Source organism: Trifolium pratense, linkage group LG3 (assembly GCF_020283565.1).
Source record: "Trifolium pratense cultivar HEN17-A07 linkage group LG3, ARS_RC_1.1, whole genome shotgun sequence".
Lineage (NCBI taxonomy): Eukaryota > Viridiplantae > Streptophyta > Magnoliopsida > Fabales > Fabaceae > Trifolium > Trifolium pratense.
Window position 1 is genome coordinate 23,372,480 of NC_060061.1, and position 69,503 is coordinate 23,441,982.

The 69,503-nt window shown below is 32.3% G+C and overlaps 8 protein-coding genes and 1 long non-coding RNA gene across 11 annotated transcripts; 5 read left to right on the forward strand and 4 right to left on the reverse strand.

Moving 5' to 3' along the window:
* Positions 1–315: 315 nt before the first annotated feature.
* On the reverse strand, positions 316–2,641 carry LOC123913058. Of its 2 annotated transcripts, XR_006811553.1 has the most exons (3): positions 2,440–2,641; positions 1,492–1,947; positions 316–1,403 (listed from the first exon to the last, which is right to left on the reverse strand). It is a non-coding gene; the product is annotated as an uncharacterized LOC123913058 (long non-coding RNA). The 2 variants fall into 2 exon arrangements; XR_006811552.1 differs by having other exon boundaries at positions 316–1,947.
* A 2,906-nt stretch (positions 2,642–5,547) lies between these two features.
* On the forward strand, positions 5,548–6,077 carry LOC123913057 (auxin-responsive protein SAUR21-like). The gene has a single exon (XM_045963651.1). The coding sequence runs from the start codon at positions 5,646–5,648 to the stop codon at positions 5,955–5,957; it is 312 nt and encodes a 103-aa protein (XP_045819607.1). The 5' UTR covers positions 5,548–5,645; the 3' UTR covers positions 5,958–6,077.
* Positions 6,078–6,483: 406 nt separating this feature from the next.
* On the reverse strand, positions 6,484–18,416 carry LOC123913056 (pentatricopeptide repeat-containing protein MRL1, chloroplastic). Its single transcript, XM_045963650.1, has 19 exons — positions 17,857–18,416; positions 16,016–16,748; positions 15,611–15,878; positions 15,402–15,465; positions 15,174–15,318; positions 14,967–15,082; positions 14,721–14,849; positions 14,418–14,591; positions 14,155–14,319; positions 13,832–13,972; positions 11,814–11,913; positions 11,096–11,204; positions 10,917–11,008; positions 10,304–10,394; positions 9,768–9,999; positions 9,572–9,664; positions 8,999–9,047; positions 7,979–8,072; positions 6,484–7,204 (listed from the first exon to the last, which is right to left on the reverse strand). Exons 1-19 carry the CDS (start codon positions 18,187–18,189, stop codon positions 6,970–6,972), a joined length of 3,363 nt encoding a protein of 1,120 aa, XP_045819606.1. The 5' UTR covers positions 18,190–18,416; the 3' UTR covers positions 6,484–6,969.
* Positions 18,417–20,554: 2,138 nt separating this feature from the next.
* On the forward strand, positions 20,555–23,063 carry LOC123913059. The gene is made up of 2 exons (XM_045963653.1): positions 20,555–21,038; positions 22,108–23,063. The coding sequence occupies exons 1-2, from the start codon at positions 20,754–20,756 to the stop codon at positions 22,945–22,947; spliced, it is 1,125 nt and encodes a 374-aa protein (XP_045819609.1). The 5' UTR covers positions 20,555–20,753; the 3' UTR covers positions 22,948–23,063.
* Positions 23,064–26,467: 3,404 nt separating this feature from the next.
* On the reverse strand, positions 26,468–28,222 carry LOC123914805. The gene is made up of 4 exons (XM_045965979.1): positions 27,735–28,222; positions 27,566–27,644; positions 27,228–27,334; positions 26,468–27,113 (listed from the first exon to the last, which is right to left on the reverse strand). The coding sequence occupies exons 1-4, from the start codon at positions 28,220–28,222 to the stop codon at positions 26,468–26,470; spliced, it is 1,320 nt and encodes a 439-aa protein (XP_045821935.1).
* A 160-nt stretch (positions 28,223–28,382) lies between these two features.
* On the forward strand, positions 28,383–34,530 carry LOC123913060 (probable CDP-diacylglycerol--inositol 3-phosphatidyltransferase 2). Its single transcript, XM_045963654.1, has 11 exons — positions 28,383–28,729; positions 29,131–29,261; positions 30,085–30,169; positions 30,268–30,317; positions 31,258–31,297; positions 32,415–32,459; positions 32,553–32,618; positions 32,734–32,848; positions 32,935–32,991; positions 33,372–33,470; positions 34,148–34,530. Exons 2-11 carry the CDS (start codon positions 29,195–29,197, stop codon positions 34,205–34,207), a joined length of 684 nt encoding a protein of 227 aa, XP_045819610.1. The 5' UTR covers positions 28,383–28,729; positions 29,131–29,194; the 3' UTR covers positions 34,208–34,530.
* A 6,476-nt stretch (positions 34,531–41,006) lies between these two features.
* LOC123913061 (heavy metal-associated isoprenylated plant protein 26-like) lies at positions 41,007–42,861 on the forward strand. The gene is made up of 2 exons (XM_045963656.1): positions 41,007–41,201; positions 42,064–42,861. The coding sequence occupies exons 1-2, from the start codon at positions 41,118–41,120 to the stop codon at positions 42,448–42,450; spliced, it is 471 nt and encodes a 156-aa protein (XP_045819612.1). The 5' UTR covers positions 41,007–41,117; the 3' UTR covers positions 42,451–42,861.
* Positions 42,862–47,695: 4,834 nt separating this feature from the next.
* Positions 47,696–50,204, forward strand: LOC123913062 (WD-40 repeat-containing protein MSI3-like). The gene is made up of 6 exons (XM_045963657.1): positions 47,696–48,167; positions 48,260–48,571; positions 48,696–48,839; positions 49,235–49,359; positions 49,549–49,644; positions 49,761–50,204. The coding sequence occupies exons 1-6, from the start codon at positions 47,856–47,858 to the stop codon at positions 49,987–49,989; spliced, it is 1,218 nt and encodes a 405-aa protein (XP_045819613.1). The 5' UTR covers positions 47,696–47,855; the 3' UTR covers positions 49,990–50,204.
* A 2,017-nt stretch (positions 50,205–52,221) lies between these two features.
* LOC123913063 (basic leucine zipper 23-like) lies at positions 52,222–54,777 on the reverse strand. 2 transcript variants are annotated; one of them, XM_045963658.1, is made up of 3 exons: positions 54,695–54,777; positions 53,682–54,502; positions 52,222–52,774 (listed from the first exon to the last, which is right to left on the reverse strand). In XM_045963658.1, exons 2-3 carry the CDS (start codon positions 54,457–54,459, stop codon positions 52,746–52,748), a joined length of 807 nt encoding a protein of 268 aa, XP_045819614.1. In that variant the 5' UTR covers positions 54,460–54,502; positions 54,695–54,777; the 3' UTR covers positions 52,222–52,745. The 2 variants fall into 2 exon arrangements, with proteins under 2 accessions (XP_045819614.1, XP_045819615.1); XM_045963659.1 differs by lacking the exon at positions 54,695–54,777 and adding an exon at positions 54,601–54,692.
* Between the last annotated feature and the right edge of the window lie 14,726 nt (positions 54,778–69,503).

Below are 69,503 nucleotides of genomic sequence, written 5' to 3' on the forward strand. Positions count from 1 at the left end.
ATAAAATTTACATTTTTTTTTATTCTTTTAATTATTTTATAAATAATAAAAAATTACGTGAGTGTGACTATATGATTGATCGCTAAATTGCAAGTATACAATTATTGTCAAGTAGTAATTAAGATATCGTGTCCACGATGATTGTTTATAATTCGATCAACGCAATTGAGTCTAACAATATTTGAATACTAGAAAACATAATTGGGGGGAAAATTTATCACAACACATTCAATGGTACTTCACTCAAAGCACTTCAAGAAATTGTTCAAAGATTAAGGAAAATTGGATTGGAAATCTTTCGGATCCTTCACTCACTTATAACAATGTAATATTCATACACAAGTAAATTGACCAATTCTTCTCAAGATAAAATTAACAAACTAATTGAGTCCAATATTTTGGATCACAATTCTCTCAATTGATCACACATCCCTAATTGAATTGTGATTAATTGAGGTTTTAAGCACTTAAATTCTGCATATCACAATTGATAACACAAAATCTCTAAAGTATCAACAATTGTCCAATAGTTCCCAGTCCACAATTAATTTCTACTCTCATAGCAAATCAATCATCAAGATCATCACATAAATGGCCAATAAATATTGTAAAGCAATAAGCATAAGGAACAATTGGTTGAGAAAATTTGATTCAATTCATTCAAATACAAACAATTACATCATAATGAATGAAACGAATTCACCTATGAATTCCAATCATATGGATCTTAGTTCCACATATCAGCTGAGAAATCCAATGGAAAAGATGAAGAGAAATCCATATCCATCAAGAATTGAGTGAATCTGGACGAATCTAGTTGAGGAAAAGTAGATCCAAGCCTTCAAATGCGTTCTTCCTTAAAAATATTCAAACATGGCTCCAGAAAACTGATTTTCCTTAAATACTGCAACTCTGTTGTGCCATGCGCAGCCTCACATGCGCCATGCGCAGTCAACAGAGAATGTCTTTGCAAAGCTTGAATTGCGCCATGCGCAGTGACCTCTGTGCTATGCACAGACAACAGAGAATATTAACATCCTTTCGAATTGCATTGCGCCATGCGCAGCTACCCCCTGCGCCATGGGTAGGTCACATAAAAATGATCTCCCTAATGGCCTGAATTGCGCCATGCACAGGCCTTCCTGCGCATGCGCAGCTACATGATCAAAACATCTTTCTTTCTTGTGAAACACTTCAAATCATCTGTCTTTCTACTATTTGTGATCAAGTTTCTTACATTATTTCCTAGATTTTGTCTTAAATTGCTCAAACTAACATGTAAAGATGAGGATTCATCAATGATCATGTGACAATATATGAAAGTCTTGCTCTTTCCTTTAACCACTTTCTGACTAATATTTTGTTCTCACATTAGATCCTTTTTATAATCTAAAATGATTGACCTACAAATAGTGATATCAAAGATATTAAACTGAGAGTATTTTATCACTTCCTTTTCCGCCATCTAAAATGTTTTCAATTATCATTTACCATTCGCAAGATTATTTTCTTTCATCCTCATTTTCTTGGAACGCCACAATTTTTGCGAGGATCCGTCAACATTAAAAATAATATCAAATTTTTATTATTTTCAATCAAATTAATTGTAAAAGTAAAATAAAATTTATTCAAAAAAACAAATAAAAAAATTAAAGGCATTAATGTGAGTCTTGTGACAATAATAAATATTTCATGTAAACAAATTTATACACATATTTTGTGAAAATATAAATAAATATAATATAAAAAGTATATGAATATGTATTATTTTAATAAAGTGTTTAGGGATGGGGGATAAAATTTCCTACTCATCCCAAAACCTCTTTCGGGGGAACTTGTTTCCTTCATCCCCATTACCACGAAAAAAATTCTCAGCCTTCAAATTCTCAAACGGAACAATCCCCACGAGTATTTCAATTTACCGATCAAATTGACATCAATCCCTGCCTACAAAGGTTAAAATAAAAAATAAAAAAGAATAGTGCCGAAGAAAAAGACGAGTGAATGGTTGAGCTTAAGGTAGGATGAGCAACATGAAAGAAAAAGCTGAAGAAAATTTAAATCAAATTAATATAAAAATACAACTTTTTGAGAAAAAAATTAAGAATATAAAGAGAGAATGTCTCATTTTACATGTTGAATTTGTAAGGATGAGTTAGATTTAATATAAAAATTTAATAGTGCCATCGATTGAGTCATTTATCATTTTATATTTATGTACCACCAAATTCAATAGTGTTCCTTTTGATTCTATTACTTTAAAGAATATATCGAGAAAAGCTAAGTTTATAAAAATCGGCATTGATTCATTATTTTATAAGACAGTTTTATAAAGATGAGTTGAGTATAATATAAAAATCTAATATATTTGTTTGGATGAATTGTTTAGAAAAAATTTAATTTAATTTTTAGTGGGAACAATTATCAAATTTTACTTACTTCAAACTCTAAATTATCGGACCATCTTTCTTGAAAACCATAACATTAAGACCAAAAAAGTCTTTTCATGCAACTCTAACATGAATAATAGAATACTCCGTATGATATATGAATTGAAGTACTATCTGTTCATAATATATAGTAAATGTTTTTACACTGTCATTCAATTAAATTTGATCATAAAATAGATTAATCTACAAATCGTGACGGTACCTTTATTTTATTATTGTTTAAAATATCTTATATCTAATATTGATGCATGCAATGAAATCTGATCGAATAGGTGTAAAGAAGTTCTACACCACTTATATAAGTATTCTGGTATATGAAATGGCTTATCGATGGTTATAACTTATAACTTGTGTCAAATTATCTTTACCTTTTATCGTGTGGCCAAATTTCCTTTTCGTCATCTTCAAAGTATATAAAAGAAGCATATTTTGTCTCTTCAAACTTTGAATGAGCAAACCTATGTAATTTTTTTCTTCCTGTTATGCCTCGTGATTATGAGGTAAAAATCAGTCTTAATATTTGTTATTATTTTTGTTTTTGAAGTAATATTTGTTGTTATTATAACTTTTGTTAATTTTAAGCATATTATATATGTATGTTTTTTCCTATAGAAATATTAATTTATCGATAGAGGTTAGAATTGATAAGATGTATACGTTATCTATAAAAATATAATACAATATTAAATGTATTATGAATGAATTAAATTAATATTTCTAATCGTACTTGATAAATAAAAATAGGCTTAAATGCAGTTTTACCCCCCATGTTTTGAAAAATGCGGAATTTTACCCCCTATTTTAAAATGCGGAATTTTACCCCCCTATTTTATAATTTGTTGGATTTTGCCCCCCCACCAAAATTCTGCACAAAATCTGCTTCTGAGCCTCAAGTTCAAAGCTTCGCACATAACTCAATTTAGATCAATAATTCACAAAATTGATACCGAAACGACCGTAATTGAGTTAGCTTTCCACAGAATCAAAACCCACTAAATTTGGAGTTACAGAGAGATATTAATTACCGTTTTAGTGAAGGTCTGTCCAATTACTAATTTTGCAGAAATATACTTGAGATATTCAAATTCAACATCGTCTACCGAACGCATCGTAACTCCAAATTCGACGAAATTGAAATGCCAACAAGGATAATTTCGTTAGCTTTAGATACACGTAAATAGTATTAAAAAATGAGCTACAGGGTGAGAGGCATGACGAAAATACTAGTAGTAGTTTCATACGATAATTAATTTGAACAGACCTTCACTAAAACGGTAATTAATCTCTCTCTGTAACTCCAAATTTAGTGAAGTTTGATTATGTGGAAAACTAACTCGATTGCGGTCGTTTCAGTACCAGTTTGGTGAATTATTGAACCAAATTGAGTTCTGTGCGAAGCTTTGAACTTGAGGCTCGGAAGCAGTTTTGTGCAAAATTTTGGCGGGGGGCAAAATCCAACAAATTATAAAATAGGGGGGGTAAAATTCTGCATTTTAAAATAGGGAGGGTAAAATTCCGCATTTTTCAAAACAGGGGGGATAAAACTGCATTTAAGCCATAAAAATATGAAGAGGAGTGCTAACGAGTAACAACATTTTCTTTTAAATATTATATTAATTAAGTATATTTATAATTGTTTAGTGGATGAAAATTGCTAGTATTTCTAAGTTGGGATGAATTTTCGCTCACCCCCAAAATCACTTTTAGATTTGTCACCGATATATGAAGCGTGAATTAAAAGTATGCATTGAATAGAAGAATTGACGTTGAATAATATATAAATTAGATGAGTCATAACTTTAATATTTTAGGTTTTATTTATAAGTATACAAAAGGAAAAAAGGCGAAGGCTTTGAAAGGAGGAAAGTAGAGAGAAAAATAGATAAATCTTTTAAAAGAAATTGGAATAGTGTTTTTATGGAGAATGATCGATGAAAATTTATAATTAATATATATTTAACTTGAAAATATTATAGCAACATACTGAAATTGAAGAATTCGTATAAATTTTCAAGAAACCTCCTTCAATACAATTTTTTAGTTTTTCCCAATTAGGAAAGTTTTGTATTACGAAGAAAAATAAATATCTCAAAACTCCCAAAGTGCTTTATACTTTCGAGGAACCTCTGTTGCCGATGTGCTATCATCTCAGCCATCGATCTCACTACGTAGCAAGAAATAAGTCGTATAGTTTAATAGTTTATTTTATATTTTAAATAGTGGTTTATTTTATATCATTTTACTTTTTTAGCCTTAACTATTATATTTAAAGGCATAGTGTCTTATTTTGACAATGAATCAACCATTTCAACAAACACATTTTCTCTAAAAACTCTCATCAATATTATGCATATTATGTTTCCATAATCTCTATTTGTTAACGGATTTTATTCTAAATCATTAAAATCTGTATTGTTCAAGATAACTTTACAACAACAAAAAAAAAAGGAAATTTTTAAAATTAAAATATAATACCACTTCATAAAGATAACTTTACAATAAGAAAAGTAAATTTTTAAAAATTAAAATATAATATCATTTCATATCTTTTTATCCATTCTTCATTTTTTATAGCCATTTCCTGTCATCTCGTTAGAAAACAGACCCAAGTGACAACTGACCACGTGGGGCGGACTTTCCTTTTACAGCGTACGGCACTCGGTTTTGTACACTCACGCTCACTCATTGCCTCCTCCTTCCTTACCACATTCATTATTTGAAAGGACGATTCCAATAAAACTGCGCTGGCAGATATAAACAAGTACAATATTTATATATTTATCTTGATTTTTTTTCTCCGCTTCCACTACTTGTTTAATCTGATTCGGATGGTTAGTTTTAATATCAAGTAGTTTCAGCTCCCTTTTGAACGCATTTGCGGGGATCAAATCGTGGTCCTACCTATCAAGTTTAACATCAATCACCACTGAACCAACCGACGATTAACTTATCTTGATTTTTAGCTTGCATAACAAAGCCATGTGATTCGATTCTCTGATGAAAGATTTTTATTACATGGGGCCCTCAATCTTGTGTCAGCAACAATTCCACCAATTAGTTTATAGATCTAAAGTATGGCTTTCAAGTTATAAATACAACACTACTAATCTTCACTCTCAAACAACAAACTCAATTTCATTCCATTCACCATTTTCAGCTAACTACTTAGTACACAACCATAATACCATTATCATCATGGGTATTCGTTTGCCATATATGGTTCTTCAAGCAAAACAGATATTCAAGTCCACTGCCTCAACATCACAGCTTCATAATGGATCAAAACAATCCAACAATGTTCCAAAGGGACACATAGCAGTTTATGTTGGAGAGTTGCAAAAGAAGAGGTTTGTGGTTCCAATATCTTACTTGAACCATCCTACCTTTCTTGATTTGCTTAACAGAGCGGAAGAAGAGTTTGGTTACAATCATCCTATGGGTGGTCTCACAATTCCTTGCAAAGAAGATGCATTCATCAATCTTACATCTCAACTACGTTCCTTGTGAAAGATTCATGTTCCTATATATGCTAGAATAGAATTAAAAATAAAATGTACTATGTAATTATTTATTTATGCATGTAATATATGCAATGCAATACATATTAGACTACTATGATTCACTTCATTTGTTTCAGTTTGCCCACCAATTTGGGTTTTTCCTTCTAACTCTGGTCTTTCTTGACCTATAATACAAAAATGTTGTATTTTGTTGTATAAATTTGTTTCGTCGAATTAATATTTGTTTTTAAGAGAAACAAAATTGCCAAGGCAACTGTAACTTCTGCTTCTTTTGTTACACTCTGTAAGCTGAAAAGTTTGCAATTGAAAATTCCACAATATAGTTCAGTTGCAAGCATTTTGTAGTTTAGCCACATTTCCTTCTCCTTACTCTTCTTCAAAGTCAGAATGGCTAGGTTTTCTTCTAGCTCGTTCCATGTGTGCTGTTTGAAGCTTTCGGTATTCTTTTTTCTTCTTTCAATTGAAAACAAAGAAAACAAAATGATAGTGTTACTGTGAAAATAGTTCAAACATGTAAACGAACAAATCAGTCTCAAATTGGCTGATAGTACATATACAATGGAACAACTTACAAATATCAATACCAAAATCATCTGATATACATATTTTCTTTATATGCCTACTTTTTAGTATACACCTAGAGAGTTCCGGCAAAAAATACAGGAAAATACAGGTAGAAATATACGCATACATCCGGTATCAGCATCTCTATCATCAAACATTTATATAATCCGCATTGCAAAGGCCACAGTAATCACAAGAACGAGATATGTGCCATCTTATATTCAACCATGGTTCTTTCATCAAAATGTACTTCATGAGATGTCCTACACTTTCCCTGCTCTTAGCATTCAATGGCCTCGGCACTCAAGAAGGCATTATCTACAAGCATTCCTGGGTCTAGATTACTCTTCTACTATACCATTACTCCATTAGGATGAAGGAGATTTCAACTTCTATTGAAAAAACATTAACTATAGTAATGGATGCATGTACATTTAGTCCAAAGATAGATTGCCAGTTCGAATGTTTCGCTGCTGATTGCTAATATTTTTGCGGAGTCGTGATTGGGATGAGCTCCAGTCACCTTGTAAACTGATGAATGGAGACGCAATCTTTGGCTGAAACCACTTTACCAGGCCCAGATAATTTAATCGAAGTTTCCCATTTGATTCATTACCCTGGTAAGGAATATGAAGCCTCCTAAACAACGCTGCAACTGCTTGGCCACCTCTGAAGCCAAAACATTGCATATTTTTCATACATAACTTATTCAACAATATTTTATCTAGACATGCAAGAGAAAATATGATACTGAAAAAAAATGAAAACGTCCACACAAGAACACCTTAAGATCATCTTCCACTATTTCAACCGCATAATTATAAACCAGTCAAACATGATAACTTCAAGGGACGAAGTTCAAATCCTCTCAGATGGCTATAAAATGGCAAGTAGTACCACTTTAATTAATAATAATGATTTTCCCCATTGCCCAATTTTTTTTAAAAAAAAACGGGCCAGACATCTAATGACAACTTCTCCCAAAAACATAATGTAAATTGCAAAAAGATTAAGATGGATCAACTTGCAAGTAACAAAATATTAACAGGGACAATAAATGACCTCGCTTGATACTGCAAGAAAATTTGAAAAATAAACTTGAAATTTGAGTTGCTCATGCATGACCATTAACCAAAGACCACTGACCGCTTAGGATATTCATTGTATACTAACATATGGACGTGCCACCAAAGTAAATCAACAGCATATAGCGTCCTAAGAATAAAAATATTGATGATAATTGCACAAAGATTTCCATATTTGACTTGGCAGTCTAAAAAGGAAATATATTCCGGCATTTAAACATGTGGGTTCCTCTGGCTCATAAAATTTGATTAGTAACTCGTATTATATGCTTGAACAAAATGTATTTTGTAGATAGGTGACATAATTTAAATTTAAAACATGCTGACAGTGGATGCATTTGTGATTGACTATTCTCACCTTTCTGCAAGTATAATAGTCTTTTCCCCATCGGGAGATGAAACTTTTGCTTCTTCTACAGGCAATAAAATGATTATATTGGGTAGTTTTGCACCTGAATATTTTTTAATAGGAAAGGAGTAAATAAGTCAGTAGGCTATAATGTAAACAGCATTTACGCTGTATATGGAAAATAATATTAATCAACTTTATTTAAACAAAGACTATTAAAAAATTAAAAGAAAGAAAAAATCTAAATTTTAAATTATAAGGAACACAACTACAGGATGTGAATTCACATTACCACAAATCGACAAATAAAAAATGGATCACCAAGTGAGTGATCAAGCTTGAGAATTTTAAGTTAACGGGCAAAGAGTCGTAAAAGCAAAGCTTTTGTTCGCAATCTTTGCTGCAGAGTTAGAGTACCAGAAAACAAGCCCTTGTATTGGCAAAATCATTATGTAGAAGGAAAGGAAAAAACGCATGAGGGTTGGGAGAGCAACTAACTTATGTGTGATAATCCCATTAACAAAACTTGGATAATGATAGAATCCGAGTTTGATTCCTAGTGGGAACAATTTTTGGCCAGACTTTACTTACCTCGTGGCTGAACTTTGGATTGCCAGGGCCCCCTTCCCCTGGGAACCAAAGGGTTAATACCAAAGAAAAAAAAACTTGGATAATGATACTTCAGTAACAAAAATAAAGCACAATCTTTCAAATCATATGTTGTTAGCTATTCGTGTCCATACAACCATGGGAAAGGTTTTAAAAAATTGAAAATAACAACTTACACTTTAGATTAAACTTATTTCCATTTCCAAATATCAGAATCATTTGCCAAAAGTGAAGAGAATGTATCATATAAATAAACTCAATTTAGCAAACAAATATTAAAAAATTTCAACATATATCTCAAACAAGAATTATAAGGAAAAAAGAGATAGAGGGGATAATCTTTCTATGAAGGATAATTTCCTTATCAAAAAGTGCAACATGAATAATGCAGACATATAGCAATATAAATGATGATATTACCTGCTGCTAGTCGATGCTTGAGACCTTTCAAAATAGTTAAGAGGTATACCTGGAATATTTCCATGGATTTAGGGATATAAATTTTGCAGTTGCAGAAGCATAAATGTTTATCTACTGCATATTAGTTTACATCTTCAAATTTGCAAATATTGCAGTAATATATCATGTTTGAGAGAGACACAAAAGTGAAACTGCAGGAAAACAAGAGGCTATTGTTGAAACCAACTACAACAAATGGATCTATATCCATTATTCAAACTCACACCTAGCTAAACATATTTCCATATTTATCTTGCATTCAATAACTACAATGAAATTTATTGTGTGTTAATAATAGAACATAGTAAGCATATGTAGGCTTGCAAGATTTTGGGCTGGCCATTGGCATGTTACTTGTCTGTGTCCTAATTCCTTTAATTCGATATATACAATGATTTACTTCCCAACTACATTTGAGTTAATGAATCCCACATGCAATTACTCTCTTTCTCTAGTGTTTGACAGTTAAAATGCAACCTTTTATGTAACATAAATCATCACTGTAGGATTATTTTAAGTCTTAGACAAGCTAACCTCAGCAGTAAGAGCATCCAATTCTTTAGCATCAATAACAATAGGATTCATTTTAAATGATACAGATGGAACAACTCCGTATGAAGCAGCTTCCTACATGATTAGTACAACATCATATGATATCCAGGTTCCCTTAGGAACACTAAGACACAATATATTTAATATAACTAGTTTCAGTTCCATAGTCCATACTCACCTCAAGTATTGAAAAAACACGAGGATCATATTCGCCAAATCCATCTATCAATGAACAGAGGTTTTCCATTCTTGAGTTTTCAACACTTACTCCCAGGTTCTCAACAAGTCTATTTTTCACATATGTATCATAAGGGAATTTCATGCATCCCAGAATTTGTGACAATATTTCACTTGTAGGCTTTTCACCAGCTCCGATTGTTTCACGATACACCATTAAAGCCAGTGATGTCCTAAGAGTAAAAAGCAGCATTAGAAGCTTCCGAAAGAAAATAACCTAGAAGAGAAGGCGATGTAAATTAATGGGTATAACAAATAGGGAAAAGGGTGATTCACAGACTTCACTTGTGTAACTAATTATTGTTTTCTTCTTCAATATAGTTGTTTGAGTATATTACAATTAAAAATACAGCACACTAACATGCCTAAATTGGAAAGGGAAAAACCTCTATATATAAATAATTAGTGTTTGCCCTATGCCGGTGATGATAGAAAACTGTGTATTAAAAAAAGTTGCAGAAATTATATAACAAATACCATTCATTATTAACTTGTGGCCGTCCTGAGTCAAAAGATATAACAGATTCACCAGCAAGGCAAGCCTTCTCAAATCTCCGCAGGCACATTCCTTTCAAAGAAATCAAAGTACTATCAAGATTCACATACCAGGCAACTCTCAAGAATTAAAATTTGAACAAATTTAGGCCACAAAATAACCAAAGTCCACGATCTTTAGCTTTAACTTCCCAGCAACACAAAAAAATTAAATTCATAAAGAAAAAGCTACGGAAATCATATTAGTAATCCATTGCCGTTTATAATTACAGGAGAGGAATAAGATTTCACCATATTGCTGGATTCTTTATATGAAATGGTGTTTATAGGAACACCTCCTATTTCATTTACACACATAACAAATAGGAAAACACAAATTTGACAAAATATATGTAAGAACGTGAAATAAAAATGCAAAAGTTAAATATAACTTTAATTTTCAATGTATTTGCAAACATCACTTAGTGAGACAATTATCTTTTGATAACAAAGCTCCAGATGAAGGAAAGTAAAAGTAGAAGTAACATTGGGAACCACATACTTTTTAAAGCAAGTACAAAATAATGATTAGTCAACAAAATCCCACAATACTCACCAATTATGCATCGACACATGATGAGAGTAGGGGATGCACCATCCTTTTTGGCTTGAGAAAGGAGCATTTGAGCTGCTTCCATATCATCCTTCCTACAAAAGCAGGCAGAAAATAAATTTGGTCAAGTAAGAACCCAAACTAATCATTAGTTTGACAACAGATCCACATAAATCACTTACTTCTCACTTGCCACAATAAGTATTGAGAATGTGATACTGTTTGGGCGCAATCCTAATCCTTTCATTTCGGATAAAACCTCCAAAGCCTTCTGAAATTGATCCCCGTCACCTGTACGGAACTCACAATGTTTTGAAGTCCATTTTTCTAATAAACAGATATACCTAAACAATGCAACTGCACACACAGGGAGGGGGAAACAACTTAAGAAGGCATAAAATTTAAAACGAAGTTGGAATTTTGGAAGTAACCATATTTCAGTTAACACTAAGGTAGAAGGTTTTCACTCATTTCATTCATTAAAAGGAAATGTTTTAGAAAAAGAAACGTTGATCAGTGTCAAGTTATCTTAGCATTTACTGGCTTGTCCTTGTCAGATCTCAATCACTTCATGGTAAATGTTCTTGCATATTTAATGGTATAGTTTTAGTGATCATATTTCCATATTTTATCTTCTTGAGTTACTTGATTTGCTTGATTGTACTGTCTGGTTTGCATCACTTTCTCTTCATATGCGTTTACTAAACCAACTAACTTAAAGTTATACACAATTTCACTGTCCCATCTTCCTTCAAACTCAGTTACTTTTCCTATGAAATACTTCTCAAAACCATTTAACAGCATCCTATGTCAACCACTTAGTGTTGAAGCATAAACATTTGGAATGCATGAAAATATGAAATAAGTAAATAAATAAATAAAGGAAAAAGAAAAACTTACAAAGTGCAGTGAGCAAAGCATTAACAGTTGAAACTGTTCGCACCAATTTAAGAGATTTAAGATATTCGTATAGCTCCAATGCTTTCTGCCAATTTTTTGCCTGGAACAAGCATTTGCCACTAGTTACTAACACTTTTTTCAGAATGGTGAACTTATTACAGGAAACAAAAGTATTGAAATAACATAAACTCGCACGGAAAAACTTAAAAGCATGCTAACTTAGAACTGTACTTCATATGCTACCCCCAATATATCTAAGTATTTATTAGGGTTCTCAAATAAAGAGTTTAGATTCATTATCTTTAGCTTCTAGATGCAGGATCATCAACTTGAACAGAAAATCCTTAAATACTACGCTTAAAGGATGACATCTTACATGAATACATATTTCCAATCTAAGATCAATAGCTAGAATGCCAGAAAAATCTTATAATTGTAGTGAAACCCATTTCTTATAATAAATTTTCAAATAAAAAACCAAATAATAGTCATTTAAAAGAACCACATTTGCCAAAATGAAAAGTATAATTTTAAGCTAAAATAACTTTTTATTATCTGTCTTTTAATACAAAAACAGTATTCAAATCTAGTTTATTGCTAATTTAATTAAGGATACTTCCAATCCTTTTCAATTCCTTTCCCTTACAAACAGATCCTGATTTCATTTTGTTACTCTGCAAAATCAATTACTCAAATTTTTGAATTGCACAACTAGAAGATGTCGGGGAAAACCAGGCAGACTCATTACTTATTAGTGATGATTTCATTTTCTGGAGTCTAAGGTGAGGCATTGGCTTGTGATTGACAATGAACCACGTGTTTTAACCCACAAAATATAACTATTTTTTAGAAATTGCAGGCTGACCCCTAAATGAAATTGGGTGAAGCCACTTTATTTTTTTTCATAACTTGATCCTCCAACTACTCCAACTTGTGCACGGTACAACTATTATCTTAGCTTCTGCAACTAGCAAGATCAAGAAGGCATTCAACTTGAAATAGCCCAGTTCGATTTTAGGAAGGGCCCACAGGCTCCGATTCAGGTGAGGGGAATCCAAATCTGTTATTGATAGCTTGGGGAACTTAAGAAGAATCAAATGAGAGTAGTAAAACTTTCCCTCCAAAGTTTTTTTTTAATCGGCCAATGTTAGTATGTTCTGTTAATTGTTAGATTTTTAGTTTTTGCTGGAAGTGGGAATCAAACCTGAGACAACCCTTATGACTCCACTCCATAACTCTTCCACCTCAACCACCAAGTCAACCTTATAACTCCCTCCCTCCAAAGATATTGATGCCTACAGATTGGAGAGACACTGCATTATCTCAAAACAAGAGACTCGGCAGTTGAGGAAAACCTAGGATTGCATCATTGTAATTAAGGAAATATTGAAGTTTGCATCACTATTGTGAATTCATTTGTCGTTCCAGTGATAGAATGTTTATGGTAAAACCCCAGAAAACTCTGCCAATGGAGGGAAAAAAAGTTGGGAGTTGTTGTGCTTGACCGGATAAGGTAAAGATTTGCATCCCAATGAAAGAATCAAATTCTTGAGCTTGAGCATGATTTATCTGGGTCAACTGCATTACTAGCTCTGTTTGTAAAAATCACAACACAATCATGATGGTGAATCGGCGATTCTAGCTAGGCATTCTCGAAGAACATGCTTTGAATGTTTAACAAAGGCTTGCAAATGAGGCTCTGGGTTTGGTGGGTAGTATGAAAATGATGGATGTGAAGCCAAACGTGGTAAACTGGAACACTTTCATATCTGAGTTTGCACAGTGTTAACAAAGCAATGGTCTTTTGAGATTTTCAAGAGTAATAAAATGCAATAAGAAAAATACTTCAATACAATAAAACAAAAAATAATTGTCATCTATAATAGTAGGTTATTTTCTATGGTTCATGGTGAACTATCTGTTATGATGGTTCACTTATACTCCACCTTCATTTTCTTGTGCGCCAATTTTGCTTTGTTTTCTCCTTTAAATCATTTTACCTGACCAGACATACATACCTTGCTACAGGCGCCCATCAATGAGCTATATGCCATTATTCCAATTTGTTTTCCTTCTTTCCGGGCTTCTTGTAGTATATCAAAGGCAGCCTCCAGCTTTTTAGCATGCCCGGCAACATCTATTAGTGCACTCAGAAACATCTGCATGGTGAGTCAATAACTTCTGTAAGTAAACAATAGTAGAGAAAGGACAGAAAACTACACACAAGTATCAACTCAAAGAAACCACCATACAAATAAAGGCAGAAATTTTTTAAAAATAAAAATATGCAGAATTTGATAATCCATATCCCCCAAAAAATTCAAAAACAAAAACATAATACCTCATCAGGGAGCACCCCTTTCTGGGTCATGTCGTCGTATACATTACGTGCAAATTCCCAATCTCCGGTTTGACTACAAGAATTAATTGCAATTGTGTAAACTTCTGAAGATCCCTTTATATTATATTTTTGTATCATCTTATACACTTCACGTGCTCGTTCAACCTATAGAAAACTCATTGTTGTTCAGTATTACGTACATTTCATGAAACATAAGAACAACTCCAAAAAATAGATTTTTATACTAGAATAAAGTTCCACACCTGACCAGCCTTTGCACATGCCTTCATCAATGTACCAATAGTTACGTGGTCTGGCTCAATAGGCTGTATTTCAGCCTCCATTTCTCCTATCACATCAAAGGCACGAGCCATTGCTCCTGACTGTGCACATGCAGCTATAAGTGCATTGAAAACAACACGATCTGCCTTCACATTCTACTGCATACAAACATTTCATCAGTATGTACAATTAACAATTGTAAGAACTCAACTAATACGCTGATAATTCTTTAACTTCTAGATGACACTATAATTCTTTAGAAAAATATGTTGCAAATATTGTACCTTTGACCTCATAATCCCATAAGCACCAAATGCTTTAGCTACTTGACCAGCTCTAGCACAACCATCAATAAGTGCCCCGTAGGTATGAACGTTAGGTTCCACTCCAAAATTAACCATCGTGTGAAACACCTAAGCATGCATATTAACATTTTTTACTACATATTGATTTAGAGAAAATATAATTATCTATAATAATATCACGGTAGGGTGAATTAATTAACAAATCCGAGAAGAGAGGCATTGTACTTCAAACATTAGATCAACTTTCCCACTCTTGCCACAAGTTGATATCAGAGTGGTATAAAGTTTGCAATCAGGATCTAGTCGAGCATCCTTAACAAGCTGCATAACTTGGAAAGCCGCTGAACACACAAAACAAAACAAAACAAAACAAATGTCACTGAAAAGGTGGCAAAGAAATAACCTTTTGGAGGGTACCCAGGATCAACTTACCTTCTGAATCTTGGGAGCTTGAACACACTGACATAAGCATATTAAATGTACTCAGTGTTGGATTTGGAATAAGCCTAACATAATCAAAAGCTTCTTTAACAGCTTTTTGTTTCTTGCAGATGTTGAAAAACTTGGCATGATAAACCTATAACCAGTGAATATGGCATATAAGAGAAACTCAAAACTGAAGAACAGAAAGGGCAGAAACAGCCATGAAGATGCATGTACCTTAGTCATATCTAATAAACCCTTCATTTCCATATCCTTAAGCAATTCTACGCATTTACGTAACCTAATAAAATCAATGTACTTCGAGATTAGTTTTTCAAGCTTTAAAGTAATAGTTAAGAGACAAAGGCAAATTCGCTACATGAATTAAATTTCAATGTACAGTGATCCATAGACATGTTAGTGCTATTTGGCATTCATTGGAGTACCTCCCAACTTTTAGCAAGTTATTATATTTTCTTAGATCCTCTGAAGGGTCAATTTCCTGACCATCGTGGACCCTGATTTGATCATCTTGCTGATCGACATGCGCCCTGATGTGGGAACTATGAGGCAAAACATTGTTACTATTATGATCCATATAGTTCCTTTCCCTGTCTCTCGGATATGTGCTGGTTTTCCTCAAGTTTTGACTTAAATGTTGTGGAGGGTGACCTTCTTTGTGACTGGAAATTTCAACTGCTTCTTCAACGTACTCTGAAACAATAAACATGGTTTACATTAAAGTTTTCTCTAAATTTTTATTGCTCGTCATGATGATATTATGAAACGATTTGACCAACTACATCATCAAATGAAGTGAGATCATCTTGCATTTTCTTTTGTGTAATTACCTGCATGTTGAAGAGAAATGTCGGCAGATGATCCTAATCCATTTAGGCTGATATTTCTTATAGCTGATGTCAGTCCTGTGCTATTCACAGAAGAAGCACGGGGAGAAAATGACTTGATACTACTCAAGGATGTCATGGATCCAGATGCAGAATTATTGTCCTCATAAAACATGTACAGCCCATCCCTAACAGATTCACCAAAAAGGACATCACTTTTGATGGCTCGAAGGTCAATGTTTTCTTTAGTATGTTCATAGATTGTATCTAGCGCATTGTCTAAACCACCAGAAGAAACATTATGCTCAGGTTTGACCGTACCCAAAGGCAACTCAAGATCAGAATCAGCAGCGTCTTGATTTTCTTCAACTTGTAAAGTGATTTCCTCAGCAAAAGCTATAGGTTCCAATGAACTTGATTGGAAAGCCACAGATAAAAAAGGCTCCTCTAATACCTCGGAACTGTTACCATTGACACCAGAGTCAAGAACGGACGAAGATGAATCTAATGTCTGAGTCTTTAAGGCTGTTTCCTGCACCATAGTAGATTGTAAAAACTGAAGGGGGGCCTCTTGGTCCTCAAAAACATGGTTGTCCTTTCCGATGTGACCATTTAACTTCCCAATTTCGGTCAGTGAGTTATCCCTTTGAAATTCTGGAAAACCAAGAATCTGTCTATCAATAACCTGGTTCCCAGCATTACTTCCTTGTGGTGATAATGCAAATTTTGCATGTCCCTGTGTCAGTAGGAGTGAAAATGTTAACAAGGTGTTATCAATTATATAAGTAGAAGTATAGAACATGAATTTAATACATACAAACTGTCAGTGTAAATATTTTTTACGTCGTCAATCAATTATAATCATAAGATCATTAAAAACATTTTACTTCAAACATGACACAATAGTTGTAATTTATTGACAGTATAAAACTTTTTACACTGCCAGTGCATCAAAATTCAAACCCATGGAACATATGCAATCAATTCAAAAACACTTTAAACTTGGCCAAAGAAGGAAACACCGGAACACTTTCAACACTAGGAAGCGACGTTTTAATGAAAAATACCACCATATGTATAACATTAAATTAATACATTAAATGCTTTTAGGCAGGGAAAATTCACCATGAGATTCTGACAGTTCACAAATAACGAGTTTATATAATTCAATTTAAAACAGAATTTGATAACATTGATGGCAGTTTCAATAAATTATCTAAAGTCCGCAACTATGCTTGGATAAACAGTGTAATTTGCAGCTTATAACATAAGCGCTTATCATGATAAGCGCTTATATATAACTTATTTCTATAACAAGACATAAAATAAATATGTTTCCCTGTAAGCTGTTTCCATAAGCTATCTTGGAGAGTTTATGAAAATAAGTTTTCCCAAACAGTCTCATAAGTGTTGTCTTTATTTGTGAGACCGTTCGAGAGAACTTATGAAAACAGTGTATAACAATTTTCATAAGTTCTCCACTCGTAGCATATATAAAAACAAGTTATCTTTATTTTATCTTTTGCTATAAAAATAGCTTATGTAAGCTTATACATGAGCACTTAACATGATAAGTGTATGTGCTATAAGATGCAAATAAGTTGTTTATCCAAACAGACCCTAAGTCAATCCTAAAAGAGTTTAATATCCAAATGTATATATTCTGCAGGTCCATGTGATTATGTGAAGATCCAAAAACGAACTTAAGTTTTCATATCCTGAAATCCTGAATTATATATATATATATATATATATATATATATATATATATATATATATATATATATATATAACAGAAAACGAACATTTAAACAATACAAAAATGAGAGTAAAGTAAATTTGACCTGATTGTGATTCTTCTTCTTTTTGTTATTGAGAGTGAAATGAAGGAAAGAAACAGCAGATAAAGTAACAACGACAACAACTACAATAAGCGAGTGAGTGCCTAAAGAAGCCTTAAACACAAACCGCGGAGAATGAAGACGAAGAAACCCTAACCTATTGCTACGTTTATTACGGAACCGAATTGATGAAGTTGAAGCTGAAGTAACAGGTGGTTTAAGAAGAGTGTGATTGGAACCGAGAAAGTGAGAGCGAGGAGGAGAAAGAGAAAGAGGAGAAGTTGTTAATCGGAGAGAACGGTGGTGGTGGTTGAAACAGAATTTGTTAAGTTCCATGGATGAGGATGAGAGAGAAAGAGAAAGAGAAAGAGAAAGAAGAAGAATGAAGCATTAGCAAGAAGGAGAGGAGGAGGTTGTGACTTGAAGAAGAAATTTGAAGAAGAGGTTGATTGACACCACTTCTTCTTGCTCATCATTTCATCCTATTTTTTGCTTACGTGGCGCGTTTTTGGTTTTCCGTTAATCTATGAGGCACCACAGATTCACTTCAACTTGCCTTTCTTAGAAAATCTATTCAAATACCGTTAATCAATCATGTACGAGTAGATTAATTTACTATTTGCTAATTTTGTCATAACACAAAATTAAATTAAAATTAATTGCTAATCATAGTTTGTTTGAATTTTAATTGTAGTTCTCAAAAAATTGTTATAAATAAATTATTATTTACTGAATAAAGCTTTTTTTGAACAAATTCACTGAATAAAGTTATCATATCAGTTATAAAAATCCGTTAAATTAGTTCAATTAGACAATGTCTTGATACTAATAGATTGGACGGACATGTTTATCTCAGTTCGAAATTGAACATCAAAATTATTTGTGTGATTTTAGTGGTATTTATCATATCGTCTATGTGATAAATATAAGATGACTTCAAAATATTTTAAACAATAATATTTAAATTTTTACAATTAAATTAATTATTAGTAAAACTGAGAGGAAAAAAATGATAGGTTATAAATTATAACCTCAAACTATACTTTAGGATCTATTTGAATTGACATATTTTGAACTTATACAATTAAATAAATTTTTATGTATTATTCAAGAGTTACTTTAAAAAAAATTAATTATTCAAGAGTTTGTCAAGTAGTTTATAAAAAACAATTTATGAAGATATAAATTTTGTTAGCAAGATCTTATAAATTAACATGAAAATTTATTTATATAAGTTATTTTTCTTAAATTCAAAAATATGACAATTCATGCGTCAAAAAAAAAAAAAAAAAAAAAAATGACAATTCAAACAAAAAGTAGCTTATAAGAAAACATTGTAACCCAATAAAAAAATTATATTAAAAAAATAAATTTGTTATATGATATAAAGAATAGGAAAAATTCCAATACTTCTATATAGTACTTGTGAAAAAAATTTATCAAACAACTCTATTTTGTTCGGCTTATACGCTATAAATTATCAAACACACTAAAATCTTTTTGTAAGTTTGTGGAGTTCTAAATTTTTCTTTTTTAAATTTTTGTCAAAAAAAAAATTTTTTTTTAAATTAAAAGCATTACAAATGATTATAGACGATCACATCATGTGACAGAATATATGTCCTTTGTTAAATGACTTTATTATTGTGATTAAATTAGTAGAAATAAGTTATTCATGATACCCTTTCATAAGGGATTTTAGGTTCCTATTACGGTAATAATATAGAACAATTTGATCTTAAATCATACATCTTTTTCTTCTTTTTTCCTCCTCAATTAAAAGAATAAAATTACATATTTTGTATTGTTGTGTGTGCCTTAAAATCTAAGTTTTTTTTTTGTTAGAGGAGTTTCATGTTCTGCTTCATGAGCAGGGTGCATGAGGCCACAGGTGGGGCGCGGGGATTTCTGAGAATTGATGGATTTCGTGATTCTGGCTACCGCCTCATGCACGAAGATCTGTCATTTCTCCATGTGCATGGATCTGTCCTTTCTCCATGTACGGGGCGCATAGTTCATGTGTGGGAAACATCGACCAAATCTGTTATAAAAGCCTGCAAATTTGACAAATTTTAAGGTTTTGATCATAGGGTTTGGGAAATACTTAGAGAGACCAAGAAAGGAAATCAATAAGGGTTCAAGACCTAATGATTGAGAGCTCTTTGAGTTAGATCTAACACTGGAAAACACCTCGAGGAGTGAGATTCATTGTTCATCTTTGTTCTTGAGTGAAGAGAGAAAAATTAGAGAAAATATGTATTGTTCTTGGAGACAAATTTTTTGGTGTTTTGTTCCTCTATGCCATTTTTTGTTATCTACTTTGATTTTTTTATGCTTACACTTAGTTGGTAGAACTATTATTGCTTAAATTTGGATTGCTTAGTGTTGGTTGTCATTGAACTTACGCTAACACTTAGGTTGTTAATTAGTTGAAAAATTATATTACACTATTATAAAATCAATACTACATAATCTTGGTTTAAGATCGAACTAGTAAAACTCAATATAGTCGTACACACTAACTATGTGCAATCCAATTCCTAAAAAATAAGGGAGATAACGTGGAACGACAATCATCATTGAACTAACTAATTATCGGTATTTTTAAAATATTGGAAATTAACAATAGCTTAGGAAATAAATTGATACTTTATTACAAAAAAATCAAATAAAATATAGTATCGTGTGGTAGCATCACTTCATCAAATTCAATGGTATTAGGTATAGCCAACTATAGTTAATAGTGAAGAGGTGTGAACAGAAACCAGACACAACAACAACATACACTTTACCCCTTATGCTCTTGTCGTATGATTTTCATTTCAGTGCTTTAAACTCTATCCAATACAACACCTGTTCTTCTCTTTCCTTTCATCTTCATCCCTTTACCCACAGAAGCCATGGATAGGCTTCTATCTTCCTCTTCTCTCAACACTTTTCTCCCTCCAACCACTCGTTTTAATTCCACAAGATTCAATTTTTTACCCTCAAATCGCTCTTCCTTCAAGTGGGTCGCTTCGATTTCTCGTAACAATGAAAACCCATCTCCATTTTTGTATTCAACTTCCTTTTCCTTCGCCAAACCAATGATGCCACTTTCTCAAGTCACCAATTCTAATAACCCCATAATTGAATCCCAAAATCTCAATCACATCAATGCCGGCGGCGATTTCAAAAAACCAAAGGTATTTGTTTGCTATTGTGACTGACAGTGATAGATAAGATATTGTGTGTGTGTGCGCGCGTTTGATATATTTTTTAAGTCGATGATGTTCCATTGCATGAAAAGTATCTTGAAGAATATGCTTGTGCTTATATGAATTATTAGAATCTCCCTTTGTCTTTGGTCTTAGGGAATAATATACTTCCTCCGGTCAGTATTATAATCAAAATATTGCTTTTTAGATTCATTGGAAAACTGGTATCTTATCTATAATATAGATCAGATACATCGGTTTTTTAATGAACTTAATTTTGCTTAGATAGCGAGTAGTTGTTAGTATTATGTTGATTATGAATTTATGTAATCATGGTTGATTTTGATTCCTTTACTTTTGAAGCAGTTAAAGTTGGAGTTTTCAATTTTTTTTTTTATTTCTCCTTTTTATTAATGTGGTTTCTTGTTGACTTTTTGTTGGATTGTTGCTGGTCTCAAACCATAATCAAACTTTAGCTTTCAATCCCAAGGATTTTTTCTGATTAAATTGTGATTATTGACATACTTGTGGACACGTTTATAATTTGGTTGATATCAATACATCTAAAGTTTCAGTTGAAGATTACTACTTTATTGAAGTAGATTAGTGTGACATAAAAGAGTTTTATGGAAACAATGTAAGACATGTCCATAAGTTGTATTCAACTTATTTTCATAAACTCTTCAAGGTAGCTTATGAATACAACTTATAGCTTATATGGAAACAGTTTTATTTTATTTTATCTTTTGTTGCTTTTTTGGCTACATTTTTATCTTTTGTTGCTGAAATAACTTATACACGGGCTACGGGCATATATATGATAAATGCTTAATTAAGTTGTTTATCCAAACATGATAATAGTGGTTTACTGTGATTGTTATTGTCAATTGTTGTTTCTGTTGTTGTATTCATGATAATTTTTGTTATGAGATTTTTTGGCTGAAAGTTACAATGGTGCATTATATAGACCCAATGTACGGATTTATTTTCTGTTAGATGTTTAAACTTTCCAATAAAAGCTTAAAAATTCATCCTTTGTACTTATTTTTTTCCTCAGGGAATATCAGTTCAGACATTTGTAATACTCTCTGCTCTTGTTGTGCTCTTAATTCAACCAGTTTTTGCACCAGCAGCTTTTGCAACCTTTCAAAATGCTGCCAAGACCGGTGGTCCTGCCACCACTGCAGTTGGGGGAAAACTTATCCGCACCGAGCTCCTAAGTAGTGCTTGGACTGGTTTCTTTGCTGGTTGCTTGCACACACTATCAGGGCCTGACCACCTTGCAGCTTTGGCTCCATTGTCAATTGGCCGTACTCGAACGGAGAGTGCTCTTGTTGGGGCCCTTTGGGGTTGTGGCCATGATGCTGGTCAGCTAATCTTTGGCTTAATATTTTTGCTCTTAAAAGATCGACTTCACATTGAAATCATCCGAACTTGGGGAACCAGAGTGGTGGGCATTACCTTGCTAGTAATCGGTGCCATGGGAATTAAGGAAGCTTCAGAAGTTCCTGCCCCTTGTGTTGCCTTAGAAAATGGTGAAAGCAATGTTGGCGACTATGAATCACTTGATAGTCCTGTAGTCGGAAAGAAGAAAATTGGTTTTGCTACTTTTGCAACTGGAATAGTTCATGGACTGCAACCGGACGCATTGATGATGGTGTTACCTGCCCTTGCTTTGCCTTCACGCTTATCCGGTGCTGCATTTCTCATCATGTTCTTATTTGGAACTGTAGTTGCAATGGGGAGCTATACGGTATTTATAGGATCATGTAGTCAGGCACTAAAGGATAGGATTCCTAGAATAACTGAGAAACTCACTTGGGCTTCTTCTCTTGTAGCCATAGCCCTTGGGTTTGCCATCATCATTAGCCAGTTTTTTGGGTTTAGTTTGTATTGATTTACACTTTAATCAACCGGGGAACCGTTGTGACGATCATCTTAATCTTAGTGTTAAGAAAAAGTAGTGATGTTAGAGAGAAATTTTATTGTTTAGAGAATGTTCAACATGTGATATTGGTTCCTTTTCTTCTTCTTTATTTTTTTCAATTAATGTATTTTGAACTTTTAATTCTCTTAATTTAATTGGGAGTATTTTGTAAAATTTAATTAATGTATTTTGAACTTTAAAAAAGATTTTATAAAATAGGATAACAAAATTTTGCAAAAGAATCTTTCGGAGAGAGAGAGGTAGTATATAACTCTTAACAGATTGGATCATTCTTCAGCTTAGAAAGAAAGCTGTCATATTTTTATGATTTCAATGGATATTGCAAGATTCTGAATTTCTGGTGCATGTGTGTTATGTCTTATTTTAAATGTTGGGGGAAATAGTCATTTTAGTCCCTGAATGTACAACTCGTTGTCATTCTGGTCCCTGATTGAAGAAAAAATACAAAATAGTCCTCGACTCTACAATCCGTTAGTCATTTTAGTCTCTGACGTTTAAAATGACCATTAACCTTACAAAAAAGGCTGATGTGGCATTTTTTTGGGGACACATGACACGTTGACTAGGCATTAGTTGGACATGTGGCCTGATGATATGGCGAGGGACCAAAACGACAATACGAGGTGCCAAAATGACAATATTTTTTCTTCTTCATTTCTTCATCTTTTCTTCCTTTCATCCTTCTTCATCTTCTTCACCTTTTCTTCTTCTACGCCCAATTGTTTATGCACTTTCATCTTCCTCTAAATCCCAACCATCAATCGATTGCTATTTACCATAACTTCTAGAAAAATTGGAACAACCAAATTGTATCAAAAATATTTTCATTTGAGGTTTTAGCGATTTTGTTTGAAAATTTGGTTAAAATTTTACAAATTTTTTATTGATGATATTTTAAAAAAATTGGGTTTAAAATTCTGGATTTTATTGATGAATGTATGAACAAGGAGTGAGAGGAAGAAGATGAAGAAATGAAAAGAAAAAAAAGAAAAGAAAAAATATTGTCATTTTGGTCTATCGTATTGTCATTTTCGTCTCTCGCCATATCATCAGACCACTTGTCCAACTAATGCCTAGTCAACGTGCCACGTGTCCCCAAAAATGTCACATCAGCTTTTTTGTAAAGTTAACGGTCATTTTTAACGTCAGGGACTAAAGTGACTAATGGATTGTAGAGTCGGGGACTATTTTGTATTTTTTCTTCAATCGGGGACCAGAATAACAGCGAGTTGCACATTCAGGGACTAAAATGACTCTTTCCCCTTAAATGTTTCATGTTGTCTTAAATATCCTTAGGGTCCGTTTGGTGCGCAGGATAGGATAGTGACATGATAGGATATACAACAGGATAGTGATAAGATAGGATATCGGCAGGATAACAGTTATCCTCAGTTATCCTATCCTGTGTTTGGTGCACACAGGATAACAAACATGATAACTATTATATCATATTTTTAATACATATTTGTTCATACCAATATGCTAAGATACATAACATATTTAATGATAAAATTAACCTTGTCAAACAATTGTTATTTCTTAAAAATTATATGGTTGGAGGGGATTTCGTTGAGGGAGCGGTTTGGACGACTTTTTGAGTTGGCGGTGACCAAATCTCGTTCTGTCGCAGAGATGTCTGCTTTAGGTTGGGGGGTAGATGGTGGGGCGTGGGAGTGGCGGAGACGGTTGTGGGCGTGGGAGGAGGAGATGTTGAGGGAGTGTCAGTATTTACTTCTTGACATTTCTTTGCAGGATCAGGCTACTGATAGGTGGCAATGGAGACTTGACCCTGACACAGGTTATACGGTTGGGAGAGTTTATCAGCTTTTGACGTCTCAGGATTCAGTCACCTTGGATGATGCGGATAATCTTATATGGCACTCTCAGGTTCCTTTGAAGGTCTCCATCTTTGCGTGGTGTTTATTGCGAGACAGGTTGCCTACGAGAGCAAACCTGGTTACTCGTGGCGTTTTGTCTCCTACGGTTGCCACTTGTGTTTTTGGATGTGGAGCGGTTGAGACAGCTCATCATTTATTTCTATCTTGTAGTATTGCTGGATCGCTGTGGGATTTAGTTCGCGCATGGATTGGCACTTCCTTGGTGGATTCCACTTATTTGCGTGATCATTTTGTTCAGTTTAAGGCTTTATTAGGTGGATCTCGGGCGAGACGGTCCTTTTTGCAGCTTGTTTGGCTCGCTTGTGTTTGGGTGTTATGGACAGAGAGAAATCATCGGTTGTTCAAGGGCTCAACGGGCACACCTCATATTTTATTGGATAAGATCAAGTTTTTCTCTTTCAGGTGGTTGAAGATGACGAACTTTACGTTAGCTTTAAACTACCATAGCTGGTGGTCTAGTCCATTGATGTGTTTGGGCCTTGTATGATTTTATTTCGATTGTATTTCTTTGACTCTTTTGTAATTTTTTAGTCCTCTTCGGTACGCCTTGTGCTGGGGAGACTGTTTATGTTAATATATATCATTTTGCCTTCTTCAAAAAAAAAAATTATATTGTAATACTTTGAATTTTATAAATAAAAGTATAAATAAGTAATTAAATAACTTTAAATTCTAAATACAAATCATGAGAAAATAAACAAATTAAGTTTTCTATATGAATCATGATCAAATAAATAACTCAATTATACATGTTAGATAAGCTAAATAAATATATGATATATCTCATATGTAAATAATAAAACTACCATTGCAAAAGAATTATATTTAAGTTGTTATTAAATTTAAATTAATATTCCTATTTTGCAATTTTTTAATAATTATTTTACTTTAAAATATTGTAATTTTAGGAGGATTATAATTTTAGATTATATAAATTACAAAATTACCCTTGTGAGAAAATCACACACACACACACACATATATATATATATATATATATATATATATATATATATTTAAAAATTAATTATTTTATTATTAATTTACTATCAAATTATTTTATTATTTATATTTTATTAATTTTCAATTTTTATTTTAAAATATATTTTACAGAATAAATCATAATTTTTTTTTCTTATCCTATTTTGCTGGTAACCCAGCTCAAATTCAGGATAAGGATTTTAACTAGAGAAACATGATAGGATAAACTTCAGGATTAACTTATCATATCCTGCTGTGTTACCAAACACTGAATTTAGACAAGATATGATCATATCCTGTCTCTTATCATGTGCACCAAACGGACCTTAATGTCCTTATTGTGAAGTGGTTAAATGAATTGAAATAGATGTGTGTCATGTCTTGGAATTGATATTCAGCAGTTCCACTATTTTCAATGAAGTATTTTTTTTTTATAATCAAAAATTTATTATAAGGGGGTACAAAGGGGTACTCAAATCCTTACAACAAAGAGCATTAAATTAAATGCTCCGAATACAAGACATATGATTTAAACACCAAAAAGGAAAAGGAGTACAAGTCCTACGCCCATACCGACTAGTGAACCACAATCAAGAATGAAGTTTGATTGTCTCCAATAACGACGAAACATCTGGAATATTGCCCTTAAAAATTACTTTATTGCGAAGATTCCAAATATTCCAAGTGGTTGCCAACCATACCAAGTACCGGACACGACATTTGTCTTTCATTTTGAACAAATCACCAAATAAAAGAAAATGATCTCTACCTTCGACTCCGGTTTGTAACGATGTCCCTAACCAAGATAAAACTTTGTTCCATACTCCCTTACTAAAAGGACATGAAAAGAAAAGATGTTTTTCGTCCTCAGCTTGTAGAAAACAAAAGACGCATGATAATTCATGATGATTAGTCAAAATACCACAGTGATGAAGAGCTGCTCTAGTTAGTAATCTGTTTAATAATACCCTCCAACCGAAAATATTTACTTTCGAAGGAACATCCGACTTCCAAAGGTGCTGAATGGCCTCGAGCACATGAGCATCTTGAAACTCTACCTGCCGCAGGTCTAATAAATACGTGTAACAGGATTTAACCGTGAACAATCCATTCGAATCCGGAATCCAGCGCCACTGATCGTCATTATTGTTGTGAAGGGAAAAACCATCGAACAGACCTTGTAATTCAGTAAGCTGCTGAGCCTCGTTCACACTCAACAATTCAGACCAATTCCACCTGCATAATGGCACTAAACCATTTCATCGCAGACGTTCAGAAACCTTAAAATTCTTGATCGCTTCTTTAGCATACAAATCAAGAAAAAGATTAGAAAAAGTTTGGTTTCCGTACCATTTAAATTGCCAAAACCCAATGTTATTACCATTACCAATGCAACAACTAATATTGGATTTAAACCAACTATCACTCATATCGCGCTCGGGACTAATAATATCACGCTACCATAAAGAGGAGTGTGCACTAGGCGTAATATCAAGACCACTCAGCAATAGAGAAGGTAGGTGACCATAACGGTAACGAAGCAAGTCAGCCCAAATTGCATTATCGTGATTCAAAAAACGCCACTTCCACTTGCTAAGCAAAGCCAAATTAAAGAGTTCGAGATTTTTTACCCCTAAACCACCTTTCTCCTTAGGTAAACAAATTTGATCCCATTTAACCCATCATACCTTTCTCTCCTCTGCACCACCACCCCACAAAAAGTTCCGCTGAATTTTCTCGATACTTTTTAGCACACAACAAGGAGCCCTGAAAAAAGAGAAAAAATAAAGAGGTATACTAGCCAAGACAGAACTGATCAAAGTGATGCGACCACCGAAGGACAAATGACGGCTATGCCAAGAATTCAAACGTTTAGTCATAGCCTCCACAACAGGTTTCCAAGTCTCTCTCCTCCGCGGATTAGCTCCTACCGGTATTCCCAAAAATTTAAAGGGAATTGTCGCCGTATTACAAGCTAAAAAAAAGGCCCCAGCTTCAAGAAGTCTTGCACCCACATTGATACCGTAGAGTTTGCTCTTCACAAAATTAATTTTTAAACCGGACACCAGTTCAAAACCTCTAAGCATAGACTTAATAGTCCAAAAATTCTCCCATCTGCCTTCTCTCATTATAATGGTATCTTCCACGAATTGTAACAATTGGAAGTGAAGACTGTCATTTACCTTAAAGCCCCTGAACCTGCCTACATCAACAGCTTTCTTCATCATACTTGCCAAGCCTTCTACGACAATAAGAAATAAGAACGGAGATAATGGATCACCTTGACGTAAACCTCTTCCCACTTTAAAATCCTCAGTAGGACTGCCGTTAACCAATATGAACATTGAATTTTCGAAGATACATGCTCGCATCAATTTTAACCAATTTTCTGAGAAACTCATTTTAAACATTATGTGACACAATAATTTCACTTATATTTTAACAATAATATTATATAACATTTTTTTTTTCTGATATATAACAAATTTTTAAATATTTTATTATAAATAATTTTTTATTGTAATATAATAAAAAACTTAGATATCGAATAAAAATGGATGATCCGTGCAAGTTGTAAGTTCCGGTTGAACCCCCTTGGTCGCATCGTGATAACTCACAACGAAGAGTTTTGGATCTCCTTCTTCCACCACCACTTCTCAGAATTCCACCACCGATTTATCAACACTCAAGAGACCTTCTTTTTCAAATCTTTATGTTTCTCATTTATGCTCCAGTTTCATTATTCAACTGCCTGTTGCTTTACCCTTCAATCGGAAACAATAACTCCGACTCCCGCTAAACTCCACTGCCCGGAAAACCAAGGCGGTGTTCAAGGAAGTCCGCCACAAACAGTGAGAAACTCCCTCCACTTTTTTTTTTATTTATTACATAAAAAATCACCGGATGCGATTCCACCGCGATTTGTGGTCGCCGGAGCCGCCGTGTAAAAGGCAGTTTATAAGAACTACACTCCGCACCGTGATTCAGCGATTATGAACCATAGGATTAGATAATTTCAAAATTATATGCTACAGTACCACTTTTGCATCATTTTTTTTTTTGTTGCTAATGTTTGTGTATATAGATAGATTAATGGCTGGTTTAGGTAGATTATGATTTTCAACTTAATGCATGTTCTATTATGGTTATGTTATGTACATACATGTGCATGAAATGAGATAGGACTATAGGAGTTAGTACCTTTGTATGCATGTTCTGTTATAGGATTTCTCAATGGAAATTATGTGTGCAGGTAAATATTTGATTGGAAATCCTATATACTTAATAGTTAAGTTTTAGAGGAGTATAAGGCTTCAATGGCGAAGAAACCTGCACCAAGATCCAGTAAATTATCCGTCTACCTTTACGTTCCTAATATCATTGGTGGGTATTTTATTTTAATGGTTGATATGTCAGTTTATTCTCTGATATTTGCTTACACATTGTAGAAACCGTAGTCTTCTAGTACATAGGGTTTGTTTTGATTGGTTTATTTGAGATTATGGGCCCATTTGGATTAGCTTATTTTTGAGCTTATGCAATTTTTATGTATTATTATAAGTTTGTCAAGGTAGTTTATGATAAAATAGCTTATAAAAATACAATTTTCACTAGTGTGAACTTATAAAATAGCATAAGCTAATTTATATTGCATAAGTTGTTTGCATAAGCTCAAAAATAAGCTAATCCAAACGGGGCCTATATACTGACATAAGCACTTGTGAAACTGTTTAGAAAAACTTTTATTGAAACAATTTATGACATGTCCATAAGTTATTAAGTTGTCTTTGGCTTATTTTCAAAAGCTTTCCAGGATATCGTATGAGAAAGAACAGCTTACAACTTATATGAAATACTTTGACTTTGTTTTATCTCTTTTTAAAGATATATCTTATACCTAAGCATTTATATAATAAGTGATTATATGATAACTTGAGATAGAACAATATAGGACACATGGACTGAGTAATACATAAATTTTATCCAGGCCATGTTAGGACTGTTTATTGGGTCATACCATGCATTTTTTACAAGGATTATGCCATGTGTTAGCAACTAGCTAGTTTTTTAAACAAAAGATGTTTATTATTGTAAGCAGTGTAACACTTTTTTTTTGTTGGATTGATCAAGAGATTTTTATCAAGTTCTTGCTCGTAGTGTTCCAAGAATACCCTGTCTTAACTCTTGACTGTTTGTGAGGATGCAGGATACATCCGGGTGCTTTTGAACTGTCTTGCCTTCTCTTTATGTTTAAGAAACAAAATCATTTTCCCTATTCTATACTTTTTCAGGTGAGATACAGTTTTAATGCTTTTTTCCTTCTATTGAACTTTCACATCTTTAATATATATGGCATGTGGGCCTAATTTTGCTGAATTTGTGTTGCCAGTTTTGTGTGCGATGCCGTGGATGGCTGGTGTGCTCGAAGATTCAATCAAGGTATAATTTTTCAGATGTCAGATCGCTCTTATTTTTCTATTGAATATTGTAAATAATGTCAATACTTGACTAAAAAATCTTTACACACAGTTTATACAAGTCCACTATGATGCCATTGCTTCCACATACATCACAGTAACATTCTTATGCAAAAGTTGGTCAATAATTAAGGAATTACTACATTTTCTGACTCCTTGTGATTTTGAGTGTTCTGAATATGATCCCTGTGTTAAATAATTTTACTCTTAGCAGCCTTCTGTTTTGTGAAAGTAGGTAAAACTTGATTTTTCAAACTCTTCCTGATTATCGAATGTTTCAAAGTCATTTGGAACTTAAAACTTGAAAATCAGTTTGAAACTTAGGGAATATTGCAGATGGAATTTGCTTAGATCTTTGTATGAGAAGTATTTAAAATTTAAATCTGTGGTCATATATACTTTCTCCATTCTTGAGTGCCAGCTGCCATGTTTTTCCTCCCATGACGGCATTATGTTGATTCTTTGAATTTTACATTTGTTTTATGAAGAAACATCGATTAGGGTGGCTGTTTGCTTGTATTAAATAAAAATAAACAAAATAAATGGTAGGAAGGCTTGTATGTATGCTAATTAAGGTTGTTTTCAATGGTATGATTAAACATCATCAACATAAAGGTCTCTGGCTCAAATCATGCTGCTGGTATTTCATCAAATTTCTATGTTTAAGCACCATTATAAAACAAACTTATAACATACCCTGACTGTTTAATTTGCAAAGCTCCTGTCTCGGTGTACTTATTAGTTTTAATTTTTTAGATGTAATTATTCCATATAATTAACCAATATATTAATCAAGCACTTATAGCTCCACGTCACAATGGTTTATCACATCATGTTGTTCTTTAATAAGCCACTACAGAATGTAGCATTTTTCGTTACCTATTGTTATTTTCTTGATTCAGTGTCAACATTTGGAGCTGTGCTGGATATGGTAACAGACAGGTTATTCTTGGTCCCTTCTCACTATCAGCAACAGTACACATGCAAGCTAAAGAAACACGTTGATTAATATTCTGCTTTAAATTCTGGAGGAGTGCTAGGGTCACACCCTCTAACACACTCCTTAAACACACTCCAATAGTGAGAAGCCACGTCATCCTCTATTTTATGAGTCATGACCGGATAACCGGCAGTACAAGTTAAAGGAAATTATTTTCTTTTTTTATTTAATTTTTACTTTATATGACATCATCCCCTCTTCACTTTCCAAAAACTCCACCAGCCTATCAATCTGTCAGCTCCGATACATCTCTGGCCGAGGGAACAGTGACAGTGGATTTGAAAAATCAAACAAATAGATCTGAAAAATTATTTTGGGAGCAGACGGCGGTTACGGTGGAGGTGTTTCGGTTGAGGGAGTCAAGGATAAAGCGGCGGCGAAATTGCAGAGATTAATTGTATCGTCGGAGTCACCGGAAGCAACGACGGAACCGGGAACAGTTATGATTAAAGAGAGATGGGAAGGGTTAGAGAAGAGAGGGGTTAGGGTTTGTTTATTGAGATTGAAATTGAAACCTCTTTACCTTTTCTTTCGGCCTTCTTTGAGTTGGATAATTTTTTGTTGGTTGTTGTTGGATTGTTTTTACCATCTTTGTGGGTTTGTTTTATATTTTAATGGATGAACAAAAACTGGGAAAAAATAAGGAAGATGCAGTGAATGAAGAGTTCAATTTTCGTGGATGAAGGATGATGTAGATCAAGATGAATAAAAACTATGATTTTTGTGGATGAACAGAAACAATGATTTCCTTTAGCAGAAGAAGCAACAAGACTGTGAGTAGTGCTTGAAAGTTTCAGGGACAGAAATTTGAGTGAATCGAAGAAGAAAACTTGGAATCAAAAGTTAATAAAAAAAATAAAAAAATAAAACTAAATACCTACACCCTGTCAAATTGATCCGGTAGCCAGGAAAACATACAAAAACGTGGATGAGATGGCATCTTACTATTGGAGTGTGTTTAAAGGTGTGTTAGAGGGTGTGACCCTAGCACTCCTGTTAAATTCTGTATATTGTTTGATTCCTATGTGCTTTGAATTAATGTGGTTTCCTTAATTACAGGATTAGCACTGCTTGTCTTCTTGTAGTTCTATCCCAATTATACAAGTAAGATATATCTCCTTTTGAACTGTTCCTCAGTTGCTATGATTTTAAACCTGTACACCTGAGACCTGACTTTTAGGCTGAATTTGTGTAAAGGCCTGGCCTGGTCTTCTTGTCATTGCTCGCCTTAGACATTGGCAGCCACTGGTTTCAAATGTACAGGTATTGTAAGTTAACGGTTCTTTAATTTCCTCTCCTTACTCAAATTGTATGATTCTGCAGTTACCAGATTCAATCTTGATGAATTTATTGAGTTGATTTTTTACTTTAAATGCAGCACTTTCTTGGCTGGCAAGGCTAGTCATAAAGATGTGAAGGACAGCACCAACTGGCTTTTTAGGGCATATTATGGAAATAGGATGTTTATGGCATACTGTTGTGTCTCATGTGAGGTAATTGTTTTGCAGTCATCTTAATATTTTGTGAGAAAATCATTATATATTATTTTTCCGAGTTTCTTATCCTTTATATTCTACAGGTTCTTTACTTAATATTGTTTTATCTTGCGGAGAATCAAACAGAGACATTGGCGGATGTTAGTATTTTCTCTGTGCTTCTGATGCATTTTAGATGGCCTGTTTGTGATTTTGATATAACCAATTTAAAGATTTTTTTTAAAAAAAATTACTTTGTTTTGTTTCAAAATGATTAGCAACATCGCTTGGTTTCGCAAAAATTATTTTTATTTGATTTTGTATTTCTCTCTCATGTATTAAAATAACTTTCTTCAAAATAGTTTTTCATTTTCAACATAAAAATCATTTCTTTAACGAAATATCTTTTGAAAAATGCTTACAAACGTAACTTAAATATCAAAAATGTTTTTTTTATAATCTTGAACAAATGGGCCCATTTTCTATGATATTTAGAGGGTTTCTTCTGATCATCTTAGTTTCTTAATTGTTTTATTTTCAGGTTTTATCAAGTAATTTACAAAAGATAACACTAATCTCTTTCCTAATTGGCACAAGTTTATTTGGATGGGCAACCAAGCAAATTATAAATGTTATTCAGGTCTGTACATGGTTTATTTATGCCTGCATATTTTAGATGATGAGATGCTCTATATATTTAGTTTTTTATCACACCATCCTATAATGGGAAGAAAAAGAAAATCTGAACTCCAAGAAAACAGGGTAGTGCTAAATTGTTCATATTTTTTAATATTGAATATCACCCTGTTAAGTGAAGAGGTGGAGCCTTGGTGTCCAATAATTGTAGTTGCTTCCATGTGACTGGAGCTCGGGTTGACTCTAAAATTGACATCAGGCTGTCTACAATAGCTCGAGTATGACCCTTGCCTAGTCCCCGCTGTAGAGCGTTTGACATCATGTTGCCCTTTATTCATTCAACAAAGTTCTCCAAAGTCCTCTCCCAATTTATTTTGCAAGTTCTCACATAATTGGGGTATTTAGTGCTATGAAGAAAAATAAATCTCCTAGGCAAGGTGAGAGACTATCCTCCCTTCACCTTCCCTTTCTTCCATCCTTTTCTTTAAAGCCTCATCCTTCATTGCTTTCTTAACTCCCAAACAAAGCCCAAAGGTTTCTTTCTTTATACTTACTAGGTATTTTGATTGATTTTTATTTATTTCATTACACCTACTAGGTATTTTGATTGAATGATGTGATTTATTTGTTCATTGATTTAGTCCTCTATTTTAATCTGCTATAAGATCCATTTGATTTCAGATGAAGACAGCAGCAGACATGTGTGTTCTTTATGACATTGACAAAAAACACAAGCACTGATGTTTATTCCATGTCCCTGAAGCCCCTGACTTTGCCTTCTAGTACCGAACTTTAAGCTAAAAGTTTAACAGTAGTCTCTTAGATGGCAATTGAGTTTGAATTGTTCAGTTTTCAATTGTTTGTAATCATAGAAATACTGAAAGGGAACGATGCTGAATTAGAAAATCCAGCCTTGTATGTAGCAAACAATTCAGTATAGCACAAGGTTCGTTGCCCATTCTGTTCACTACTTATATCACAGTACAACAGATTTGTTCGTTACCGGAATTTTGTATTATATATATAGGAGCTGAAATTTGAATTTTAGACACTTTAAATTTTAACCATTAGATTACTTGAAAGAAAAAAAAAGAGAAGTGATATTTACCACGAATCACATTTTAACGAGAATCACGAAGGAAAACGTGTCATGCGGCTGATTGGCTCTGGTTTATTCTTTTTTGTTTATTTATTTTAATTAAAAATCATATCTTTTAATTTTTGAAAAGTCGGTGAATTTTATAGCCTAAACTACCATCTTTGATAGAATGGAATTGAATAGAAACACAATGGCTGGTAAATTAAGATGCTTCAAAATAACCATATTCCATTGGAAATTAATCGCAAAGAATTTGCATAAAATCCCAAATCTTTCTTCTTAATATTCCATCAATTTGATTTTGATAAAGCTTGAATAAACAAGAAGCCACGAAAATTGAAAATTTCTGTCAACAATCAATAAATAAACTACAACCCCATAACCTAAATTTAAAATTTCAACAAAATAAAACTCTCAAATTGATAAGAAAAGGGGTAGTCTCATGACAGTGGTACCAAGAAACTGATATAAGGAAGAAGATAAGAGTGGAAGGAAACAAACGATGAGGGGATATGAGAGAGGTGAGATTAAGTGAGTTTTTAATTTATTTATTAATATTTAAAAACACATTTAACCATTCGTTGTTCTCGTAGAATACAAATTCGTGGCAATAAGTATTTTCCAAAAAAAAATCAATAAAGTTTTTTTTTTTTCAATTTTTTTTACGGGAAATAACCTATTTTTTATCTCTTAAATTGTGGTGGAGGGGGAGAATATTATGGAATTGGTTGAAGGTATGGCATAAGGATTTGACTATTCCCTCCTCCGATAGTGTGAATGTCCCTTGGGGTGTTTTAGAATCAAAGTAGGAAGAGACAAACTGCATAATAAACAAGACTTGGCATTACAATAGGTTCACGTGTAGTAGTATTCATTGGGGAAAACTCACTTGGGTTGGTGTATTGGTATTGATTTGGGGTATGGAAGTGTGCTCCTCTTGAGGTTTGATTATTTCTGGTGTCAATTTAGCTTCTTAAAAAAAAAGTATTCTTTAGGGAACAGTTTCTTGGGAGATATATTTTTTTCCAGCAATAAATTTTTATTTATTATATTTCAAACTCATTTAACCACTTCACAACAAGGGTATTTTATATACTATATAATATCTTTTCCCATATTATATATAAAAAAAATCTGTGCGACTTTGTCGTTTTGTACCAAAAAAAGAAATTGTTTTCCCAATAGTAAAAAAACAAAGATTTCTTAAACTGGTTAAAAATTGTTTTCCCAATTAAAAAAAACTCTTTAAATTCACGTACCCTTAGGGCACATATTAAAACTATATTTTTTTGTTTTGGTTTGGTCGCTTAGGTGTCATGCCCATTTATCTTTTTATAATTGGTGCATTGATCCTATTGTACGTTTCCAAAGCATATAATAATGTGCTTTGTATTGTAAGGGATTGAGTATTCCTTCTACTCCATTATAATAATATTTTGCTTATAAAAGAAATAAAAATAATTTAAAAAAAGCATATTAGCAATATTCTAAAAACATTATTTAATAATGTTAGGTACAAGATGTGTAAATTTAGGGCCCGATTGGTTCGAGGCAGATGGAGAGGAGGGGAGGGGTAATCTTGACAAAAAAAGATTTTTTTTATTAAATATTTTTTTTTAAAAAAAAAACGTTTTTAATTAGTGTTCTGGAGATATAAGTCAGCATGACCCTTTCAAAAATTCAATTAAGCTCTATTTCAATGTTTGATAATATCAATAAACTAGCTTATAGTTTATTGGACTAACTTGCGTAAAAAAAGTTTATTAGACTAGCTTATAGATTTGTTTTAAAAATATAAGATATGTTTGGTAACATGTTACATATCTATTGATATATTTACTTTTACATGTTATCTTAGATACTATTTGTGACAATTGCAACTGTTAAAAGAGTTTTATCTGCTATGAATCTTATCAAGATTGCGAAATTGTATGGGAGATCAATAGTTAAATACAAGGTTGTAATAATCGAGTTTTTACGTCAACTCATTTAGTCTAGGTGGAATCGAAACGTAAATTTGTAGGGTTTAAGTCATATATATCTCTCTGATATTAAGAATTTTATTTTTAGTCTAGAAATTTAAGTGTGATGAATATTAATTAAAGAAAATATAAAAAAATAATATATTATTTATTTTCAATTAAGAAATCTATTTTAAATATATATTAGATAATTCACATTCAATTGATTTTCTCTTATTCTCATGAATTAATTATGACTATAGTCATGCATTTTAATATTAAATATTATTGATGTTGTTTGAAAATATACATGTCAAAAAGTTCTGATTTTTTCAACAAATAGCACCAACATCAATATACGTACCCATCAATATATCTTGTAAAGAATAATATTTCTTTCATTTTTTTTTCATGTATTAAATATGACTCTTTAAATCATGCATGTCATGTAAGAATTATTATTATATACGATAGAAATATAAAGTGATTGTTTTGTAAATATTAACCCCGATTATTTTATTTTTAGGAAACCCCTATTACATTTATGTATCTATTACTTATTAAATAATTTATTATATTTAGATTGCATAAAATTTTGTAATATTATATTATTTTATCAAAATATAATTACTTATATGTTTCGTGTGTCACGTGTTTTCCTCTATTCTTTTGTATTTTTTTTAGTTTCTTATTTTGGCACACATGCATAAAAATAAGACATATTGTTGGAAACACACGAGTACTAAAAATTATTATTTTTCTAACGTACTCCCTCCATTCCTACTATAAGCAAAAATTCACTTTTAAAATAATAGATGAATAATATAGACCATATACATTAATGGTTATTCATCGAACCTTATGAGAAAGAAACGGATGAAATATATTATTATAAAAAGCAAGTGTCAAAAATTGTTACTGCTCTAATTATTAACATGTATATTAAAAAAAAAATTAGAGTCTTTTGAGATTTTGAATCATCCAAGTAGAAAAATAAAACATGTGAATTTAAATAATTTTATCGTAGGTGAAAACGTGCGAGTTTAGATGATTTTACCGATTTTACACAGAGTGAAATCATGTAAACTCGTTTTGACTTGTGATTTCACTCAAAACTAATTTAGCTTTGATTTAACACGTAACTCATACATAAAAACGTAGAATCGAGAGTTTGCGTTTTAAAACGAGATTTTAACAACCTTGGTCAAACAATAGTTTAGTTACCTTTTTTTTTTTACATTATAGATAGATATATTGTTTAGTTAAATAGTAATGAACATTGCTTAGTTACTTATATACTAGGTCATAGACAACATTTATATTACATATTTATGTTTCTCAAAAATAAAATATAATATATACTCCGTATTTAATTAATACTATAAATTTATTTATTTATTTAATGTCTCATCTATATAGAATTTTTGGCTCCGTCACTATATATATATATATATATATATATATATATATATATATATATATATATATATATATATATATATATATATATATTTTCTTTTTGAAAGGCCGAAATTATTAGATGTTCTTCACTACCCTTTGTTGCGGGTCTCGGACACGAAATCAATTTTTATGTGCGAGATTAGTAATAGGATGGGCCGTTTGAAAATTTCGTCTCCGGAATACAAGCTTTTGTATCAGCTTGGGTCAAAGTTATTTTGGGTGGAAGAAATGTATGTTTGCAATTCTAGAATCAGAAGCTACAATTTATAGCTTCAAGTAGAATCAATTCTTCCTATAGGTATTTCATATATAAAAACTAAATATCAATATTGGTAAACGGCTTGGGTAGTAAAAATAACAACTAATTATAAGTGTGGAGTATAGCAGGAGCAACACATGCATTTCAGAAACCGCAAAACAACAAATCAATTGTGACAAACAAGAAAGGGAGTAACCATATTTACCTAATAAACATCAGTCAGCATTGTTACAAAGCCTTTGAAACCATATTTTAAAGATATTATAGCAACTTTAATTCAGATAAAAAACAGAAAATTATAACATGTTGAATATTGAACCAAGTAAAAAATGCAATGGTCAGGAACTGTTAAGAACATTGATGATTAGCCAAATGCTCTGCTAAGAAACTGTTAAGAATATTAATGATTAGCCAAAAGCTCCCTTTAGTTAGTCTTTCTATTAGTTTTTCATTTGTTTGTTAGAGTTGGTTAATCCACACATTGCTCTGTATAAGATTGCCCTGTATAAGAGGTATTTATTTTACTATCTTTGATCAATATGAAACCTTATAATTTTTACTCATTCATTTATACTCTTATGACTTTTCTCATTCATTTTCTCCTTAGTATGAAAATCTTAACATGGTATCATCCGCCTTAACCGATCCATTCCGCTGTCGTAACCGTTTTGGTTCTGCATCTCAACCATCTTTTCCGGCGACTCTGCCACCACATTTGGCTTTCGCACCGGTACCGGATAACTCATACGTTGCTTCTCACAAAGATATTTTCACCATGCTTTTTGATCCTCCTTCTTTTCTCGTGGTTTACTTCCATTGTTTGTCACTTGTGGAAGAAATCGAAGGTGGAGAAGAGATTCTCGCCACTTCCACCACTTCGAAAATCACCGCAAGCATCTTCTCATGACCTTTTGATTGATTCAATTTGAGAGGCAGAGGGGGTGATTTCAACTGCATCTACCTCTATTCTTGAATCCGTTACAGCATGTGATCAGTACAATTTTAGATTTGGTAATTCTCATCACTCAATTTTTTATCACTCAATTTTTTATCTCAAACCATTGATTCCAACAATAGATTCAGAAATTGATGCAAAAGAGGATTCAGAAACTGAAACCGAGGTTTTGAATTTCAATTTGCATTCTCAAACCTTGAAGAAACGCAATGCGATTTTAATTTTGGTAACTGCATTCAATCGAAGGAAGTTGCATCGAAATTGGAGAAATGCAATGCTTCCATTCATTCTCTGAATCAGTCACGAATTTGAACGAGCCTTTTCCAAAATCAATGTATCTTGTGGTGAAGAATACTCGCCGCAATCATTCCAACATCGCCGTCAAAATGTGTAGCTTGCTTCACCGCATCAACAACACCATTCTCGCCGTCGAAACTGTTTTGGATCCTGGCGGTGTAGTCAACACCATAACCTTGATATCGTTCTCACCGTCAACCTTTTGTTTGATCATCGTGTTCGTTGTTGAATTTTCCGGTGAATTTGCCGTCATTGTGTTTGATCCTGGCGGGAATCGTCCCCAACTGCCATATTCACTTCAGAAGAAAGGCACACAAAGGTCAGTGATTCAGAATCTCCATTGTTCATCATTGACTCTGAACTTATTTGGTCTCTGAACACAATTTACCTTCTGAACTCAATCTGGCTTCTAGTACACCTTCTGATACATCCATCCGTGTTCCTCATACAACTTCAAACCTTTGCATCTATCATCTTTTATTGGATTTTATTGCAGTCTTGAGTTTGCAATTTCATTCATGTTTTGGAATTTATTTTGGGAGCAACTCTAAGAATTGAAATAGTTGATGCTAATAGTTGAAGTTGTTTAATCATTTTTTTTATTCTATTTGGTTTCTTGTTCTTCAAACTCATACCAAGAATTCTCTTTCTATGAGTTTGAGGGAGGCTATTATAATTAGATCATCTTTTTTAGTCTGAAAAAGGATGGAATATAAGTTTAATTTAATCGATTTAACCATGTTGTACATCATAAGCAACATGTTTAAATCAGAAAGCATAAACAAGAATTAAAAGCCACTAACCTCCGATCATTGCTTATGTCAGAAACTCCTTGTTGATGTTGCGATGGTTCTGTTTCGATATTCCGAACATTTACTAACTCAACTCGATGGTGTAGTTTACTAAAGAGAGCAAGTAGGTTTGGTGACCAAGAAACACATTGAATACGTTCTATTTATAGAGTCTTGACCATCACAAGGTCTTGTTACGTATTGCATTTTTTTAGGGGCTGAATTTTAGCATCGTTAGTTATTATAGATGTGCATTAAATTTTAGGATAAGTGAGAAAAAGAGTGGACCATCTCAGCATGTTTTTTCTCCAAAAAATAAAAATAGTAATCCACAACGACTTAATCTGTGACTAAAAGATTGGATTAATAAATAGAAAAAACTAACATGGAATGGAACACCATACGCTAGTGCCTTCCTTCCTTCCTTCCTTCCAGCTTCCTTATCTAGTAACATCAAAATATGTTACACCGTCGTATTTCCATACTAAAGTCTTTCCTTTCCCATTATCTGGTGTTTGACCAACTAGCTACACGACACGTGAAATGAAAACATTTTCATTACAAGACAAAAACAACCACCGACTTTGTTTAAGATAATTACCGTTTTAAACCATATACATCCATCAACAATATGACACGTGGACGTGTCAGATTTATAATCCTTACTTTGTCGGAAACTTGTTTAGTACAAGTATTTGTTTTTCTCTTTTTAGTCTTATAGATTATCTCTATAAATATTGAATGTAACTTATGTAAGTATAGTAGTACTAGTAACAGCAAAGTTTATCACTTATCAATTGTCAAAACTTCAAAAGCTTATACAACAACATGGGTGCTTTAGATCACATCTCTGATTTCTTTGACTGTTCTTATAGAAGCTCCAAATACAAGAAGAAGCTCAAGCAATTTCAGGTAACACAAATTTAATCATCTCTTTTTAACTTATGAATTCATATTGATTAATTGCATGCAGATACCACATCATCGATGATAGTTTATTTGAGATTAAACAGTCTAAATTTTTTAAGAAAATAATTAAAATTATTATTTAAAATTTGAACTGTTTGATTTTAATCCAACAATTATTATTGTATTCATGCGATTAATTAGTACCTTTTGAATGTCATCAAGATTAAATAATCTCTATTTTAAGTTGGGTGTTTTGAATTAACATATTTTGCTAACATTGTGACATAAATTCAACAATCACCAATACTCTAACTTCATGAAAAACATAATTAAATACCTCAAGAATTTAGTAACCAGGGGCGAAGTTAGAGTTAGGTATATGCTAAGGAGGGTCGCGGCCTGTCCGATTAAATTTTTTTTATTAATAAGTATATATACATATTATTATTATGAAATTTTTTGGTGTTTATCTTGATTTTAAATAAAGGTGTGAATTGAAAGTGTTATCTTATTTGAGTTTATCTCTTATTTTGTATGTTACTAAAACATGTTAAGATTAACAATTTATTTATTTGCTTATAAAAAAAAACAATTTATTTATTTTTAGTCCATAAAATTTAAACTCTGTCGCGGTTCATTACATTTTTTGTTTGTTTTCACCACCATTTTTTTCCACTGTCTAGCTACTGTTATAATTATTTTTGGTGTTTATAATGTTTTTCCCACCGTCTAGCTACTGTTAGTAACTGCATTCAATTGAAATTCATATACATCTCATGATCTAAAATTAATTAATTTTAAGTATGTATGTAATAGTTAAAGTGAAGTGTGATTAATGAGTAAATTATGTTATCATACAATACAGACAGTGGAGGTGAAAGTGAAGATGGATTGTGAAGGTTGTGAGAGAAAAGTGAAGAAGTCAGTAGAAGGAATGAAAGGGGTAACACAAGTGGAAGTAGATCGTAAAGCAAACAAAGTAACCGTTACAGGTTACGTGGAACCATCTAAGGTGGTAAATCGCATGTCTCATCGTACGGGTAAAAGAGTTGAGTTATGGCCTTATGTTCCATACGACGTCGTTGAACACCCCTATGCTCCTGGTGTTTATGATAAAAAAGCACCTTCTGGTTATGTTAGAAATGCTAATTATGATCCTAATGTTTCTAATCTTGCTCGTGCTAGTTCTGCTGAAGTTAGATATACTACTGCTTTTAGTGATGAAAATCCCACCGCATGTGTTGTTATGTGAGGCCACACCTTTGTGATCAATATCATATAGTTTCTTTTATTTTCTTTTTAGTTGGTTTGCTTTTTCTATTATTGTAAATTAAATAGGATTAATTAAAGAGATATGAATGCTTTCTTTTCTTTTTTTATTGAAAAGAATGATTTCGTGTGTTGTCAATGGACATGTATTAGATTCTAGTTCTATGTCACGGTTAAGGTGGGCAAGTCTCTAATTTACCCATGATGGAAAATGTGTTTTTGATCTCCTATATGTGTTTGGTTTAGTGGTGGTTAGAATTGAGTTTGGTAGAATTGAGTTTGACAGAATTGATTTTGGTTAAAAGTGAGTTGAGTATAATTGATTTATCTTTGGATAATTTTATGTAAAAGTGATTCTTATCAATTTATGTTATTTGGATAGTTTGAATCAAAATTACTTTTAGATATGTAATGACCAAAATGGGTTTTAGTTGTTATTAAAACTATATAATTCATTTATATTATAGATAACTATTTAAATTTAATAAAATAAATCAAAGATTAGTAAAAAAAAAAATATATTCAATAAAATCTGATAGTGTACAAAAAAAAAATGATATTTATTATTTTAAATGTATTATATATAAATATTTATTGAACACATTCTACCAAAAAATTGCTTTTATAAATTAAATTCTAAATGAAAAGTGGTTTTTCTATTAAAAAAATAAATTAAATTTGGGTAATTTGGATGAAAATTACTTTTAAATGTATAAATTGCCAAAAGGTTTAACATAATACTAATGTAATATTAATTATAAAAAATCACAACACTTCAACCCAATGGTTTACTAGAAAAAAATACTGCAACCCAATATTAAAAAAAAAAATCCATATTCATCATCTTTTTCTTTACTGTAAGACAAAAAAAAAATCATATTTTTCTCTAGAACCTTCAACACAATCACTATCTTTTTCTGCTGTTTCTCCTTCCCCCCATCTGTTGATATTCTTCTCTGTTGAAGAAATCGAGTCACTACCTTACCATAAAAAGCAAACTGGGATACCATGGAAGCAACATGTTCTTCCCTGCAACACCAATTTCTCCTCTTTACTTCTTCCTTATGAACAACATGTTGTTTTCAACTATGGCAGATCGATGCTTATAAAGGGTAATAACGGAAAATGGCTTTGGGAAACAAAATTGAATTTTCAGAATCGATTCCATCAAACGTAGAAGCTCTGAATCCTAGCTTCAGGTCCACCGTGCGTTTGGGTTAGAATCGATTTACACGGATCCAAAACCAAACATGAATTTTTACGGTCAAACCGCGTTTGACTGCTCCAAACGCACGTTAGAGGTATTCTAACGCCAAACCAAACAGGCACATAGCATGTTTAAACCGGTTTTTATAAATTGATTTTTTTTTCCTAACAAATAAATATCAAAGTATGTGGCCAAAACTTTATCATTATACCTATTAGTTCTCGAATCTCCACTATTATACCCATATGATTCATGAATATTGCAGGTTTATTGGAAATCAGATCCAAAATAGTGGCTCAGGTTGTCAAAATATAGTTTTTAGGCAAAATTACACTACAGGTCATTTATTTTTTTTTGTAATAATTTGGTCCTTTATCATTTTTTTTTTGTAACATTTTGGTCCTTCTTATTTATTTATAAAAAATAAAGGACCAAAGTGTTACAAATAAAAAAAGATAAAGGATCAAACTGTTACAAAAAAAGGACTAAAATGTTACAAATAAAAAAATAAAGGACTAAAGTGTTATAAATAAAAAATAAAGGACTAAAGTGTTACAAAAAAAAGATAAAGGACTAAAGTGTTACAAAAAAAAATAAGATAAAGGACCTGTAGTGTAATTTTGCCTAGTTTTTATGTTAACTCGTTTGTCAAAATCTAGTTTTTACGTTAATTCGTTTTAGCTAGGTGGAATCGAAACTTAGATTCATCTCGTAAATTCGTAGAGTTTATCTCATATTAAAATAAATATAGATAATATATATATTTTAACTTATTTAACTTTGAAAGCAATATAAAATTAATAATTTTATTTTTAATTTAAGAGTTTAAGTGGTATGAGTAACAATAATTAAAGAAAATATGAAAAAATTAATATATTATTAATTTTAAATATTAGATAATTCAAACTTAATTAATTTTCTTTCATTCTCATTAGGTAAATATGATTATAGACATGAATTTTAATAACAAATAACCCAACAACTATATCCATCAATATTGTAAAGAAATAATATTTCTCTCATTTTTTTCACATATTAAATATGACTCTTTGAATCATGCATATTAAATATTAACCCTTATTATATTTTCACAAAACCCCTATATATATATATATAGAAATTGCTCGGTCGGACGTTATTTCGTCTATCTACAAAAAAATCATATTATATTTAAAATATAATTACTTTTTTTTTTATTCCACTTGTTTCCGTATTCCTTTTTGCATTGTTTATTTATCTTTTCTATATTTCGGAATGTGCATAAAGATGGGTGACATTATTGGAAACACACGAATACTAAAAATTATTATTTGTCTAACTCTTAATGTATTTGTTTCCTTTTATAAAGAAAAAAAATTCTCTTATTAGTATTCGTGTGTTCCCAGTAATGTCTCATATTTTTATATTCAATGCTGTAATTTTACTTTCTTTTATCAATATCGATTCAAAAAAAAAAACTGACTAACACTCCTCCTTTTTTATTTTATTTTATTTTATTTATAAAAAAATTTGAAATTCTTTTAATCGGGTATACCGGTTGTAGGTTGGGTAAATTTTCTCTATAAATATATTTCGCTCCAATTTTTTACTTCATTTTGCTTCAATATTAGCCATCAACTAAGAAATAACAACATTCAGCTCCTAAACCACTTTTTGCATCCGTAACTCCTAAACCTAAACCCCGTTCCGCAAACAAAGTTCTAGTCCTCACCTGCTTTTAAAAAATAAATTTAACATAAAAAAAATACATAATAATGATAGGCATGTAGAATGAATATAATAATAAAATAGTTTACCAACTTCTTCATCAGATGATGATGAGCCAGAGTCTGATGAGAAGTCATCAGTATCAGAGCGTGAAGAACGATAGTCAATATCTTGTTCAGAATGGGAATCTGGATACACAAAATTCTGAACAACAAAAACACAAAGATCAAGGAATCAATACTAAGTAAACAAGAAAGACTAAAAAGAAGAATCAAAAGAAACAATAGTATTTGAACAAAAATCTGACCTACAAAAACACATAGATCAATGAATCAATAATGAGTAAACAACTGAAATTTGCGACGAAATCAAACGAATGAACTACAAAAACACATAGATTGATGAATAAATACTAAGTAAACAAGTCAAATTTGCGGATCAAACGAAATAATAGATCGAAGAATCATAAAAATATTGAATAAGTAAGATCTACTAAGGATCAAAATTCGAATTCACAAAAAATATGAATGTACCATCAAAATCTTCATGATCTGCCATTTCGGAGCAAAAGAATGAATGCAAATGAGAAATTACATGAGTTTTACTACATCTCCGTTTTACTATCTCAATCAGAAACGCGGTGTCATTTTCAACAATAACATGAGTAAATCCTTATCTTCTTGTGACTTACAAGTTACAATCATGTACACATACCCTAAATTTCAGCATCATGTAGAGTATTACAATCTAGACGCATTTAACGACGATGATCATAATCACAAAGTACACCACCTCAGCTCCCAACAAAATTCATAGACTTTTTTTTTTTTTTGTCAAGTAGCCTAGCGACTAGAATTTCACTTTTTTAAGGCGAAATAGTGAGAGTACCACGGTTCGAACCTAGGTCCCTGCATTTTACATGCAATAACCCACTCAACTGAGTTATGCTCAAGGGGACGCCCATAGACTCTAATTTTTTTTTCTTTTATTAAAGACCGGAGAGATTACTATCTTAATAAAGAGGAAGTCTTGTATAAACACAAACATTTATGCACATATTTTAGGTACACACAAAAGTAAAAAAAAAATTAAATAAAAATAAATTTGTCACATCAATTAATACTATTTTATTTCTTTTCTCTTTATTTTTTTTTGCATGTTGTGAGTGTTGGTTGGCGAATAGCCTTTGAGCGAGTAAAGTCAATCCTAGGCATGGCAATAAAACTCATACTCGCGGGTACCCGCTCAAACCATACCCGTTTTGACGGGGAAAACCCGAGTTGACTGAGTTTGGGTTCGGGTTTGGTTTTCCCCGATTTCAAAAGATGGGTTTGGGGCGGGTAATGGGTACATTGATACCCACCCCGAACCCGCCCCGCTTATACTAAAAATTAGATTTCATCTCTTTTAAATTAGAAACGTTTAAAAATCTCTTAAATTACATTCATATATTTAATTTTTATTTTTAATTTGAGTATTAAACAAACCATTTTCTTTATTTTTTTCTTTATTTAAAAAAAATATTGTTGAGAGAAAATAATTTTGGACATTTAACTTTTTTTTTAAATAAAATAATACTAAAATACAATCTAAATGCATGTGGAAAGAGGCGTAATGGGGATACCCGAAACCCGATGGGGATACCCGATCGCCGTTGGGTATGGGTTTGAGGTTATCATTTTTATCCCCGCTAGAATTTGGGATGAGTTTGGGGAAACCCGAACTTTATGGATTTGGGTTTGGGGAGGGCAAAACCCATCCCCGCCCTGCCCCATTGTCATGCCTAATCCTAGTTGTACGTACCATAAAGTGCAAACTAGACTACACATCTAGATCAAGTTACCTTTCACGCCGTTCAACAAATAAAAGTTACTCTATAGGGGTAACAGACTCATCTTCCCTAAGAGCTCACATCGACGGGTGTCCATAAGTATTTCTCCTTGATCAAATATTTTAAAAGTCGCACCCTAATATATATTGTGAAATTAATTTAACTTTTTTTTACAGTTCATAATAAAAATTCTTAAAGCCAATGGTAAGTTTTTTTACAAATACAAAAATTGTATCTATTCTGGAAAGTCTTGAAAAATTGGCATCAATGGTTTTAGTGAGACTTTGATTTTTTTTTTATTTACAAATGAGCTGAGAATCGAACTCAGGACCTTAAGTATACTACACAAATCCCTCACCACTAGACCAAATCTAGTGGCTTATATTTTTATTATTTTTAAGAATGAGAATATATCTTTTTTTCAAAAAAAAAAAGAAAGAGAAGATATATGCATCAAAAAGAAAAAAGAATTTTGCAAAATATATCGGTGTAGGTAGTAATAGAAAATAAATATAGCAGAAGCCCAACCCAGCCCAATCTTGCAAAACCGCGCTTTTTCTTTCCACTATAAAAGCTATGTTTCATTTCTCTCTCGAGTCACATTGGCGCGAACGAGGGCACAGAACTTTTGAGCAAAACAAAAATGGCGGAAGAATACGAAACCGAGAACGAAGCTGAGGTTGAAGAAGAATTCTCGGTTTGGAAGAGAAACACTCCTCTTTTGTACGATCTCTTCATTTCTCATCCTCTCGCATGGCCTTCACTCACTGTTCAATGGCTCCCTTCATCTCCTCAACCTCACTCTCACCCTTCCTTTAACACCCACAAACTCCTCCTCGCCACTCATACTTCCAATGAAGAACCTAACTACCTCATGCTCGCTGAATCATCACTCCCCGTTAACACATCTCAACCGATTGTCTTTGATGATCCTCAAAACCCTATTCTTCCTAAGGTTCTTTGATTTTGGTTTTTTTTTATGGGTACCAACTGTTTGATGAAATTACTGAATGATTTTTTTGTTGGTTTTCTTGTTTGTTTTTGTAGGTGGAGATTACGCAAAGGGTTCTTGTTGATGGGGAGGTGAATAGGGCACGTTCTATGCCGCAGAATGATAGTATCGTTGCTGCTAAGACTTGTAATTCTGAGGTTTATGTGTTTGATTTTACGAAGAGTCGTGGAGATGGTTGTGATCCTGATTTTAGGTTGAAGGGTCATGATAAAGAAGGTTATGGGTTGTCTTGGAGCACTTTTAAGAATGGGTATCTTTTGAGTGGTTCTAATGACAATAAGATTTGCTTGTGGGATGTGTTTGGTGCATCTGAAAAAAAGGTGCTTGATGCTGTTCATGTTTATGAGGTAATGCTGCTTAGAATCAATTTGATGTTTGGTTTGTTAATTTGGTCTTGTTGTGAGGTTAATTGCTGTTTTGATGATGAAAATCATGGAATAATTGAACTTTTGGTTTTTTTGTGTGTGTTAGGGCCATGAAAGTAATGTTGAAGATGTGTCTTGGCATCTGAATAATGAGAATTTATTTGGGTCTGGTGGAGATGACTGCAAATTGATAATTTGGGACTTGCGGACAAACAAAGCCCAACATTCACTAAAACCCCATGAAAGAGAGGTAATAATGTAATTGCTTAATCTTTGTGTAGGCTAGGCTATTTTTCAACAAGCATGTAATATGGTAGAATAGCATGTTATCTATCAATTAGAATTTCCTTTATTTTTGAGGAGAGGCTTTTATACTTGTAACATATGATTATGAGAATCAACCCATACCCATTATGGTTTTGTATTATATGGTTTTGCCGCGAACTGCAATTTATTTTGACAATGAGGGTATATCATTTTTTCTTATACACGGTGTTTGAATATGTTTTCAGTTTTTGTAGTTTTTCACTGTTATCTATAGTTTAGCTGAAACATACTTCTGACCTGATTTCTGTTTGTATTTTTTCTGCAATATTATTTGTCATTCACAATGTTATCTTGTGTCTACCCTTTTGTTTTGAACAGGTGAACTTTGTTTCTTTCAATCCGTATAACGAATGGATTTTGGCTACAGCATCTTCAGACACCACCATTGGTCTCTTTGATATACGGAAGCTTGAGGCACCACTGCATTTTTTAAGTAGCCACTCGTATGTCTTCATCTATCAGGGATTCGTCTGTAGCACGTTTTTCTTTATAACAATATCTTATAATTGATAGATCAAATAATATTTGTTGACCCTTTAGATCCTATTTCATAAGCGGTAACTGATAAGTTCTTGGCTTTGGAAATTCCAGCATCTTTCACTCGCTGATTTGGTTTATTTTTTAATATGTAGAGATGAGGTATTCCAGGTAGAATGGGATCCTAACCACGAAGGACTATTGGCATCATCTAGTGCTGACAGAAGGCTGATGGTTTGGGACCTTAACAGGTAAGAAGGCCCTCCTTAGGAATTCTTTGCTTCTTTTCCTTTCTCACACTATTATAAACAGAGAATAGAAATTGGCTTTTAACATTTTCCACGCCTTTTTTTTCATGATGACTCAGGATTGGGGATGAGGTGATCGAGGGAGATGATGAGGGTCCTCCTGAACTACTCTTCTCTCACGGGGGTCACAAAGGAAAAATATCAGATTTTTCATGGAACCAAAACCAGCCATGGGTAATCTCAAGTGTAGCTGAGGACAATTCTTTCCATGTCTGGCAAATGGCAGAAAGCATTTACAATGATGGTGATGATGATGACATTTGGATGGGCAATACCAACACTAACTAGAAGAAGGCTCAAAGGCAGATGCTTTGTTGTTCTGTTTGTATGATTTTAGACCATTTTATCTGTACCAGTTTTTTGTTGTGTGGAAGTATCGTGATTGTTTAAACAATGATGGCATCATAGTATCATCCTCAGGAGCTTTCATAAGCAGAACAGATGTATCAAACTTATAATATTCTTGGTTTAGTAGCAATCTAAAGTAACATAGTTGGGGATAATAATAAGTTTGATATCTGAGTGTTTCAATAATGTCAATCCAACATTGTGCTTAAGCAAAACATTTTTTTGTAAGGATTTTAACTTAGAGGTGGGAGATTTGGTAGCGGCTAAGTTGCAGCCCTTTCAACCGAACTCTGTAGCTTTGAGAAAGAACCAAAAGTTAAACATGCTTTATTTTTGTCCATTCCCTATTATTGTAAAATTTGGTTCATACAAATTACAGCTTCCTTCAGTCTGCCAAAATCATCAATTTTGGCACATTTTTCGTAAGTAATTTGAAGTTACACAGCTGAGCTGAGGGACCATGTTTTTAGACAATTAAACATTGTCTTTAGGACACTCATTAGCATTTTCATTCTTTTTATACTGTTCACTACTTTGAAAGAAAGACTCTACTAACAATTTTGGATTCTAGGACACTCATTAGTGACAGTGTACTTATTCCCCAAGTCCTAGTACAAGGACTGTCATTAGTGGCGGTGTACATATTCCCCAAGTCTCAGTACAATGGAGTGGCTTAGAATTGATTTCTAACTTAGAAATCCCTGAGGCCACTTGTAAAGAATTTGCATACATTCAATCCAACATAAAATTCCCAGCCTCAATTTTGAGAAGATTGCCTTTCTCGGGAAAGGTAATGGTATCAAGGGCACTGTCTATGGTGCACAACTACATTGAGTTGTTTGGTTGAGAAATTCCACAAATCCTTACCATGTATTAGCATGTTATTTTTTTTTTCCTTGAGTTCACTATCATATGTTTGTTATTGTGGAAAATTGCCTGCCTTCAAAGCGGGATAGTGACACTATCTATCTCTCGAAGTCCCACTACGACTATGCTCAAAGTTTTATACATTTATTGCGGCTGTCCGTATTGTGAAATGCGCATCCTTTAGTTTAACCAAAACATAAATATTGTGACGAGCTCGTCTTTCCCTGTTTCCTCAACATTAAGGTTCTGATGGTAGGTGAGAAAAAAGTTAGAGCACTAGCAAGAGAGAAGGATTTTGAGTGAGAATTGTTTTTGTTGAGCCATATCTCAGATCCAATCTAGCATACACTTTGCACAATACACAACCATATTTGATGTAGTTGCATACCATAGATGACACCAGATAACAAGTCCAAAAGAGAAAACGAACATTGTGGCAAAGAAATCAGTTGGGACTTAGAGGAATATAAAGCTGGATGGTGAGTCAATTATAGGTTTGAGAATCAAGGAACCAAGGAGAGGGCGCATACCAAAAATAATGAGTCATTGACGTAACTTAACTCCGATGTTGGAAAAATTAAGCAGCGTTCTCAATTGTTCTTGAAATTTTGGAATACCATTGAGTTGTTTTAAGAATTTTGTCCTATGATATGATCATAAAAGTTTATTCATGAATGCCTCTTGTTGCTTTGGATGCTCAACATTTCCAGAATGCCTCCTTGTTCCTTTGGATGCTCAACATTCCCAGAACTAAACAGATCCAATCCAATCGAATTACAGTAAATTCAAAACATTTTATGATATAGGAAACTTTTTTTTTTTTTGTACTTTTTTGCCGTTTGAGAAATCAACATAAGGGTGATTAATAAATCAATTATATCCCATAATTTAATATGAAAAATCTTGAGTAAAATAAAGTATACTGTATTTCAATATACCCAACGTGAACAGCGGCATTCTGATTGAAAGATACAATCACGCAAAGTTTTATTAATCATTCCAATCCCAAAAGTTAAACAAGAGGCTTTTTAATTACCAAAATCATTTCAAGACTTATTTCTCTAAGAACAGACAAGCAGATATGCTTCCCACATCTCACTTTAAGGTTCCATTGTCAACTGAAACAGCCAGAAGTGTTTTCAAACACAACAAAAGCCCGTATGGACAATCTCCAGTTAGAAAACCACAGTTCCTTCTGGATACAAAATAGTCAACCCTTGTCCACCAAAATGCTAAAGACAGAGAAGCAATTTGTAAATCTATAATACTACTTTCCAGAAAAGCATATATGAAACAAAACAAAAATTCTGGCAACCATATAAGCCAATTTTATTATTGTTTTCACTCACGAGTTTATATTATACAAAATGACATTGGTGCCTCACCTGTCCACAGCACAAAGTACTGAAAGATGAAAACACGCCCCATCTTCCCCAAGTTCTGTAATCCAGAAATGTAAAATTTGCGAACTTAGAAAACTTGAATCAGTCAGCATAACAACATTTACCATGCCAGTTTAACTAGTTCACGCACAACCAAAAACACCAGGAAACTTAATTGCATAGGAAAGCACCAATTTGTCTCAGTAGTAAGATATGCTGACTACAGGTCAACTACTGTTTCTGCATAATAAACATTTATCAACTACTAATATTCCATGGTAGAATAGCCATCAAAAAACATGATAGCGCAGCAGAGGGTCAAAAAGAGACAATGATTTTCAACAGTTACTCGATAGATTACTGATGCTGCAGCTGGTAGCAAGTTATTTGCGGGATATATTACCATGGCAACAACAAAAGGTTGAAAACCACCAGCTTATTTATTCTTCACCCTGCTTTTGCTGCGCGAGCACCCCCTGTTAAATAAAGATCTATTAGATCATTTTAAAGGATGAAGTAAGAATACGCAACTTTTATTCCGTAAAGTCATCACACAGGAGTCAATCCCAATTGCTTTGGAAATAGGGATAAAAAATTATATAATCAAATTTGCATAAAGAAAATCTAGTCTCAAATACAGTGTAAAAAAAATGTTCACCACAATAATTAAGTACTCCAAACACTTTAAATTTCAGTTGCTCAAATCTACTGGAAGTTCTTGTCATAATTTGGAACAATTTGTCAACTAATACCTATATAAAGCATATAGTTTAGTTTCTTACAAGAACTCTGCAATACACTATTACTAATAACTACTCCTACTAGTCTACTACTACACCTTTCAAAATATGGCATTTTCAAAGGACAACAATCATCATGCATAAAAGATAAAACTTAGCAATCATATTTCAGAACTAAAGATGAGGACATGTATTTTCAGCAATTAAACATACAACAACAATAAGGAAAGTCTACATGAGTCAATTTTAGCAAAAACAAATAGATAAGGAAAATTATGTACTTTTAGTAATTAAACATGCAACAACAACAGCAACAAAATTCTTTCCTCATAAGCCAGAGTCAAGAGTCAATTTTACCAATTATGCATAAGGCAAAAACAATAAGTGTTATTGAAAGTCACACTTCCTGTCTCAAACTCACTTTCTTTCTCCTAAAGTTCTCACTCTCAGTGCTTTTTATATTGAGCATTTACAAAGAAAAAAAATCAAATAACAAGGCAAGCAATTATCACTGGATCCCAAACAACGACAAGATATGCTAGGAAAATCACAACATGCAGCAGCAATTCTAAGAAACCAAATAATTAAGAAAAATCACATATTTCGCCGTTTCTTTTAGAGATCGTGCATAATCAGTCGTCACCTTTTCTTTTACTGGAAGCTTGAGGATTGACATTAGATAATGGTGGTCCAACTCCACAATCATGAAGATCCTTTAGCCCAAAATTTTCGCCTGCCAGACACTGGAGATTCTCAAATTCACAACCATCAAATCCTCCCTCATTTGGCGACACCCCTTCTGCAGCAATCGTCCCATCTGCTCCAGGACGAAGGCAATAGACCCGATCATCACACTGCACATTACAAGGGTTCATCACATAAGAACCAGTCAAGTTCGAAACCGGAGGGTTAGCATTGGTCGGTTTCTGATACGGAAACGATCCAATTTCTCCTTCAATCCTTCCCCTAATATCAACCAACAAACACTTCAATCTAGCAACTTCAGCTTCCAAAGCAGCTTGTCCCTGCAACTTCCTCATCAAATGCTGGTTCAAAGCCCTCAATTTCATAACCTCATCTTCCAACGACGCAGCCCTAGCTTTCTTCTTCTCACGATACTTCCTAACCGCTTCTTTATTACCCACCGGCCTTTTCTTTGACTTCTTCTCAGACTCAGCAGTATCATCAGTACCAACCTGATCATCTTCAGCAGGCACAATTTTAGTGTGAACATGATAACACGTGTGAGTGTGTGAAAAATCAGGACCCGGTGGATTACACGTGTGGGTATGAGTACAAGCGTGTGAATCTTTCAAAAGCTCCTCGAAAAAACTATCCATTGAACCACTACTCGGAAATTCACCCATGTTTGGACTCGAAAAAACTTCGTGGTTCGAGAAATCAAGTTCACCGTCCTCCATTTCTCGAAACAAATCCCAAAATCCCAAAATCAAACCGGTAAACCTGATCGAAAAAAACACAAAAAAGCACGTTAATGCGAATTTCAAAATTCTAAATCGGTGAATTCGAATTGGAAGTAGAATAAACAAGTAGAATATTACTAAGCAGAAGCGATTGAAATTGGAATGTGATGTTACGATGCAAATAATTGAAAATTGAAATGGAAACCCTAAAAAGAAGAGAAAATGAACGTACCAGGTTGAAGCGATAATTGAGAGATTCTACGACGCACGATTTGTTTGTTTGTTTTTTTGTTTCGTTTTGGTTCTAAATTTATACGTATTTTCATGAAGGAGCATTAATATATGATTTGATAATTTACGTAGGTCCCAGTCGCATGGCTCCACAGACACAGTCACGTTACACGCCGAATGGTTAGAATTAAATAAACCTATTTTTTGTACTTTTTAATTTTAATTAATAATTAATTAAATTAATTTGGTGTCTCCATTCCATTATAATACCCTACTAAAATATAAGTCAGATACTCCCTCCGGTCATATATATATATATATATAAGAGAAAGTTTACTTTTTAGATTCATTAAGAATTTAATGTATTTAAACTATATTATGGATCAAATACATTAGATTATTAATGAATTTAAAAAGTAAATTTTATCTTATATATACGGTCGGGGAAAGTATTATATAAACTAGTATCCAGACCCGTGTCAACACACCTAAAAATGTGTTTGTAGATTTATTCACTTATAAATAATATATTTTAATATACTATTTTATTTTAAACTGGAAAATTAACATTTTAGTTGCTAGTGAAAGATAATTAATGACAACTACGTAAATATTTATAATATTATATAATTTAATAATTAAAATAATACTATGTGATAAAAAACTATATTTAAATTATATGAATTAAGAAATGTAATTAATTAACATTAAATATAAAAGAGAAAGGATTTGTCGAATAGCATGAGAAAGATAACCCGAAGATGAGTAACAAAATAGCATTAAGGGCCCGTTTGGTGAGCAGGATAGGATAGAGATAAGATATGATAAGAAGCTGGATAAGGATATGATATGATAGGATAATGACAGGATAAACACATATCCTGTCATGTGTTTGGTGCACACATGATAAAAAAGAGGATAACATTATTTTATCATATCTTATCTCTATCATATCCTGCCATGTTATATTTAAATGAGAAAATTATTCTTTGTGAAAAAAATACATTTTTATATTAAAAAAAAATTATATTTTTATAAACATTTAGAAAAATAAAATAAGTGATGACAAAATTATTGTATACACATTTTTTATAAAATAAAATAATTTAATATTTTAATTGGTATTAAAAAATGGGTTGAATAAGTTTTTTGTACTTGAAAAAAATAGTGAATTTTGATTTTTAGCTTCTAAATATAAAAATAGGATTTTTTTGTCCTCCCAAATTTTCTATTTCATTTTGTAAAAAAAACAAAAGTTATGTTTCACCTTTTGTCTCTAATGGACATAGTTTTAACATGTCCTTGATATATTTTGAACATAATAATATTTTTTTTGGTAAGTTTGAACATAATAATAATAATAATAATAATAATAATAATATAAACATACAAAAGATTAGTAAAAATAAAATAAAATTAGTATGTGGGTTAAGTGAAAAAAAAAATAGTATGGGTGAGCAGTCTAGCAACACGTGTGGATCAATACTAGTAGTAAATATTAATAAACATGTGTGGATCAATACTAATATATATTAATAAATAATAAAAATTTATATGCATATCATATAGATATAGGACAAGCGTGTGAATAAAACCAAAAACAATTCAGCAAAATGCAATCACCAGGATTCGAAGAGAGGACAAGCGTGAAAATGCTCAGTCTAAGCTATCCTGTTGCTATCCTAGCTTAAAACAAGGATTAAAATTACAAAGGCTCAATAGGATAAGATAAGTAATAGGTTTATTTTATCCTTTCCGACTGGTGCACCAAACAAGCGATTAAAATAGGATAGGATAATTTTATCATATCTTGTCTCTCTATCCTGCGCACCAAACGAGCTCTAAATGTTACACCGACTGATATTATAAAATTACTTATAATTCAGTACAATTTTCTTTTCATAGCGACATATAATTCAGTACGGAGGGAGTAATTACTTTTTATCAAAGAGTTATAATTTGTATTGATCATCAAATTAATATAAATTAATCATGACATTAAGCTCAAATAGTTATTGAACTCGGCCTAGAACGAATTATTTGGGAGAACCTAAGTCCGATTCTTGAAACAATTTTTGGTCATGCTTTACTTACTTCCCTGCCGAACTTTGGACTGCCGAACCCCTTCCCATATACTTCAACATTAACAGCTTATTACTCAACGTTTAACTAGTTTTTCTTGATCACTCAAAATCAATCTTGCTCGGACAATAAGAAACCATCCAACTGCAATATTGGTGTTATTTTGCCCGCAAGCAATCTAATAAAAGAAAGTGCTAAAAGAATTGAACTATTGTTCTAAAATAAAATATTGTACTCCTTCCGTTTTAAAATATAAGTCACTTTGAAAAAAAGATTTGTTCCAAATTATAAGTCACTTTACATTACCAATGATGCATTTAATGCTATTTTTCCTAATATACCCTTAACTATTTATTACTCTTTCTTCTTTCAATTTATCTTTCATATGCCATTAATGAAGGACAAATTTGTAATCTAACTCATAATTTCTCTTTTCCATACAACATTAATTATATTTCTTAATTTGTATAATTTGACCAAAATAACTTGTATTTTGAAACGGAGAGAGTAATTACTTTTAAGATCGAATTAAGTTGCCACTTTTAAGAATTTATATCAACACTAAACACTGAAAACAGAACGAATCTTATCATGGGCTAATAAATCTTCTAAAATTCCTAAAACTTTTCATTGTTTAACTTTTTCTTTATACATTTTTGAAGATAATTAAAGTAATGGCGCATGAGATTTTAATCATGCAATTGACGGGTCTACTGTGGAAAGATTATATTATTGATACTCCTCGGTCTCAAAATAATTGTCACATTTTACTACTGCACACTTGCCGATACACAATTTTGATCGTGCATATCTTTTGTTGTGTATTATTAAAAATTATAAAAAATTGATATTTTGATAGTACTCATCGAAATAAATCTAACAATATCTCATATGATAATATTTATCTTTATATATTAGTAAAAAAAATATGGTCAAAGTAGCTTATATGAATAGTGTATACAGTCAGATTGTGACAATTATATTGAAACAGAGGGAGTATACAATTAAGATTTTTTTTGGTTAGGGTGAGAAAATACATGTTTAACCAAAGAAATTGAGGATTTTGTATTATTATTGTTTTTTAGCCAGGGTGATATATTCCAAGGCTCTGTTTGGCAAAAATAGCTTATGGCTGATGGCATCTAGCTGATTGAAGTGTTTGGTAAAATTAGTAGTTCAACTGACTGATAAATGTAAAATAACATAAAAGGACATCTTTAATTTGATAATTTTTTTTATCAAATTAATACTATTTAAGATGCTTAGAATTTAATATTTTAAGTTTATTTTATTTTATTTTATTTTTTACAATATTTTAAGTTTATTAATTCAATAAATATATCTTTCAAATATTATTATTAAACTAATTTTTATATGGTGAATTTTTTTTAAAAAAAAATTATTTTCCTTTCAGTTGATATTCTTTATGAAAAAATAACAACAAAATATATTCACAATATAATATAATGGTTAATTATAGTAAGGTACGTTGTTAAAAAAAATTATAGTAAGGTATGTACCTATGAATTGATAAAAAAAAAAATGTTTTGGCCTTCATATTTGAAAATAGATAATAAGACAACGTTAAAACATACTATATACATGTGATTTTAAAAGAAACAACATTAAAACATGCATTTAGTTATTTTATTTTAAATTCTAATGATAATAAATCATAAAGAGTAAATATGAATTTTAGTAAAAATAATAAGGGTAAGAGAGAAAGAAAAAATGAAAAACTAGAAGCTATAAGCTCAGAAGCTACCTGAAATATCTTCTGAAAAAGAAGCTATAAGTCGGTAAAATAAGCTAAAAACTCTTTCTGAAAAAATTGTTACCAAACAGATCTTTTAGCTTATAAGTCATAAGACAAAAGCTAAAAACTACTTTTTTTTGGCTTGCTAAATAGACCCAAGTATTGTTGCACATCTTAAGCTTATACACGATGTTGACATACACAATAAATTCACATTTAACAATCAGTATGTCACTCTATTCTTTGGCACCAAGAGTGCACAAGTTATCAATATTATTATAATAAATACGAATTTTACAAAATCGGTCGTTGAATTGAAAGTTTATATCGTATAGATTATTTATAATTTTTTAAAAAAAAATCAGAAATCATTTGATATGTTATTGAGACCGGTCAAGATTAACGGTAATCAATAAAAAACCATAAACCGTTAATTTTGATGGGTCTCAATAACATATCAAATGATTTTCGATTTTTTTTAAAAATAATTATGGATGAACAAAATAATAAGGAATAATAAAATATACTCGTTTGTTTAAAAAAAACAAACTATGGGCCTACTTCAGTCCTAAGGAAAACACCTTGAGATTTCATTAAACCAAACTTTTAAGTTAGTGATATAATGTCAAATTGCTGCAATTATTCTCCACGGCAAGGTTGTCAGAATTGAGTTTTTACGTTAATTCGTTTTGGCTAAGTGGAACCGAAACATAGATTCAACTCGTAAACTCGTATAATTTACCTCAAATTAATATAAATATGTATCATATATATTTAACTTATTTACTTTTGAACATGATCTGATATTAATAATTTCATTTTTATGTTATTACTTTTAAATTAAAAATAAAATTTAAATATTAGATAATTCGCACTTAATTGATTTTCTATCATTCTCATTTAGTTAAATGTGACTAAAGTCATGCATTTATTTATTTATTTTTTTTATAATACTAAAGTCACGCATTTCAATAATAAATAAATATATCTTGTAAAGAAATAATATCTCTTTCATTATTTTCACATATTAAATATGAATTTTTATGGTGGATTTCTAGCCACTAGACTACTTGACCAAAAAAATAAATATGAATCTTTGTCATGCATGTCATGTGAGATTAAATATTATATATGATTGAAATACAAAGTGATTATATATTTTAACCTCTATCATTTTATTTTATATTTACAAAATCTCGATTATATTATGCATTTTTTTATTACAATATTCATGTATATATTATTTATCAAATAACTTATTATATATTTAAATGTCCACAAATCTTAGCTCAACTGACAGAAATGTCGAAATTGTTATGTCGGAAGCCATTTCTTCTATCTACCAAACAAACTTATTAAATTTAAATAATGACAAAAAAAAATTATATTATTTTTTCAAAATAAAATTACTTATTTATTTTGTTTCTTATTTTTTTTTTTTTTCGCACATATGCATAAAAATAGAAGACATTGTTGGAAACACACAAGTATTAAATATTGTTTTTATTCTAACTCTTAATGTATCCCTCCATTTCTCCGTCCTCTTTTATAAGAAAAAAAAATTCTCTTTTAATGAATTGTTAGATGCGAAGTTCCATAACTCTAGCATGAAATAAGATTTCTTCCCATGGAGAATTCACCATAACAATAAGGCTAAATTGCAGTTTTGGCCCCCACGTTTCATAATTGTGCGATTTTGGCCCTCCACGTTTCACATGTGCGATTTTGGCCCCCAACGTTTCATAATTGTGCGATTTTGGCCCCCCAGGTTTGCCCCCTTTTGCATTTCTCGGTCCCTGTTGACTATTTTAACCAAAAATTACTGACATGGAATATTTTTGACACGTGTCTTAATTGTATTGGCCAACCAAAAATTATTATTATTTTTTTAAAAAAAAAAATAAATTAAGAAAGGTCACATGATTTTTTTTTATGGGGGGTTAATTATTATTTTTTTGACAAAATTGGTGCAAAAAAGGTCACGTGACTTTACAATTTATATACTGATGGAGAAGAAGATGAGATCTTGGTTCCATTTTTTGCACCTATTTTGTCAAAAAAAATAATAATTAACCCCCAAAAAAAAGTCACGTGACCTTTCTTAATTTTTTTTTAAAAAAATAATAATAATAAATTTTGGTTGGCCAATACAATTAAGACACGTATCAAAAATATTTCTTGTCAGCAATTTTTGGTCAAAATAGTCAACGGGGACCAAAAAATGTAAAAGGGGGCAAACCTGGGGGCCAAAATCGCACATTTGAAACGTGGGGGGCCACAATCGCACAATTATGAAACGTGGGGGGCCAAAATTACACATGTGAAACGTGAGGGGCCAAAATCGCACAATTATGAAACGTGGGGGGCCAAAACTGCAATTTAGCCTAACAATAATTGCATATTGCTTTTTCAATACCATTTGATCTTTACCGAGTTTTTCGAAAATGTTCCAAAATGTCTAGAATTTGTTATCTAAATCTTCTATATCCTCATTGATATCCACATCCGCATTTTCCATATGTTCCTATGCATTTAAACAAATAACACAACATCAATGAATCAACAAAATTACAGGATACTACAACTTATCATATAAATAAACAAATTAATATATTATGATGATTGTCCCGAATGCTCCGAGGAAATCCTTTGCATACAAGTTTCTTGCCGTTAGCACCGACTTCTAAACTGTAGCTGAAAATTTTCGATCCATTGTCATCGCCCATAAACTGTAGGAAGGCCATAAAAGATGGAGCCGTGCCAAGCTAAAAAACCTCAACATGCAAGCAGAAGTAATTTCCATAACAATTGTATATCTAACAAGCAAGAGAATATGAAATTCAAGATGAGTTTTTATGTTTGTCTTCCTAATAATAGGATAACAAGCAAAAATAATTAAATAACTTACGAATAGCGTCCATGTATAAATTAGTAGAGGACGGGGGTTTGGGGTTTAGCAAAGGATGGGGATATATGAGCCGATGAAGGTGGTTTAGGACTTGAAGGTAATTTGAATTTATTAGTTAGCTTCTTATTATTTTGTTATTTATTTCTGACTATTTGAAAAGTTTCTATGATTTCTGAAAGTTTCTATGATTCTTAATAACATATCAAATGATTTTCGACTTTTAAAAACCCATCAGCTCCTATTAACCTTCATATTAATTACTATTTGTCAAAATTATAATTTTCTATTGAACATCTTTTTTTTTTAAGGAAAATTGAACATCTAATTATAAATTATGATAAAAGGTATTTTTATAAATAAATTGTACTAATTTGTATCCAAAATAGTTGGGATCCCACGTGAACCTTCAGTCTAAAAAATTGTATAATTAATATATAAGATCTATAATATAAACTAGATAAAATATTTTATTATTTGTCAAAAAATTATAATTTTTTATTGAACATCGAATTAGTATAAATTATGTAACAAAAAAATTAGTATAAATTATGATAAAAGGTATTATTATAAATAAATTGTACTAACTTGTACCCAAAATAGTTGGGATCCTGATGATATCCAAGCAGTCGAAAGATTTGTGAGCACACGATCTTAATCGGGTGATCCAAATTTCAAAAAAGTGATTTTAAAGTTTGGATCATTTGATCTTGTTTTTTACTAGCCCAAGACCTAGTCCAACTATGATATTCTTTTGACGTCCAATTACACTAGAATCCATGTACAACTTTGAATCTGCTGTGACTTATGTGATCCAAAAGACAAAATGTTCAAATCGTAATGGTTCGACGGACTCATGATGACGACATTAATATATGTCATGTCGATAACAACCGATCTCATCAATGTTCAACGGATCTTCTCCAATGGCATATACATTCAAGCAACCCACATTATACCATTAAAAAAAAAACCCTTCTTTTAGTACAATATATACAATTCCTATCTCACTTTTTGCTCTCATGCTGACTTGAGTGTCAGAATGCTTGCAAGTATTTTCATCTACTTTAACATTAATGACTTACTGCTCAATGTTCACCTACTTCTTCTAACCACTCCAAATCAATCTTTCTAAGACGACAAAGATATTTTAATTATAATACCGAGTGCTATTTTACCCGCAAGCAATCATATAAAGAAAGTGCTAAAAAAATAATTACTTTTAAGACCAAGTTAAGTTGTCACTCTTAAGAAATTATATCAACACTAATCACTAAAAACAGAATGAATCTTATCAAGGCAAATTCCAACATGATCACTTCTTCAAGTGATCCATGGTAGGCCAATATTTAAAAAATATTATTGATAATATACGTTGATATTTGAAAATATAATTTAATGATTATTTTTATTTTTATGATTGAAATAATGAATTAATTGACATTAGTTTGATTATAACAACATATAATAAAGATTAACTCGTATTGAATTGATATTAATAAATATCATTTTTTTAGCCTTAATAACAAGAAGAGCCGTAATTTTTATTTTTAGTTAGAAACTTAGAATTATCAACAATCGTTAGAAATTCAAATAATTTTAAACATTAGTGCATGGTGACCACTTGTTAAATTGGTCCACCCTATCATTAGCCTCTTATTATCAAAAGCCATTAATTAATTCTTGGCTAAATTATACTTTTGGCCCCTTAAATTTTACAAAGTTGCGATTTTGGCCCCCTAATTTTCAAAATAGCATTTATGGCCCCCTATGTTTACCTCATTTTGCAAAAATTTAATTTTGACCAAGTCAACACTGATGTGGCAAGTCACTTAAGTGACTCGGCTGCCACGTCAACTTCTTTTGCCACTTAATAATTAATCAAATTAAACTAAATTTAAAAAAAAAAGGAATGGAAAAAAAGACGTTGTTAGCTTCATATTAATTGTTCATATTTTTCTTCATCTCAGTTTCAATAATAAGGGGAAACTGTTATTGTTAGCAAGGTTCCTTTGCCTGATATACCAACAATGGCGAAAATGTTTAAGCCACTTAATCACGTATATAGCCCCCATGGTGATGAAGTTATAAGCAGCAAAACCGTAAGGGCGCATTTGATTATTCCGTTTTCAGTTGCACGTTCGGTACATTTAGAAGAGAGCTTAATGGCGAACTAACCGAAGTAAGTTTTTCCAATACGGTTATATTTGTGTTATTATGGGGCTGTTTGGGTGACTCTAGAAATGCAAAAGCAAAGACCAGAAGCTGAAATAGTGAAATGAGAAGGAATGAAATGAAGAAAAGTAGCTACTGTGCATAGAAGAAGAAGAGTCGTTATTTAAGAGCTTAAGTTATGTAGCGAGTAGCGTAGTTACTAAAGAGGGTTGTGAAGAGCTTTTTTATTTAATTTTCATATAACCTTTCAAAAAATTAAGCTGAGACCCTGAGAGGAAGAAGATGAAGCTCCTACATGATTTCCTTCCATTCTTTTTTATTAATTTTTTTTTAATTATTAAGTGACAAAAGAAGCTGACGTGGCAGCTGAGTCACTTAAGTGACTTGCCACATCAGCGTTGACTTGGTCAAAATCAACCTTTTGCAAAAGGGGGTAAACATAGGGAGCCATAAGTGCTATTTTGAAAATTAGGGGGCTAAAATTGCAACTTTGTGGAACTTAGGGGCCAAAAATGTAATTTAACCTTAATTCTTCTAAAATTGCTAAAACTTTTCACTGTTGAACTTTTTCTTTATACACTCCCTTTATCCCTTAATATAAGCCCCCATTGGGGGTTTCTCACGCATATTAAGAAAAGTTGGTAGTGTAATAAATGTGTATTTTTTGGGTATTACAATTACTAAATTGTCCTTGGTGAAAATATGTATTTGTAGTTGACTTTTCAGATTTCAATGTAAAATAGGGTTATGTTTGGAAAAGTAATAATAAATGTGTCTAGGGAATTGAAAATGGACTTATATTTAGAGACAAATTTTATCTTTGAAATATAGTGTTTATAATTAGGGATGGAGGGAGTATTTTTTAAGATAATTAAAAGTAATGGCGGGGGAATTTTTTTAACCATGCAATTAACGGGTCTACAGTGAAAAGATTCTATTCTATATTTCTGTTGATATACTATTAAGAGTTCCTTCCTGAGCGTGAGAAATCTTCATAAAAGTAGCAGAAATGCTATTGGGACACAAAATGCAAACAAAAATACAACAAATAAAGGGTAAAATGGTCAATTGCTTTTCAGTATACCTTTAGTATTTTTATTTTCATTTTTTTCTTTCCTTCTCAATTGCTCAAACGCAAGAACCACGCGACAAACCTCCATCATCGCCATCTTCATCGATTCTCAGCTCAAGCTTCTCCCTCTCTCCAAAATTCCTTCTCCCTCTCTGCGACAAAGCCCTAACAGATTTGTCCCCTCTCTTTGACGAAATCAGAGATGTTACTACGTTGAACTCATTCATCCGATTCAAGGTTAGTTCATTCTTCCTTTTGATTCTGCTCTTCTCCTTATTCTTCAAAATATTTTGATTTTAATTTCCCTTTTTCCTTATGGTTATTTGATATGCATGATTTAGGGTATAAATTGGGGATTCTAATTCTGTGAATATGTTTAATATTGATTTTCTCAACTTAATTTCATGATTCTAAACTTAGACAAAACTGAAATCATATTAGTAGTTTAAGTTGTGGAATTATGTTTGCTGTAATGTTATGAGTTGAAAAAAAATAACATGATAATCACAGCAAGACAAAAAAAACAGTAGTCATGTGTTAAAATGTGGGCAGTTGTTTGAAACACTTGGTTAATGTAAAAGTTTCTGTCAAAAATTGAAAAGTTGACACAAGTTTTGGGTGGTGAAATCATGAATATGCCCCTCTTATGTTTCTATTTTGACAAAATTGAAATCATGTTATTAGTTTAAGTTGTGGAATTATGTGTTGTAATGTAATGTTATGATCAGTTGAGAAAATTAACATGATAAACACAGGGAAAACAATGTGGGTAGTCACGTGTTAATGTGTGGGTAGTTGGTCGAAAATTTGGTTAAGTTAAAAGTTCTGTCAAATATTGGAAGGTTAACATAAGTTATGTTGCTTGTAATACTTTATTTTTGCAACTTATGATACGATTGATTTAATTGTGTTCTTTTATGCAGTTTTGTGGTGACACTTGCACTCAAAATAAAAATTTCATGGACTGTTCTAATAAGACGGTAGATTGTGGTAGTAGTGGTCATGAATTTATTGAAATAGCTTGGATAAACTTCTCATACCTGCTAAGCTGCGAAGGGCATTCTCGGCAGCTAGTTGTTGAGCATCCTTCCTTGTCCTACCAATACCAAAGCCTATTTTCTCACCAATGTATAGTACCTAAACCAAGGCATCAGACAATTTCAAACACAGGTTATGAGTAATATAAAACAGAAAACTAGACCTAAAGCTAAAGCTAAGTTTATTTCAGACTCAAGTAAAATGTGACAACTTTGCCAACAAAGGTTAAAACACGGTAACATTCAAATATGAGGAGCAATGGCAACCAAAAGTGGCAATGCATACTATTAGGCCACAATGACATTTTTACAGGAAATTTAGTGCAAATCAAATAACATTTAAGATGATGATAGAAGACTGGGAAATGACATTGGGCAATAGTCAAGCACTCAAGCAGTTCATGATTAATTTTTTATTTTGGTTACATTAGAGTCATGAACCTAAGACCTCATACATACTACTCAAACCCCTCAATCAGAAATATATCAAAATTAACCTAGAAATATCAAAGTTAAGAATCAATCTAGCACCCAATCAGAGAATCAAAACCCTAAGCAAAGTCAATACCTTGAAATCGAAATTTGAGGTGAAGATGGCGAAGATATTGAAATCGGAATGAAATTGAATCTTTTGTGTTGAAGCGATTTATGCGATCTATGCGAGCAGCAAGGTGAAGATGGCGATGAATCGATGTTCTGTGAAGGTGAAGAATGATGAAGATGTGTGAGCAAGATGAAGATGAAGATGAATCGATGAAGGTGAAGATTGTTTTTGGAAGAATAAGAGAAGTGAGAAGGAAAACGATGAAGGAACGATGAAGGTTGCGATTGCGATGAGAAGTAGGTTTGTCGCGTGGTTCTTGCGTTTGAGCAATTGAGAAGGAAAGAAAAAAATGAAAATAAAAATACTAAAGGTATACTGAAAAGCAATTGACGATTTTACCCTTTATTTGTTGTATTTTTGTTTGCATTTTGTGTCCCAATAGCATTTCTGTAAAAGTAGCATGAGATTGGTAAGTGCAATGTGTGATTATTGTGGCAATACTATTTGTTCTGGACTGGGCCAAGAGCTGACCCAATTCCGGTCCTACTCGAACTAAGGAGGACGACCCAATCAAATACGGTCTCCTCGTCCATGTCAGCACATGATGTGGCCTCCTCAACGCGTCATCATGGCATGACAATCACGTGTTCCTCGCACGGCCACCTTTCAGCCAACGAGCTTATCCATTATCCTAAGATCGTGGAACGGCTCATCCAGGATAGCAGCGAATAACCGCTCTCCCCACGATCTACGGGCAGTCCTGGCAATCGAGATTATTGGGCCTGCTTAGCATGACCCATTAAGCCGACCTTTGGCCCAGCATTGAGGGCACTATATAAGCTCTCCTATACAGGAGCCATGTATTCTATTCTTTACACTTTCATTTTCTCTCTTGTATCTCTTGTGCTCTCTCTGACTTTGGCATCAGAGCGCTTGCAGGTACAACCCCCCCCCCTCCTCCGTGGATCAACTGCTTGGATCACCGTCAACTACCTGCTCAACGGACGATTACTGGCCATCACACCTACTCTGATCAACAGGTTAGATCACTATTGAATATGCTCTTCATGCTTTGAGTGTCCTCTATAGCTTTGTCACTTTGGTTAAATTTAGTTGAAGAAAGTTTAAGGCAAATATTTCTTTGTGGGTGATCTCTATTATTGGATAGACTATAACATGAACAGCAACATGGGAAAATTTAATGGTGTAGAGTGGAAGGTTATTTGGGCACTTGCATGTCATTATGAAGCTTCTTTTTCCAGACCAAGTAATTTAGCTATAGAAGTAATGGGGCGTTGTCTTTCCTATCAAGAAGTTACTCGTGACTTAGTTGTAGCAAAGTGGCCTACTTATGAAGTTGTTATGGTAGGATGGAAATGTCCCCAAGCTGGTTGGGTGAAGTTAAAGGTATTTTGGATGTTATCACACCTTAGAAATTTTCAGTTACACCCCAAACCCAAAAAAAAAATACTCCTACCTCATTCTAATTTGTTATTTTATTAATCATTTGGTTCTCGGAAAAAGAAAATCCCGATAATTTGAAATTCGCCTGCGAAATAAGTAAAACTTGACCAATAATTAATAAAAGACTATTGTTAGTGTGGCATGCGAATCTATGAGCGGTTTGGAAGTGGTGGAATGATGCAATTTTTGCAACAGGCAAGCCTCGGTTATGGAAGTGGTGGATATGATTAAAAGTCTTTCATGCCCGTGGTTATTGGCTGAAAGTCAAGACTCCTTGTTCGTTTTATAAGTGGTTCTTGAACCCGATTAATTGTATGCTTAAATAAAGTTAGGTTGCATTGCTTGGGTGCTATTTATACTTTATCTATTTTGGTGGATCCAGTACCACATTGTACTCTCACTCACCTTTTCTTATATTAATAATAATATATTATCTTTTGCTGTTAGAAAAATTTTTGCTATTTCTTTTACTAATTAATTTTCACAAATTTTCTTCTGATGTGAATGTGGCCATTATAATTATGTGGGAAGTGATAGGGAGAGCCAAGACCAACAAGCAACAAGGTTGGGTATAGTTGCCTTGCCATATGTTAAAACAAATTAGAACATTCTATCTCTAGTTTATTCTTTTTCTTCATCCACCAAAAACCACCCCTCTAAGTTATTTTTTTTCTTATTTTTTCATTTAAATAAGTAGTTTTCACATATTTGTTTGTTGTCCCGCCTTTGTGCGGTGTATTTATTTTATCCCGTTTTTGTGCGGTGTTTATTTGTTTCAGATTGAAAGATTAATTTTGATCTAGTGCAGATTCAATCAATGTTGACTTTGATGTCATCAACGCTTCAGATCCTGAGGCATGAATATTCCGGACACTTCAATATAGTCGTATTTAAATTTGTAGGCATATGTAATTTTCCGTTTTATGCTATTAACATGGATACTGTGAGTTTGTTCGCAGATTTATCATTTTTGTTTTAACGACTTTGAATTTGTATTGAATCGATGTACTCTATCAATTTGAATGAATGAATATCGTTTACGTAAAAAAAACACGGAAAAGAGTTGAGAACAATTAAAATGGCAACTAATTAAGTCTATATGTCATAGAGCTACTACTAATCTAAGGAAAACATTAAAGAAAGTTAATAATTGGATAATAATCTAAAAGGCCAAAAAAAGATAGTACTACTACTAATCTAAAATGGCAAGTAATCAAGTCTATACTAGCTAGTAGCAGCACAATTAAGAAACTGAAATCAAATTAGTAATAGAAGATGCTATTAATGGATGATTATCATCACAAGTATGGCATGAAGTGGTTGTAGAGAAAAGCCAAATCCACAATAAGGATGAGAAGACCAGGAATAAGTAGAAATGAAAAGAGTAGTCAAAAGAGTAGTGAACTTGTTGGAAATAGTAGTACAAAAAGTAATTTAAGAAGGAATTAGTGTGGGGATAAAAATAGAAAGAAGAAGCACAATGGAATATGTATTCAAATTTTTCAATTCATCAATTTCTTGTGCTCAAAGAGGCAGTGTAACTGTAGATAACTAATATTAAGTCACATAGGACAACTTCCTTTCAGAATTTGGATCCTCGGCTGCGAAAGTCTCTACTGCACCTTCTGCTGCATTATTCCTCTCTCTTTTCTTTCGATTTTGCCAGACATTTGCGATTGTTCTTTCATACGCATAGCCATGGCCGGCAGCACCAAGTACCATCACTTTCTGCAATTTACCCATCTTCTTTAAAACTACCACCAAGTACCATCAGT

What these genes read in the sequence shown, in the direction of transcription:
- LOC123913057 (XM_045963651.1), top strand. Translation starts at nt 5,646, where the DNA reads ATGGGTATTCGTTTGCCATATATGGTTCTTCAAGCAAAACAGATATTC.
- LOC123913056 (XM_045963650.1), bottom strand. Translation starts at nt 18,189, where the DNA reads ATGGAACTTAACAAATTCTGTTTCAACCACCACCACCGTTCTCTCCGA. An exon ending in AGAAGAAGAATCACAATCAG is followed by an intron (nt 16,749 to 17,856) that starts GTCAAATTTACT and finishes CTACTGACACAG; the next exon opens with GGACATGCAAAATTTGCATT. An exon ending in CATGTGCAAAGGCTGGTCAG is followed by an intron (nt 14,320 to 14,417) that starts GTGTGGAACTTT and finishes AGTTTTCTATAG; the next exon opens with GTTGAACGAGCACGTGAAGT.
- LOC123913059 (XM_045963653.1), top strand. Translation starts at nt 20,754, where the DNA reads ATGGATAGGCTTCTATCTTCCTCTTCTCTCAACACTTTTCTCCCTCCA. An exon ending in GCGATTTCAAAAAACCAAAG is followed by an intron (nt 21,039 to 22,107) that starts GTATTTGTTTGC and finishes TTTTTTCCTCAG; the next exon opens with GGAATATCAGTTCAGACATT.
- LOC123914805 (XM_045965979.1), bottom strand. Translation starts at nt 28,222, where the DNA reads ATGTTCATATTGGTTAACGGCAGTCCTACTGAGGATTTTAAAGTGGGA. An exon ending in ACTAAACGTTTGAATTCTTG is followed by an intron (nt 27,645 to 27,734) that starts GCATAGCCGTCA and finishes CTCTTTTTTCAG; the next exon opens with GGCTCCTTGTTGTGTGCTAA. An exon ending in GTGGTGCAGAGGAGAGAAAG is followed by an intron (nt 27,335 to 27,565) that starts GTATGATGGGTT and finishes TCTTTATGGTAG; the next exon opens with CGTGATATTATTAGTCCCGA.
- LOC123913060 (XM_045963654.1), top strand. Translation starts at nt 29,195, where the DNA reads ATGGCGAAGAAACCTGCACCAAGATCCAGTAAATTATCCGTCTACCTT. An exon ending in GTTCTATCCCAATTATACAA is followed by an intron (nt 32,460 to 32,552) that starts GTAAGATATATC and finishes ATTTGTGTAAAG; the next exon opens with GCCTGGCCTGGTCTTCTTGT. An exon ending in AAACAGAGACATTGGCGGAT is followed by an intron (nt 32,992 to 33,371) that starts GTTAGTATTTTC and finishes TTTTATTTTCAG; the next exon opens with GTTTTATCAAGTAATTTACA.
- LOC123913061 (XM_045963656.1), top strand. Translation starts at nt 41,118, where the DNA reads ATGGGTGCTTTAGATCACATCTCTGATTTCTTTGACTGTTCTTATAGA. An exon ending in AGAAGCTCAAGCAATTTCAG is followed by an intron (nt 41,202 to 42,063) that starts GTAACACAAATT and finishes CATACAATACAG; the next exon opens with ACAGTGGAGGTGAAAGTGAA.
- LOC123913062 (XM_045963657.1), top strand. Translation starts at nt 47,856, where the DNA reads ATGGCGGAAGAATACGAAACCGAGAACGAAGCTGAGGTTGAAGAAGAA. An exon ending in AAAACCCTATTCTTCCTAAG is followed by an intron (nt 48,168 to 48,259) that starts GTTCTTTGATTT and finishes TTGTTTTTGTAG; the next exon opens with GTGGAGATTACGCAAAGGGT. An exon ending in ATGCTGTTCATGTTTATGAG is followed by an intron (nt 48,572 to 48,695) that starts GTAATGCTGCTT and finishes TGTGTGTGTTAG; the next exon opens with GGCCATGAAAGTAATGTTGA.
- LOC123913063 (XM_045963658.1), bottom strand. Translation starts at nt 54,459, where the DNA reads ATGGAGGACGGTGAACTTGATTTCTCGAACCACGAAGTTTTTTCGAGT. An exon ending in AGCTTCCAGTAAAAGAAAAG is followed by an intron (nt 52,775 to 53,681) that starts GTGACGACTGAT and finishes TTTATTTAACAG; the next exon opens with GGGGTGCTCGCGCAGCAAAA.